Below are 72089 nucleotides of genomic sequence, written 5' to 3'. Positions count from 1 at the left end.
ATTCGTCAATGTGAGGGATCGACGGATGCAGTAAAGGAGGAATAGTGCATCGGATAGGTGAAACTCGTATCCCAAAAGAAAATCCTGTCGTTTCCATAGAAACGTTACTCGATTAGAATGAGAAGTCATATAATCCATAGTATTTTATAGCTACGCAATATCATTGTTAATTCGTCAATGTGATTGAGCGAGAGATGCAGTAAAGAAGGAATAGGGCATCGGAAAGGAGAATCTCGTATCCCGAAAGAAAATCCTGTCGTTTCCATCGAAACGTTACTCGATTAGAAGGAGAAGTCATTGAATCCATAGTATTTCATAGCGACGCAATATCATTGTTAATTCGTCAATGTGATTGAGGGAGGGATGCAGTAAGAAGGAATATCGCATCGGAAAGGAGAAACTCGTATCCCAAAAGAAATTCCTCACGTTTCCATAGAAACTTCACTCGATTAAAATGGAGTTGACATGGAACACATAGTATTTCATATCGACGGCATTTCTGTGTTAATTCGTCAATGTGAGGGAGCGAGGGATGCAGTAAAGAAGCAATAGTGCATCGGAAAGGAGATACCCTTATCCCAAAAGATAATCCTGTCGTTTCCATAGAAACGTTACTCGATTTAGTTGGAGAAGCCATAGAACCCATAGTATTTCATAGCGACGCAAGTTCTGTGCTTATTCGTCATTGTGAGGGAGCGAGGGATGCAGTTAAGATGGAACAGTGCATCGGAAAGTAGATACTCGTATCCCAAAAGAAGATCCTGTCGTTTCCATAGAAACATTACTCGATTAGAAGGATAAGTCATAGAACCCATAGTATTTCATAGCGACGAAATATCATTGTTAATTCGGAAATGTGTGGGTGCGAGGGATGCAGTAAAGAGGGAATAGCGCACCGGAAAGGAGAAACTCGTACCCAAAGGAAAATCCCGTCGTTTCCATAGAAACGTTACTCGATTTTGAAGGAGAAGTCATAGAACCCATAGTATTTCATAGCGACTCAATTTCTGTGTTAATTCGTCAATGTGAGGGAGCGAGGGAAGCAGTAAAGGAGGAATAGTGCATCGGAAAGGACATACTCGTATACCAAAAGAAAATCATGTCTTTTCCATAGAAACGTTACTCGATTTAGAAGGAGAAGTCATAGATCACATAGTATTTAATAGCCACGAAATTTCTGTCTTATTTCGTCAATGTGAGGGAGCGAGGAATGCAGTAAAGAAGGAATAGTGCATCGGAAAGGAGATACTCGTATTCCAAAAGTAAATCATGTGGTTTCAATAGAAACGTTACTCGATTTAGAAGGAGATGTCATAGAACCCATAGTATTTCATAGCGACAATATCTGTCTTATTTCGTCAATGTGAGTGGGCGAGGGATGCAGTAAACAAGGAAAAGTACATCGGAAAGGAGGTACTCGTATCCCAAAAGAAAATCCTGTCGTTTCCAAAGAAACGTTACTCGATTTAGAAGAAGTCATAGAACCCATAGTATTTCATAGCCACGCAATTTCTGTCGTAATTCGTCAATGTGAGGGAGCGAGAGATGCAGTAAAGAAGGAATAGTGCATCGGAAAGGAGATACTCGTATCCCTAAAGAAAATCCTGTCGTTTCCTTAGAGACGTTACTCGATTTTGGAGGAGATGTCATAGAACAAATAGTATTTCATAGCGACGCAAATTCTGTGTTAATTCGTCAATCTGAGGGAACGAGAGATGCAGTAAAGGAGGAATAGTGCATCGGAGCGGTGAAACGCGTATCCCAAAAGAAAATCCTGTCGTTTCCATAGAATCGTTACTCGATTAGAATGAGAAGTCATATAATCCATAGTATTTTATAGCGACTGAATATCATTGTTAATTCGTCAGTGTGATTGAGCGAGGGATGCAGTAAAGAAGGAATAGGGAATCGGAAAGAAGAAACTCGTATCCCGAAAGAAGATCCTGTCGTTTCCATAGAAACGTTACTCGATTAGAAGAAAAAGTCATAGAACCAATAGTATTTCATACCGACGATATATCATTATTAATTCGTAATTGTGAGGGAGCGAGGGATGCAGTAAAGAGGGAATTGCGCACCGGAAGGGAGAAAGTCGTATCCCAAAAGAAAATCCTGTCGTTTCCATAGAAACGTTACTCGATTTAGAAGGAGAAGTCATAGAACCATAGTATTTCATAGCGACGCAATTTCTGTGTTAATTCGTCAATGTGAGGGAGCGAGGGAAGCAGTAAAGGAGGAATAGTGCATCGGAAAGGACATACTCGTATACCAAAAGAAAATCCTGTCGTTTCCATAGAAACGTTACATGATTTACAAGGAGAAGTCATAGAACACATAGTATTTTATAGCCACAAAATTTCTTTCTTAATTCGTCAATGTAAGGGAGCGAGGAATGCAGTAAAGAAGGAATACTGCATCGGAAAGGAGATACTCGTATCCCAAAAGAAAATCCTGTCGTTTCCTTAGAGACGTTACTCGATTTTGGAGGAGATGTCATAGAACAAATAGTATTTCATAGCGACGCCATTTCTGTGTTAATTCGTCAATCTGAGGGAGCGAGGGAAGCAGTAAAGAAGCAATAGTGCATCGGAAAGGAGATACTCGTATCCCAAAAGAAAATCCTGTCGTTTCCATACAAACGTTACTCGATTTAGATGGAGAAGCCCTAGAACCCATAGTACTTCATACCGAAGCCATTTCTGTGCTTATTCGTCATTGTGAGGGAGTGAGGGATGCAGTAAAGATGGAATAGTGCATCGGAAAAGAGATACTCGTATCCCAAAAGAAAATCCTGTTGTTTCCATAGAAACGTAACTATATTTAGATGGAGAAGTAATAGAACCCATAGTATTTCATAGCAACGCTATTTCTGTGTTAATTCGTCAATGTGAAGGAGCGAGGGATGCAGTAAAGAAGGAATAGTGCATCGGAAGGAGATACTCGTATCCCGAAAGAAATTCCTGACGTTTCCATAGAAACGTTACTCGATTTAGAAGTAGAAGTTATAGAACGCATAGTATTTCACAACGACGCAATGTCTGTGTTAATTCGTCAATGTGAGGGAGCGTGGGATGCCGTTAAGAAGTAATAGTGCAACCGAAAGGACATACTCGTATCCCAAAAGAAAATCCTGTCGTTTCCATATCAACATTACTCGATTCAGAGGGAGAAGTTATAGAACCCGAAGTATTTCACAACGACACAATTTCTGTGTCAATTCATCAATGTGAGGGAGCGAGGGATGCAGTACAGAAGGAATAGTGCATCGGAAAGGAGATACTCGTATCCCAAAGGAAAATCCTGTCGTTTCCATAGAAACGTTACTCGATTTAGAGGGAGGAGTCATAGAATGCATAGTATTTCATGACGACGCAATTTCCGTGTTAATTCGTCAATGTGATGGAGCGAGGGATGCAAAAAGAAGGAATAGTTCATCAAAAAGAAGATACTCGTATCCCAAAAGAAAATCCTCTCGTTTCCAGAGAAACGTTACTCGATTTTGAAGGAGATGTCATAGAACCCATAGTATTTCATAGCGACGCAAATTCTGTTTTAATTCGTCAATGTGAGGGAGCGAGGGATGCATTATAGAACGAATAGTGCATCGGAAAGGAGATACTACTATCCCAAATGAAAATCCTCTGGCTTCCATAGAAACGGTACTCGATTTGGAAGGAGATGTCATAGAACCCATAGAATTTCATAGCGACGAAAATTCTGTTTTAATTCGTCAATGTGAGGGAGCGAGGGATGCAGTTAAGATAGAGCAGTGCATCGGAAAGGAGATAATCGTAACAAAAACGAAAATCCTGTCGCTTCCATAGAAACGTTACTCGATTTAGAAGGAGAAGTCATTGAATCCATAGTATTTCATAGTGACGTAATATCATTGTTAATTCGTCAATGTGATTGAGCGAGGGATGCCGTAAAGAAGGAATATCGCATCGGAAAGGAGAAACTTGTATCCCAAAAGAAAATCCTGTCGTTTCCATAGAAACGTTACTCGATTTAGAAGAAGACATAGAACCCATAGTATTTCATAGCGACGCAATTTCTGTGTTAATTCGTCAATGTGAGGGAGCGAGGGAAGCAGTAAAAAAGGAATAGTGCATCGGAAAGGACATACACGTATCCCATAAGAAAGTCCTGTCGTTTCCATAGAAACGTTACTTGATTTAGAAGTAGAAATCATAGAACCCATAGTATTTCATAGCCACGCAATTTCTCTCGTAATTCGTCAATGTGAGGGAGCGAGAGATGCAGTAAAGAAGGAATAGTGCATCGGAAAGGAGATACTCGTATCCCAAAAGAAAATCCGGTCGTTTCCTCAGAGACGTTACTCGATTTTGGAGGAGATGTCATAGAACAAATAGTATTTCATAGTGACGCAATTTCTGTGTTAATTCGTCAATGTGAGGGAGCGAGGGATGCAGTAAAGAAGGAATAGTTCATCGGAAGGAGATACTCGTATCCCAAAAGAAGTTCCTGACGTTTCCATAGAAACGTAACTCGATTTAAAAGGAGAAGACATAGAACACATAGTATTTAACCCTGCTGTTCTGTTCACTTTTACTTGACATATATACTGTTCGGGTCAATATGACCCGACATATCAAAATGCTTTAGAAACATAAATTTTGGTACAGTTTTAGCTATCGACATTGTTGTTCTATTCCAGTACCTTGTTAGTAATAATAATAATAATAATAATAATAATAATAATGGTAATAATAATAATAATAACAATGCATACAACTTTATTGAGGGATATTTTTCATTTAAATATGCACATAAATTTGAAACAACAGACAGTTTCCATTACAGGCATTCAACTTAGAAAGCACTACAGTTTTTCCATACTTCTATTCTTATTGTTGACAGTTTAGACGTAAGTATTGACATTTTCTAACAACAGACAGTTGTCATTACAGATATTCATCTTAGAGCACACTACAGTACAGAACACACTACAGTTTTTTTATTACATTCCAACATAGAAAGCACTACAACTTTAGAATCCTCTCTTCTTACTGATTGTAGTTTAGGCACAAGTATTCACATAAATTTGAAACAACAGAATTTTCAATACAATCATCTTATAAAATACTACAGTTCTTTTCTTACTGCTTGCACTGTGGACACAAGTAGGTTACATGTTTCTTGCAAATATGTTTACTACATTTTCCACACACCATGTTTGTTTTATTGTCATTACTTGATGGACAGAACTTACAGCGTGCACGTTTTGTAGATTTTCTTGTTGTTACCGATTCTGACACACCACCCACATCATTCGGGTTTTGGATGCTTGTGACCATTCTCAAAGAATCTTCTGTTCTTGGGAAATGCGTTCTTGATGCAATATGTTCTTTTATCAGTGACTTTCCAAGTTCCTCCAAGAATATTCTCCTTCTAGTCAATTTGCTTGCATTCCAATTAGGGTCAACCGAAATCCACAAAACGTATGCATTATAAGCAGAAACATCAAGAATATTGTAGAAAACTATCATTGGCCACCTATTACTTTTTCGTTTGCATGTATATGTACCTAATAACTGATCAAGCGTGTCTACAGCACCTTTGGTTGAATTATAGTCCAAAATCATTTTTGGCTTCTTATCAGCCCTGTCACTGATTTCCGCATCATGGTGGAGAGTGCTCATAAGTACAACATTCTTGTGTCTCTTAGGAATATAATTAACCACAGTAGTGTCATTTGTGAAGTAAAATGAAGAGCTGTGTACCTCCTTGTTGGTCATTTTGTGTGGAAGCTCCGGCTTATTTTTCCGTATAGTTCCCAACATAGTCAATTTCCTTTTCAGAAGCAGCTGCCCCAAATTGTACGACGTAAAAAAGTTGTCACACGTGATATTCTGACCACGTAACTCAGAAGTGAGATCAGATACCACCCTCATTCCCTGATTTCTTTCTGGTGCCGCTCCACTCACCTTTCCTGTATAAATTTGGGCTTTCAGTACGTATGAAGTTTTGCTGTCACACATGGTCCATATTTTGATCCCATATTTTGCCGGTTTACTTGGGATATACTGCTTGAATGGACAGCGACCTCTAAATGCTACTAACTGCTCGTCAACAGTAACATTTTCTCCTGGATTATACAGTTTAGGAAGGACCTCTACCCACTTCTCCCAAATACTACGAATTGCGGCAAGTTTGTCAGTACGTCGTCTTTCCTCTCTAGTAGATTTCTTGTCAAATCGCAGGACACGTGATATCTTACAGAATGTTTCATGAGACATGGTTGCTCGAAATATGTTTCGCCCAGTATCTTTATCCCACAAACTTTTTGTAGACTCCCCATGAGATCGATATACACCCGCTAGGAGTAAGAGTCCTAAGTATGCATGGAAAACAGAACCATCAATATCTGTCCACTGTTCACCATAAACTCGCTGCCCTTCAATATTTGTCATCTCTATTATTTCATTTTGAAGCGCTGTGTGAAATACTGCTTCAAATGAACATTTTACATCAGATATTCTGCTGACTGCATACCTGGTAACTCCTGGGGTACTCTTGATGATGTTCGAAGCTGGTAGGCGACCATGTTGTGCTGGTGGATGCAACTGCCATTCTATATTCCCATTTTTAGAAAGAAAAGTCTCTACACTATTTTGTATGGGCTGTGGACTGTCGTAACTGTCATCGGAACACTCGCTTTCAGATGCATTGCTGATGTGATCTTCAAACTCAGAAAGTGATCCTTCATCTGGTGAGGCATTTACTATTTCTTCCAACTCACGATCATTCAATGGTCTCATCGCCATGGTGTCACAAGTCAAACTGGGCAGAAACAAAGCATTCCAATTATTGAGAACTGCCAATTATTATTTCCTGGGGAAAGCAACAAACAAGCCCATTGTTGTGAACGCATGGAGCTTTAGGTGATTGTTGAGAGTAAGTTGGAATGATGCAGTCACTATTCCCACACAACACAACAAAAATAATTTTCGCCATTTCCAGATTTTAGAAATAAATACGAGTTACACTAAACATATTTGTGTCGGGTCATTATGACCCGAACATTACATATGCAACTATTACAGTTGAAGCCCAAACTTCTTAAACTTTTTTAAAACCTTTTAAAACACATGCTGCTCATCCATTTTCAGACAAAGTCACAAAGTTTCATAAATATATATTGGTATTTACATAATGTAAAATAACGTTCATATTCGTTTCGGGTCATATAGACCCGAACAGAACAGCAGGGTTAATAGCGACGCCATTTCTGTGTTAATTCGTCAATCTGAGGGGGCAAGGGAAGCAGTAAAGAAGCAATAGTGCATCGGAAAGGAGACACTCGTATCCCAAAAGAAAATCCTGTCGTTTCCATAGAAATGTAACTCGATTTAGATGGAGAAGCCCTAGAAATCATAGTATTTCATACCGACGCCATTTCTGTGCTTATTCGTCATTGTGAGGGAGCGAGGGATGCAGTAAAGATGGAATAATGCATCGGAAAAAAGATACTCGTATCCCAAAAGAAAATCCTGTCGTTTCCATAGAAACGTAACTATATTTAGATGGAGAAGTAATAGAAGCCATAGTATTTCATAGCAACGCAATTTCTGTGTTAATTCGTCAATGTGAATGAGCGAGGGATGCAGTAAAGAGGTAATAGTGCATCGGAAGGGAGATACTCGTATCCCAAAAGAAAATCCTGTCGTTTCCATAGAAACGTTATTCGATTTTGAAAAAGTCATACTACGCATAGTATTTCAAGGCGACGCAATATCTGTGTTAATTCGTCAATGTGAGTGAGCGACGGATGCAATACAGAAGGAATAATGCATCAAAAAGGAGATAGTCGTATCCCAAAGGAAACCCTGGCGTTTCCAAAGAAGCGTTACCCGATACAGAAGGAGAAGTTATAAAACACATAGTATGTTATAGCGACGCAATTTCTGTGTGAATACGTCAATGTGAGGGAGCAAGGGATGCAGTAAAGAAGGAATAGTGCATCGGAAAGGAGATACTCGAATCCCAAAAGAAAATCCGGTCGTTTCCATAGAAACGTTACTCGATTTTGAAGGGGATGTCATAGAACAAATAGTATTTCATAGCGACGCAATTTCTGTGTTAATTCGTCAATGTGAGGGAGCGAGGGATGCAGTAAAGAAGGAATAGTGCATCGGAAGGAGATACTCGTATCCCGAAAGAAATTCCTGACGATTCCATAGAAACGATACTCGATTTAAAAGGAGAAGACATAGAACACATAGTATATCATAGCGCCGACATTTCTGTGTTAATACGTCAATGTGAGGGAGCGAGGGATGCAGTAAAGTAGTGATAGTGCATCGGAAAGGAGATACTCGTACCCCAAAAGAAAATCCTGTCGTCTCCATAGAAACGTTACTCTATTTTGAAGGAGATGTCATAGAACAAATAGCATTTCATAGCGACGCAAATTCTGTGTTAATTCGTCAATGTGACGGAGCGAGGGATGCAATAAAGAAGGAATAGTGCATCGGAAGGAGATACTCGTATCCCGAAAGAAATTCCTGACGTTTCCATAGAAACGTTACTCGATTTAGAAGTAGAAGTTATAGAACGCATAGTATTTCACAACGACGCAATTTCTGTGTTAATTCGTCAATATGAGGGAGCGAGGGATGCAGTAAATAACGAATAGTGCATCGGAAAGAAGATACTCGTATTCCCAAGGAAAATCCTGTCGTCTCCATAGAAACGTCACTCGATTTAGAAGGAGATTTCGTAGAGCGCAAGGTATTTCTTAGCGATGCAATTTCTGTGTTAACTCGTCAATGTGAGGGTGCGAGGGTTGCAGTAAAGGAGGAATAGTGCATCGGAAAGGAGATACTCGTATCCCAAAAGAAAATCCTGTCGTTTCCATAGAAACGTTACTCGATTTAGAAGGAGAAGTCATAGAACACATAGTATTTCATAGCGACGCAATGTCTGTGTTAATTCGTCAATGTGAGGGAGCGTGGGATGCCGTTAAGAAGTAATAGTGCAACCGAAAGGACATACTCGTATCCCAAAAGAAAATCCTGTCGTTTCCATATCAACATTACTCGATTTAGAAGGAGAAGTTATAGAACCCGAAGTATTTCACAACGACACAATTTCTGTGTCAATTCATGAATGTGAGGGAGCGAGGGATGCAGTACAGAAGGAATAGTGCATCGGAAAGGAGATACTCGTATCCCAAAGGAAAATCCTGTCGTTTCCATAGAAACGTTACTCGATTTAGAGGGAGGAGTCATAGAATGCATAGTATTTCATGACGACGCAATTTCCGTGTTAATTCGTCAATGTGATGGAGCGAGGGATGCAGAAAAGAAGGAATAGTTCATCAAAAAGAAGATACTCGTATCCCAAAAGAAAATCCTGTCGTTTCCATAGAAACGTTACTCGATTTAGAAGAAGTCATAGAACCCATAGTATTTCATAGCGACGCAATTTCTGTGTTAATTCGTCAATGTGAGGGAGCGAGGGAAGCAGTAAAGAAGGAATAGTGCATCGGAAAGGACATACACGTATCCCAAAAGAAAATCCTGTCGTTTCCATAGAAACGTTACTTGATTTAGAAGTAGAAATCATAGAACCCATAGTATTTCATAGCCACGCAATTTCTGTCGTAATTCGTCAATGTGAGGGAGCGAGAGATGCAGTAAAGAAGGAATAGTGCATCGGAAAGGAGATACTCGTATCCCTAAAGAAAATCCTGTCGTTTCCTTTGAGACGTTACTCGATTTTGGAGGAGATGTCATAGAACAAATAGTAATTCATAGCGACGCAAATTCTGTGTTAATTCGTCAATGTGAGGGAGCGAGGGATGCAGTAATGAATGAATAGTTCATCGAAAGGAGATACTCGTATCCCAAAAGAAATTCCTGACGTTTCCATAGAAACTTAACTCGATTTAAAAGGAGAAGACATAGAACACATAGTATTTCATAGCGACACCATTTCTGTGTTAATTCGTCAATTTGAGGGAACGAGGGATGCAGTAAAGGAGGAATAGTGTATCCGAACGGTGAAACTCGTATCCCAAAATAAAATCCTGTCGTTTCCATAGAAACGTTACTCGATTAGAATGAGAAGTCATATAATCCATAGTATTTTATAGCGACGGAATATCATTGTTCATTCGTCAATGTGAATGAGCGAGGGATGCAGTAAAGAAGGAATAGGGCATCGGGAAGAAGAAACTCGTATCCCGAAAGAAAATCCTGTCGTTTCCATAGAAACGGTACTCGATTTAGTTGGAGAAGCCATAGAACCCATAGTATTTCATAGCGACGCAAGTTCTGTGCTTATTCGTCATTGTGAGGGAGCGAGGGATGGAGTACAGAAGGAACAGCGCATCGGAAAGGAGATACTCGTATCCCAAAAGGAGATCCTGTCATTTCCATAGAAACGTTACTCGATTAGACGGAAAAGTCATAGAACCAATAGTATTTCATACCGACGATATATCATTGTTAATTCGTAAATGTGAGGGAGCGAGGGATGCAGTAAAGAGGGAATAGCGCACCGGAAAGGAGAAACTCGTATCCCAAAAGAAAATCCTGTCGTTTCCATAGAAACGTTACTCGATTTAGAAGGAGAAGTCATAGAAACATAGTATTTCATAGCGTCGCAATTTCTGTGATAATTCGTCAATGTGAGGGAGCGATGGAAGCAGTAAAGGAGGAATAGTGCATCGGTAAGGACATACTCGTATACCAAAAGAAAATCCTGTCGTTTCCATAGAAACGTTACACGATTTACAAGCAGAAGTCATAGAACACATAGTATTTTATAGCCACGAAATTTCTGTCTTAATTCGTCAATGTAAGGGAGCGAGGAATGCAGTAAAGAAGGAACAGTGCATCGGAAAGGAGATACTCGAATCCCAAAAGAAAATCCGGTCGTTTCCTCAGAGACGTTACTCGATTTTGGAGGAGATGTCATAGAACAAATTGTATTTCATAGTGACGCAATTTCTGTGTTAATTCGTCAATGTGAGGGAGCGAGGGATGCAGTAAAGAAGGAATAGTTCATCGGAAGGAGATACTCGTATCCCAAAAGAAGTTCCAGACGTTTCCATAGAAACGTAACTCGATTTAAAAGGAGAAGACATAGAACACATAGTATTTAATAGCGACGCCATTTCTGTGTTAATTCGTCAATCTGAGGGAGCAAGGGAAGCAGTAAAGAAGCAATAGTGCATCGGAAAGGAGACACTCGTATCCCAAAAGAAAATCCTGTCGTTTCCATAGAAATGTAACTCGATTTAGATGGAGAAGCCCTAGAAATCATAGTATTTCATACCGACGCCATTTCTGTGCTCATTCGTCATTGTGAGGGAGCGAGGGATGCAGTAAAGATGGAATAGTGCATCGGAAAAGAGACACTCGTATCCCAAAAGAAATTCCTGTCGTTTCCATAGAAACGTAACTATATTTAGATGGAGAAGTAATAAAACCCATATTATTTCATAGCAACGCAATTTCTGTGTTAATTCGTCAATGTGAAGGAGCGAGGGATGCAGTAGAGAGGTAATAGTGCATCGGAAGGGAGATACTCGTATCCCAAAAGAAAATCCTGTCGTTTCCATAGAAACGTTATTCGATTTTGAAAAAGTCATACTACGCATAGTATTTCAAGGCGACGCAATATCTGTGTTAATTCGTCAATGTGAGGGAGCGACGGATGCAATACAGAAGGAATAATGCATCAAAAAGGAGATAGTCGTATCCCAAAGGAAACCCTGGCGTTTCCAAAGAAGCGTTACACGATACAGAAGGAGAAGTTATAGAACACATAGTATGTTATAGCGACGCAGTTTCTGTGTGAATTCGTCAATGTGAGGGAGCAAGGGATGCAGTAAAGAAGGAATAGTGCATCGGAAAGGAGATACTCGTATCCCAAAAGAAAATCCGGTCGTTTCCATAGAAACGTTACTCGATTTTGAAGGGGATGTCATAGAACAAATAGTATTTCATAGCGACGCAATTTCTGTGTTAATTCGTCAATGTGAGGGAGCGAGGGATGCAGTAAAGAAGGAATAGTGCCTCGGAAGGAGATACTCGTATCCCGAAAGAAATTCCTGACGTTTCCATAGAAACGATACTCGATTTAAAAGGAGAAGACATAGAACACATAGTATATCATAGCGCCGACATTTCTGTGTTAATACGTCAATGTGAGGCAGCGAGGGATGCAGTAAAGAAGGAATAGTGCATCGGAAATCAGATCCTCGTATCAAAAAAGAAGTTCGTGTCATTTTCATAGAAACGTAACTCTATTTAGAAGGAGAATTCATAGAACCCATAGCATTCCATAGCGATGCAATTTCTGTGTTAATTTATCAGTGTGAGGGAGCCAGGGATGCAGTAAAGTAGTGATAGTGCATCGTAAAGGAGATACTCGTATCCCAAAAGAAAATCCTGTCGTTTCCATAGAAACGCTACTCGATTTTGAAGGAGAAGTCATAGAACAAATAGTATTTCATAGCGACGCAAATTCTGTGTTAATTCGTCAATGTGACGGAGCGAGGAATGCAATAAAGAAGGAATAGTGCATCGGAAGGAGATACTCGTATCCCGAAAGAAATTCCTGACGTTTCCATAGAAACGTTACTCGATTTAGAAGTAGAAGTTATAGAACGCATAGTATTTCACAATGACACAATTTCTGTGTTAATTCGTCAATATGAGGGAGCGAGGGATGCTGTAAATAACGAATAGTGCATCGGAAAGAAGATACTCGTATTCCCAAGGAAAATCCTGTCGTCTCCATAGAAACGTCACTCGATTTAGACGGAGATTTCGTAGAGCCCAAAGTATTTCTTAGCGATGCAATTTCTGTGTTAACTCGTCAATGTGTGGGTGCGAGGGTTGCAGTAAAGGAGGAATAGTGCATCGGAAAGGAGATACTCGTATCCCAAAAGAAAATCCTGTCGTTTCCATAGAAACGTTACTCGATTTAGAAGGAGAAGTCATAGAACACATAGTATTTCATAGCGACGCAATGTCTGTGTTAATTCGTCAATGTGAGGGAGCGTGAGATGCCGTTAAGAAGTAATAGTGCAACCGAAAGGACATACTCGTATCCCAAAAGAAAATCCTGTCGTTTCCATATCAACATTACTCGATTTAGAGGGAGAAGTTATATAACCCGAAGTATTTCACAACGACACAATTTCTGTGTCAATTCATCAATGTGAGGGAGCGAGGGATGCAGTACAGAAGGAATAGTGCATCGGAAAGGAGATACTCGTATCCCAAAAGAAAATCCTGTCGTTTCCATAGAAACGTTACTCGATTTAGAGGGAGGAGTCATAGAATGCATAGTATTTCATGACGACGCAATTTCCGTGTTAATTCGTCAATGTGATGGAGAGAGGGATGCAGAAAAGAAGGAATAGTTCATCAAAAAGAAGATACTCGTATCCCAAAAGAAAATCCTCTCGTTTCCATAGAAACGTTACTCGATTTTGAAGGAGATGTCATAGAACCCATAGTATTTCATAGCGACGCAAATTCTGTTTTAATTCGTCAATGTGAGGGAGCGAGGAATGCAGTATAGAAGGAATAGTGCATCGGAAAGGAGATACTACTATCCCAAATGAAAAACCTCTGGCTTCCATAGAAACGGTACTCGATTTAGAAGGAGATGTCATAGAACCCATAGAATTTCATAGTGACGCAAATTCTGTTTTAATTCGTCAATGTGAGGGAGCGAGGGATGCAGTTAAGACAGAGCAGTGCATCGGAAAGGAGATAATCGTAACAAAAACGAAAATCCTGTCGCTTCCATAGAAACGTTACTCGATTTAGAAGGAGATGTCATAGAACCCATAGTATATCATAGCAACGCAATTCCTGTGTTAATTCGTCAATGTGAGGGAGCGAGGAATGCAGTAAACAAGGAAACGTGCATCGGAAAGGAGATACTCGTAACCCAAAAGAAAATCCTGTCGTTTCCATAGAAACGTTACTCGATTAGAAGGAGAAATCATTGAATCCATAGTATTTCATAGCGACGTAATATCATTGTTAATTCGTCAATGTGATTGAGCGAGGGATGCCGTAAAGAAGGTATATCGCATCGGAAAGGAGAAACTTGTATCCCAAAAGAAAATCCTGTCGTTTCCATAGAAACGTTACTAGATTTAGAAGAAGTCATAGAACCCATAGTATTTCATAGCGACGCAATTTCTGTGTTAATTCGTCAATGTGAGGGAGCGAGGGAAGCAGTAAAGAAGGAATAGTGCATCGGAAAGGACATACACGAATCCCAAAAGAAAATCCTGTCGTTTCCATAGAAACGTTACTTGATTTAGAAGTAGAAATCATAGAACCCATAGTATTTCATAGCCACGCAATTTCTGTGGTAATTCGTCAATGTGAGGGAGCGAGAGATGCTGTAAAGAAGGAATAGTGCATCGGAAAGGAGATACTCGTATCCCTAAAGAAAATCCTGTCGTTTCCTTAGAGACGTTACTCGATTTTGGAGGAGATGTCATAGAACAAATAGTAATTCATAGCGACGCGATTTCTGTGTTACTTCGTCAATGTGAGGGAGCGAGGGATGCAGTAATGAATGAATAGTTCATCGAAAGGAGATACTCGTATCCCAAAAGAAATTCCTGACGTTTCCATAGAAATGTAACTCGATTTAAAAGGAGAAGACATAGAACACATAGTATTTCATAGCGAAATCATTTCTGTATTAATTCGTCAATTTGAGGGAACGAGGGATGCAGTAAAGGAGGAATAGTGCATCCGAACGGTGAAACTCGTATCCCAAAATAAAATCCTGTCGTTTCCATAGAAACGTTACTCGATTAGAATGAGAAGTCATATAATCCATAGTATTTTATAGCGACGGATTATCATTGTTAATTCGTCAATGTGATTGAGCGAGGGATGCAGTAAAGAAGGAATAGGGCATCGGGAAGAAGAAACTCGTATCCCGAAAGAAAATCCTGTCGCTTCCATAGAAACGTTACTCGATTTAGTTGGAGAAGCCATAGAACCCATAGTATTTCATAGCGACGCAAGTCCTGTGCTTATTCGTCATTGTGAGGGAGCGAGGGATGCAGTACAGAAGGAACAGTGCATCGGAAAGGAGATACTTGTATCCCAAAAGAAGATCCTGTCGTTTCCATAGAAACGTTACTCGATTAGACGGAAAAGTCATAGAACAAATAGTATTTCATACCGACGATATATCATTGTTAATTCGTAAATGTGAGGGAGCGAGGGATGCAGTAAAGAGGGAATAGCGCACCGGAAAGGAAAAACTCGTATCCCAAAAGAAAATCCTGTCGTTTCCATAGAAACGTTACTCGATTTAGAAGGAGAAGTCATAGAACCATAGTATTTCATAGCGTCGCAATTTCTGTGATAATTCGTCAATGTGAGGGAGCGATGGAAGCAGTAAAGGAGGAATAGTGCATCGGAAAGGACATACTCGTATACCAAAAGAAAATCCTGTCGTTTCCATAGAAACGTTACACGATTTACAAGGAGAAGTCGTAGAACACATAGTATTTTATAGCCACGAAATTTATGTTTTAATTCGTCAATGTAAGTGAGCGAGGAATGCAGTAAAGAAAGAATAGTGCATCGGAAAGGAGATACTCGAATCCCAAAAGAAAATCCGGTCGTTTCCTCAGAGACGTTACTCGATTTTGGAGGAGATGTCATAGAACAAATAGTATTTCATAGTAACGCAATTTCTGTGTTAATTCGTCAATGTGAGGGAGCGAGGAATGCAGTAAAGAAGGAATAGTTCATCGGAAGGAGATACTCGTATCCCAAAAGAAGTTCCTGACGTTTCCATAGAAACGTAACTCGATTTAAAAGGAGAAGACATAGAACACATAGTATTTAATAGCGACGCCATTTCTGTGTTAATTCGTCAATCTGAGGGAGCAAGGGAAGCAGTAAAGAAGCAATAGTGCATCGGAAAGGAGACACTCGTGTCCCAAAAGAAAATCCTGTCGTTTCCATAGAAATGTAACTCGATTTAGATGGAGAAGCCCTAGAAATCATAGTATTTCATAGCGACGCCATTTCTGTGCTTATTCGTCATTGTGAGGGAGCGAGAGATGCAGTAAAGAAGGAGTAGTGCATCGGAAATGAGATACTCGTATCCCAAAAGAAAATACTGTCGTTTCCATAGAAACGTAACTAGATTTAGAAGGAGAGGTAATAGAACCCATAGTATTTCATAGCAACGCAATTCCTGTGTTAATTCGTCAATTTGAGGGAGCGAGGGATGCAGTAAAGATGTAATAGTGCATCGGAAGGGAGATACTCGTATCCCAAAAGAAAATCCTGTCGTTTCCATAGAAACGTTATTCGATTTTGAAGAAGTCATAGTACGCATAGTATTTCAAGGCGACGCAATAACTGTTTTACTTCCTCAATGTGAGGCAGCGACGGATGCAATACAGAAGGAATAATGAATCAAAAAGGAGATAGTCGTATCTCAAAAGAAACCCAGTCGTTTCCAAAGAAGCGTTACCCGATACAGAAGGAGAAGTTATAGAACACATAGTATGTTATAGCGACGCAATTTCTGTGTGAATTCGTCAATGTGAGGGAGCGAGGGATGCAGTAAAGAAGGAATAGTGCATCGGAAAGGAGATACTCGTTTCCCAAAGGAAAATCCTGTCGTTTCCATAGAAACGTTACTCGATTTTGAAGGAGATGTCATAGAGCAAATAGTATTTCATAGCGAAGCAATTTCTGTAATAATTCGTCAATGTGAGGGAGCGAGGGATGCAGTAAAGAAGGAATAGTGCATCGGAAGGAGATACTCGTATCCCGAAAGAAATTCCTGACGTTTCCACAGAAACGATACTCGATTTAAAAGGAGAAGACATAGAACACATAGTATATCATAGCGCCGACATTAATGTGTTAATTCGTCATTGTGAGGGAGGGAGGGATGCAGTAATGAAGGAATAGTGCATCGGAAAAGAGATACACGTATCCCAAAAGAAAATCCTTTCGTTTCCATAGAAACGTTACTCGATTTAGAAGGAGAAGTAATAGAACAAATTGTATTTCATAGCGACGCAATTTTATTGTTAATTCGTCAATGTGAGGGAGCGATGGATGCAGTAAAGATGGAATAGAGCATCGGAAAGCTGATAGTCGAATCCCAAAAGAAAATCCTGTCGTTTCCATTGAAGCGTTACTCGATTTAGAAGGAGAAGTCATAGAACCCTATAGTGTTTCATAGCGACGAAATTTCTTTGCTTATTCGTCACTTTTGAGAGAGCGAGGGATGCAGTAAAGAAGGTATAGTGAATCGGAAAACAGATACTCGTATACCAAAAGAAAATCTTATCGTTTCCATAGAAACGTTACTCGATTTAGAAGGAGAAGTTATAGAGCCCATAGTATTTCATAGCGACGCAATTTCTGTGTTAATTCGTCAATGTGAGGGAGCGAGGGATGCAGTAAAGAAGGAATAGTGCATCGGAAAGCAGATCCTCGTAACAAAAAAGAAATTCGTGTCATTTCCATAGAAACGTAACTCTATTTAGAAGGAGAATTCATAGAACCCATAGCATTTCATAGCGATGCAATTTCTGTGTTAATTTATCAGTGTGAGGGAGCGAGGGATGCAGTAAAGAAGGAATAGTGCATCGGAAAGCAGATCCTCGTATCAAAAAAGAAATTCGTGTTATTTCCATAGAAACGTAACTCTATTTAGAAGGAGAATTCATAGAACCCATAGCATTTCATAGCGATGCAATTTCTGTGTTAATTTATCAGTGTGAGGGAGCCAGGGATGCAGTAAAGTAGTGATAGTGCATCGGAAAGGAGATACTCGCATCCGAAAAGAAATTTCTTTCGTTCCCATAGAAACGTTACTCGATTTAGAAGGAGAAGTCATAGAACTCGTAGTATTCCATAGCAACGCAATTTCTGTGTTAATTCGTCAAGGTGAGGGATCGAGGGCTGCAGTAAAGAAGTTATAGTGAATCGAAAAGGAGATATTCGTATCCCAAAAGAAAATCCTGTAGTCTCCACTGAAACGTTACTCGATTTGGAAGAAGAAGTCATAGAACACATAGTATTTCATAGCGACGCAATTTCTGTGCTAATTCGTCAATGTGAGGGAGCGAGGGAAGCAATAAAGAAGGAATAGTGCATCGGAAAGGAGATACTCGTATCCCAAAAGAAATCCTGTCCTCTCCTTAGAAACGTTACTCGATTTAGAAGTAGAAGTTATAGAACGCATAGTATTTCACAACCACGCAATTTCTGTGTTAATTCGTCAATGTGAGGGAGCGAGGGATGCAGTAAATAACGAATAGTGCATCGGAAAGAAGATACTCGTATTCCCAAGGAAAATCCTGTTGTTTCCATAGAAACGTCACTCGATTTAGAAGGAGAAGTCGTAGAGCCCAAAGTATTTCTTAGCGATGAAATTTCTGTGTTAACTCGTCAATGTGAGGGTGCGAGGGATGCAGTAAAGGAGGAATAGTGCTTCGGAAAGGAGATACTCGTATCCCAAAAGAAAATCCTGTCGTTTCCATAGGATCGTTACTCGATTTAGAAGGAGAAGTTATAGAACCCGAAGTGTTTCACAACGACACAATTTCTGTGTCAATTCGTCAATGTGAAGGAGCGAGGGATGCAGTAAAGAAGGAATAGTGGTTCGGAAAGGAGATACTCGTATCCCAAAAGAAAATCCTGTCGTTTCCATACAAATGTTACTCGAATTAGTAGGAGATGTCAGAGAGCCCTTAGTATTTCATAGCGACGCAATATCTGTGTTAATTCGTCAATGCGAGGTAGCTAGGGATGCAGTATAGAGGTAATAGTGCATCGGGAAGGAGATATTTGCATCCCAAAAGGAGATTTTATCGTAACCATAGAAACGTTACTCGTTTTAGACGGAGGTGTCGTAGAACACATAGTATTTCATAGCGACGCAATTTCTGTGTTAATTCGTCAGTGTGAGGGAGAGGGGGATGTTACAAAGAAGGTATAGTGCATCGGATAGGAGGCACTCGTATCCCAAAAATAATCCTGTCGTTTCCATAGAAACGTTACTCGCTTTAGAAGGAGATGTCATAGAACCCGTAGTATTTAATAGGGACGCAATCTCTGTGGTAATTCGTCAATGTGAGGGAGCGAAGGATGCAGTACAGAAGGAATAGTGCATCGGAAAGGAGATACTCGTATCCCAAACGAAAGTCCTGTCGTTTCCATAGAAACGTTACTCGATTTAGAAGGAGAAGTCATAGAACGCATAGTATTTCATGACGACGCAATATCTGTGTTAATTCGTCAATGTGATGGAGCGAGGGATGCAGAAAAGAAGGAATAGTGCATCGAAAAGAAGATACTCGTATCCCAAAAGAAAATCCTCTCGTTTCCATAGAAACGTTACTCGATTTAGAAGTAGATGTCATAGAACCCACAGTATTTCATTGCGACACAAATTCTGTTTTAATTCGTCAATGTGAGGGAGCGAGGGATGCAGTATAGAAGGAATAGTGCATCGGAAAGGAGTTATTCGTAACCCAAAAGAAACTCCTGTCGATTCCATAGAAACGTTACTCGATTTAGAAGGAGAAGTCATAGAACCCATAGTATTTCATAACGACGCAATTTCTGTGTTAATTCGTCAAAGTGAGGGAGCGGGAGATGCAGTAAAGATGGAGTACTGCATCGGAAAGGAGATACTCCTATCCCAAATGAAAATCCTCTGGCTTCCATAGAAACGGTACTCGATTTAGAAGGAGATGTCATAGAACCCATAGTATTTCATAGCGACGCAATTTCTGTGTTAATTCGTCTATGGGAGGCAGCAAGGGATGCAATATACAAGGAGTAGTGCATCAGAAAGGACATACTCGTATCAGAAAAGAAAATCCTGCCGTTTCTATTGAAACGTAACTCGATTTAGAAGGAGAACACATAGAACTCATTGCATATCATAGCGGTGATATTTCTGTTATAATTTGTCAATGTGAGGGAGCGTGGGATGCAGTAAAGATGGAGTAGTGCATCGGAAAGGAGATACCCGTATCCCTAAAGAAAATCCTGTCGCTACCATAGTAACGTCACTCGATTTAGAAGGAGAGGTAATGAAACACATATTATTTCATAGCGACGCAATATATGAGTTAATTTGTCAATATGATTGAGCGAAGTATACAGTAAAGAAGGAATAGTGCATCGGAAAGAGATACTCATACCCCAAAAGAAAATCTTGTCGTTTGCATAGAAACGTTACTCGGTTTAGAAGGAGGAGTCATAGAACACATAGGATTTCATTGCGTTGGAATTTCTGTCTTAATTCGTCAATGTGAGGGAGTGAGGGATGCAGTAAAGAGGGAATAGTGCATCGGAAAAGAGATTCCCGTATCCCAAAACAAAAACCTGCCGTTTCCATAGAATCGTTACTCGATTTAGAGGAAAAGTCATAGAACCCATAGTATTTCATAGCGACGCAATTTCTGTGTTAATTCGTCAATGAGAGGGAGCGAGGGATGCAGTAAAGAAGGAACAGTGCATCGGAAAGGAGATACTCGTATCCCAAAAGAATATCCAGTCCTTTTTATAGAAACGTTACTCGATTTAGATGGAGAAGTCATTAAACTCATAGTATTTCATAGCGCCGCAATGCCTGTATTAATTCGTAAATGTGAGGGAGCGAGGGATGCAGTTAAGATAGAGCAGTGCATCGGAAAGGAGATAATCGTAACAAAATCGAAAATCCTGTCGCTTCCATAGAAACGTTTCTCGATTTAGTAATAGAAGTCATAGAACACATAGTATTTCATAGCGACGCAATTTCTGTATTAATTCGTCAATGTGAGGGAGCGAGGGATGCAGTAAAGATGCAGTAGTGCATCGAAAAAGAGATGCTCGTATCCCTAAAGCAAATCATGTCCTTTCGATAGAAACGTTACTCCATTTAGAAGGAGAAGTCTTAGATCTCAGAGTATTTCATAGCGATCAATTTCTGTGTAAATTCGTCAGTGTGAAGGAGCATGGGATTCAGTAAAGAAGGAATAGTGCATCGGAATGGAGATAGTCGTATCCCAAAAGAAAATCCTGTCGTTTCCATAGAAACGTTACTCGATTTAGAAGGAGAAGTCATAGAACCCACAGTATTTTATAGCGACCCTATTTCTGTGTTAATTCGTCAGTGTGATAGGGCGAGGTAAGCAGTAAAGAATGAATAGTGCATCGGAAAGGAGCTACTCGTATGCCAAAATAAAATTCTGTCCTTTACATAGAAACGTTACAGATTTAGAAGGAAAAGTCATAGATCCCATAATATTTCATAGCAACGCAATTTCTGTATTAATTCGTCAATAAGAGGGTGCGAGGGATGCAGTAAAGAAGGAATAGTGGATCTAAAAGAATATACCCGTATCCCAAAAGAAAATCCTGTCGTTTCCATAGAAACGTTACTCGATTTAGAAGGAGAAGTCATAGAACCCATAGTATTTCATAGCAACGCCATTTCTGCGTTTATTCGCCATTGTGAGGGAGCGAGAGATGCAGTTAAGAAGGAATAGTGCATCGGAAAGGAGATACTCGTAATCCAAACAAAATCCTGTCGTTTCAATAGAAACGTTAGTCGATTTAGATGGAGAAACCATAGAGCCCATAGTATTTCGTAGCGACGCAATTTCTGTGTTAATACGACAATGTGAGAGAGCGAGGGATACAGTAAAGAACGAATAGTGCATCTGAAAGGATATACCCGTATCCCAAAAGAAAATCCTGTCGTTTCCATAGAAACGTTACTCGATTTAGAAGGAGAAGTCATAGAACCCATAGTATTTCATAGCGACGCCATTTCTGTGTTTATTCGTCATTATGAGGGAGCGAGAGATGCAGTTAAGAAGGAATAGTGCATCGGAAAGGAGATACTCGTACTCCAAAAGAAAATCCTGTCGTTTCAATAGAAACGTTACTCGATTTAGATGGAGAACCCATAGAGCACATTGTATTTCGTGGCGACGGAATTTCTGTGTTAATACGACAATGTGAGGGAGCAAAGGAAACAGTAAAGAAGGAATAGTGCATCTGAAAGGATATACCCGTATCCCAAAAGAAAATCCTGTCGTTTCCATAGAAACGTTACTCGATTTAGAAGGAGAAGTAATAGAACTCATAGTATTTCATAGCGACGCCATTTCTGTTTTTATTCGTCATTATGAGGGAGCGAGAGATGCTGTTAAGAAGGAATAGTGCATCGGAAAGGAGATACTCGTACTCCAAAAGAAAATCCTGTCGTTTCAATAGAAACGTTACTCGATTTAGATGGAGAAGCCATAGAGCCCATAGTATTTCGTAGCGACGCAATTTCTGTGTTTATACGACAATGTGAGGGAGCGAGGGATGCAGTAAAGAAGGAATAGTGCATCTGAAAGGTTATACCCGTATCCCAAAAGAAAATCCAGTCGTTTCCATAGAAACGTTACTCGATTTAGAAGGAGAAGTCATAGAACCCATAGTGTTTCATAGCGACGCCATTTCTGTGTTTATTCGTCATTATGAGGGAGCGAGAGATGCAGTTAAGAAGGAATAGTGCATCGGAATGGAGATACTGGTACTCCAAAAGAAAATCCTGTCGTTTCAATAGAAACGTTACTCGATATTGATGGTGAAGCCATAGAGCCCATAGTATTTCGTAACGACGCAATTTCTGTGTTAATACGACAATGTGAGGGAGCGAGGGATGCAGTAAAGAAGGTATAGTGGATCTGAAAGAATATACCCGTATCCCATAAGAAAATCCTGTCGTTTCCATAAAAACGTTACTCGATTTAGAAGGAGAAGTAATAGAACCCATAGTATTTCATAGCGACGCCAATTCTGTGTTTATTCGTCATTATGAGGGAGCGAGAGATGCAGTTAAGAAGGAATAGTGCATCGGAAAGGAGATACTCGTACTTCAAAAGAAAACCCTGTCGTTTCAATAGAAACGTTACTCGATTTAGATGGGGAAGCCATAGAGCCCATAGTATTTCGTAGCAACGCAATTTCTGTGTTAATACGACAATGTGAGGGAGCGAGGGATGCAGTAAAGAAGGAATAGTGCATCGGAAAAGATATACTCGTATCCCAAAAGAAAATCCTGTCGTTTCCATAGAAACTTTACTCGATTTAGATGGAGAAGTCATAGAACACATAGTATTTCGTAGCGACGCCATTTCTGTGCTTATTCGCCATTATGAGGGAGCGAGAGATGCAGTTAAGAAGGAATGGTGCATCGGAAAGGAGATACTCGTACTCCAAAAGAAAATCCTGTCGTTTCAATAGAAACGTTACTCGATTTAGATGGAGGTTCCGTAGAGCCAATAGTATTTCGTAGCGACGCAATTTCTGTGTTAATACGACAATGTGAGGGAGCGAGGGATGCAGTAAAGAAGGAATAGTGCATCTGAAAGGATATACCCGTATCCCAAAAGAAAATCCTTTCGTTTCCATAGAAACGTTACTCGATTTAGGAGGAGAAGTCATAGAACCCATAGTATTTCATAGCAACGCCATTTCTGTGTTTATTCGTCATTATGAGGGAGCGAGAGATGCAGTTAAGAAGGAATAGTGCATCGGAAAGGAGATACTCGTACTCCAAAAGAAAATCCTGTCGTTTCAATAGAAACGTTACTCTATTTAGATGGAGGAGCAATAGAGCCCATAGTATTTCGTAGCGACGCAATTTCTGTGTTAATACGACAATGTGAGGGAGCGAGGGATGCAGTAAAGAAGGAATAGTGCATCTGAAAGGATATACCCGTATCCCAAAAGAAAATCCTGTCGTTTCCATAGAAACGTTACTCGAATTAGAAGGAGAAGTCATAGAACCCATAGTATTTCATAGCGACGCCATTTCTGTTTTTATTCGTCATTATGAGGGAGCGAGAGATGCAGTTAAGAAGGAATAGTGCATCGGAAAGGAGATACTCGTACTCCAAAAGAAAATCCTGTCGTTTCAATAGAAACGTTACTCGATTTAGATGGAGAACCCATAGAGCACATTGTATTTCGTGGCGACGGAATTTCTGTGTTAATACGACAATGTGAGGGAGCAAAGGAAACAGTAAAGAAGGAATAGTGCATCTGAAAGGATATACCCGTATCCCAAAAGAAAATCCTGTCGTTTCCATAGAAACGTTACTCGATTTAGAAGGAGAAGTAATAGAACTCATAGTATTTCATAGCGACGCCATTTCTGTTTTTATTCGTCATTATGAGGGAGCGAGAGATGCTGTTAAGAAGGAATAGTGCATCGGAAAGGAGATACTCTTACTCCAAAAGAAAATCCTGTCGTTTCAATAGAAACGTTACTCGATTTAGATGGAGAAGCCATAGAGCCCATAGTATTTCGTAGCGACGCAATTTCTGTGTTTATACGACAATGTGAGGGAGCGAAGGATGCAGTAAAGAAGGAATAGTGCATCTGAAAGGTTATACCCGTATCCCAAAAGAAAATCCTGTCGTTTCCATAGAAACGTCACTCGATTTAGAAGGAGAAGTCATAGAACCCATAGTGTTTCATAGCGACGCCATTTCTGTGTTTATTCGTCATTATGAGGGAGCGAGAGATGCAGTTAAGAAGGAATAGTGCATCGGAATGGAGATACTGGTACTCCAAAAGAAAATCCTGTCGTTTCAATAGAAACGTTACTCGATATTGATGGTGAAGCCATAGAGCCCATAGTATTTCGTAACGACGCAATTTCTGTGTTAATACGACAATGTGAGGGAGCGAGGGATGCAGTAAAGAAGGTATAGTGGATCTGAAAGACTATACCCGTATCCCATAAGAAAATCCTGTCGTTTCCATAGAAACGTTACTCGATTTAGAAGGAGAAGTAATAGAACCCATAGTATTTCATAGCGACGCCAATTCTGTGTTTATTCGTCATTATGAGGGAGCGAGAGATGCAGTTAAGAAGGAATAGTGCATCTGAAAGGAGATACTCGTACTTCAAAAGAAAACCCTGTCGTTTCAATAGAAACGTTACTCGATTTAGATGGGGAAGCCATAGAGCCCATAGTATTTCGTAGCAACGCAATTTCTGTGTTAATACGACAATGTGAGGGAGCGAGGGATGCAGTAAAGAAGGAATAGAGCATCGGAAAAGATATACTCGTATCCCAAAAGAAAATCCTGTCGTTTCCACAGAAACTTTACTCGATTTAGATGGAGAAGTCATAGAACACATAGTATTTCGTAGCGACGCCATTTCTGTGCTTATTCGCCATTATGAGGGAGCGAGAGATGCAGTTAAGAAGGAATGGTGCATCGGAAAGGAGATACTCGTACTCCAAAAGAAAATCCTGTCGTTTCAATAGAAACGTTACTCGATTTAGATGGAGGAGCCGTAGAGCCAATAGTATTTCGTAGCGACGCAATTTCTGTGTTAATACGACAATGTGAGGGAGCGAGGGATGCAGTAAAGAAGGAATAGTGCATCTGAAAGGATATACCCGTATCCCAAAAGAAAATCCTTTCGTTTCCATAGAAACGTTACTCGATTTAGGAGGAGAAGTCATAGAACCCATAGTATTTCATAGCAACGCCATTTCTGTGTTTGTTCGCCATTAAGAGGGAGCGAGAGATGCAGTTAAGAAGGACTAGTGCATCGGAAATTAGATACTCGTACCCCAAAAAAAATCCTGTCGTTTCAATAGAAACGTTACTCGATTTAGATAGAGAAGCCATAGAGCCCATAGTATTTCGTAGCGACGCAATTTCTGAGTTAATACGACAATGTGAGGGAGCGAGGGATGCAGTAAAGAAGGAATAGTGCATCTGAAAGGATATACCCGTATCCCAAAAGAAAATATTGTCGTTTCCATAGAAACGTTACTCGATTTAGAAGGAGAAGTCATAGAACCCATAGTATTTCATAGCAACGCCATTTCTGTGTTTATTCGTCATTATGAGGGAGCGAGAGATGCAGTTAAGAAAGAATAGTGCATCGGAAAGGAGATACTCGTACTCCAAAAGAAAATCCTGTCGTTTCAATAGAAACGTTACTCGATATAGATGGAGAAGACATAGAGCTCATAGTATTTCGTAGCGACGCAATTTCTGTGTTGATACGACAATGTGAGGGAGCGAGGGATGCAGTAAAGAAGGAATAGTGCATCTGAAAGGATATACCCGTATCCCAATAGAAAATCCTGTCGTTTCCATAGAAACGTTACTCGATTTAGAAGGAGAAGTCATAGAACCCATAGTATTTCATAGCAACGCCATTTCTGTGCTTTTTCGTCATTGTGAGGGAGCAAGGGATGCAGTAAAGATGGAATAGTGCATCGGAAAAGAGATACGCGTATCCCAAAAGAAAATCCTGTCGTTTCCATAGAAACGTAACTAGATTTAGAAGAAGTAATAGAACCCATAATATTTCATAGCAACGCAATTTCTGTGTTAATTCGTCAATGTGAGGGAGCGAGTGATGCAGTAAAGAGGTAATAGTGCATCGGAAGGGAGATACTCGTATCCCAAAAGAATATCCTGTCGTTTCCATAGAAACGTTATTCGATTTTGAAGAAGTCATAGTACGCATAGTATTTCAAGGCGACGCAATATCTAATTCGTCAATGTGAGGGAGCGACGGATGCAATACAGAAGGAATAATGCATCAAAAAGGAGATAGTCGTATCCCAAAAGAAACCCTGTCGTTTCCAAAGAAGCGTTACCCGATACAGAAGGAGAAGTTATAGAACACATAGTATGTTATAGCGACGCAATTTCTGTGTGAATTCGTCAATGTGAAGGAGCGAGGGATGCAGTAAAGAAGGAATAGTGCATCGGAAAGGAGATACTCGTATCCCAAAAGAAAATCCTGTCGTTTTCATAGAAACGTTACTCGATTTTGAAGGAGATGTCATAGAACAAATAGTATTTCATAGCGACGCAATTTCTGTGTTAATTCGTCAATGTGAGGGAGCGAGGGATGCAGTAAAGAAGGAATAGTGCATCGGAAGGAGATACTCGTATCTCGAAAGATATTCCTGACGCTTCCATTGAAAAGATACTCGATTTAAAAGGAGAAGACATAGAATACATAGTATATCATAGCGCCGACATTTCTATGTTAAATCGTCAATGTGAGGGAGCGAGGGATGCAGTAAAGAAGGTATAGTGCATCGGAAAGCAGATCCTCGTATCAAAAACGAAATTCGTGTCATTTACATAGAAACGTAACTCTATTTAGAAGGAGAATTCATAGAACCCATAGCATTCCATAGCGATGCAATTTCTGTGTTAATTTATCAGTGTGAGGGAGCCAGAGATTCAGTACAGTAGTGATAGTGCATCGGAAAGGAGATACTCGTATCCGAAAAGAAAATTCTTTCGTTCCCATAGAAACGTTACTCGATTTAGAAGGAGAAGTCATAGAACTCGTAGTATTCCATAGCGACGCAATTTCTGTGTTAATTCGTCAAGGTGAGGGAGCGAGGGCTGCAGTAAAGAAGGAATAGTGCATCGGAAAGGAGATACTCGTATCCCAAAAGAAAATCCTGTCGTTTCCATAGAAACGTTACTCGATTTTGAAGGAGATGTCATAGAACAAATAGTATTTCATAACGACGCAATTTCTGTGTTAATTCGTCAATGTGAGGGAGCGAGGGATGCAGTAAAGAAGGAATAGTGCATCGGAAGGAGATACTCGTATCCCGAAAGAAATTCCTGACGTTTCCATAGAAACGTTACTCGATTTTGAAGTCGAAGTTATAGAACGCATAGTATTTCACAACGACGCAATTTCTGTGTTAATTCGTCATTGCGAGGGAGCGAGGGATGCAGTAAAGAAGGATCAGTGCATCGGAAAGGAGATACTCGTATCCCAAAAGAAGATCCTGTCGTTTCCATAGAAACGTTACTCGATTTTGAAGGAGTAGTCATAGAACCCATAGTATTTCATAGCGACGCAATTTCTGTGTTAATTCGTCAATGTGAGGGAGCGAGGGAAGCAGTAAAGGAGGAATTGTGCATCGGAAAGGACATACTCGTATACCAAAAGAAAATCCTGTCGTTTTCATAGAAACGTTACTCGATTTAGAAGGAGAAGTCATAGAACACATAGTATTTTATAGCCACAAAATTTCTGCCTTAATTCGTCATTGTAAGGGAGCGAGGAATGCAGAAAAGATGGAATAGTGCATCGGAAAGGAGATACTCGTAACCCAAAAGTAAATCATGTGGTTTCAATAGAAACGTTACTCGATTTAGAAGGAGATGTCATAGAACCCATAGTATTTCATAGCGACAATTTCTGTCTTAATTCGTCCATGTGAGGGGGCGAGGGATGCAGTAAACAAGGAAACGTGCATCGGAAAGGAGATACTCGTAACCCAAAAGAAAATCCTGTCGTTTCCATAGAAACGTTTCTCGATTAGAAGGAGAAGTCATTGAATCCATAGTATTTCATAGCGACACAATATCATTGTTAATTCGTCAATGTGATTGAGCGAGGGATGCAGTAAGGAAGGAATATCGCATCGGAAAGGAAAAACTCGTATCCCTAAATAAAAACATGTCGTTTCCTTAGAGACGTTACTCGATTTTGGAGGAGATGTCATAGAACAAATAGTAATTCATAGCGACGCAATTTCTGTGTTAATTCGTCAATGTGAGGGAGCGAGGTATGCAGTAAAGACTGAATAGTTCATCGGAAGGAGATACTCGTATCCCAAAAGAAATTCCTGACGTTTCCACAGAAACGTAACTCGATTTAAAAGGAGAAGACATAGAACGCATAGTATTTCATAGCGACGCCATTTCTGTGTTAATTCGTCAATCTGAGGGATCGAGGGGTGAGTAAAGGAGGAATAGTGCATCCGAACGGTGAAACTCGTATCCCAAAAGAAAATCCTGTCGTTTCCATAGAAACGTCACTCGATTAGAATGAGAAGTCTTATAATCCATAGTTTTTTATAGCGACGGAATATCATTGTTAATTCGTCAATGTGATTGAGCGAGGGATGCAGTAAAGAAGGAATAGGGCATCGGGAAGAAGAAACTCGTATCCCGAAAGAAAATCCTGTCATTTCCATAGAAACGTTACTCGATTTAGTTGGAGAAGCCATAGAACCCATAGTATTTCATAGCGACGCAAGTTCTGTGCTTATTCGTCATTGTGAGGGAGCGAGGGATGCAGTAAAGAAGGAACAGTGCATCGGAAAGGAGATACTCGTATTCCAAAAGAAGATCCTGTCGTTTCCATAGAAACGTTACTCGATTAGAAGGAAAAGTCATAGAACCAATAGTATTTCATAGCGACGATATATCATGGTTAATTCGTAAATGTGAGGGAGCGAGGGATGCAGTAAAGAGGGAATAGCGCACCGGAAAGGAGAAACTCGTATCCCAAAGGAAAATCCTGTCGTTTCCATAGAAAAGTTACTCGATTTAGAAGGAGATCATAGAACCATAGTATTTCATAGCGACGCAATTTCTGTGTTAATTCGTCAATGTGAGGGAGCGAGGGATGCAGTAAAGAAGGAATAGTTCATCGGAAGGAGATACTCGTATCCCAAAAGAAATTCCTGACGTTTCCATAGAAACGTAACTCGATTTAAATGGAGAAGACATAGAACACATAGTATTTCATAGCGACGCCATTTCTGTGTTAATTCGTCAATCTGAGGGAGCGAGGGAAGCAGTAAAGAAGCAATAGTGCATCGGAAAGGAGACACTCGTATCCCAAAAGAAAATCCTGTCATTTCCATAGAAACGTTACTCGATTTAGATGGAGAAGCCCTAGAAATCATAGTATTTCATAGCGTCGCCATTTCTGTGCTTATTCGTCATTGTGAGGGAGAGAGGGATGCAGTAAAGAAGGAATAGTGCATCGGAAAAGAGATACTCGTATCCCAAAAGAAAATACTGTCGTTTACATAGAAACGTAACTAGATTTAGAAGGAGAAGTAATAGAACCCATAGTATTTCATAGCAACGCTATTTCTGTGTTAATTCGTCAATGTGAGGGAGCGAGGGATGCAGTAAAGATGTAATAGTGCATTGGAAGGGAGATACTCGTATCCCAAAAGAAAGTCCTGTCGTTTCCATAGAAACGTTATTCGATTTTGAAGAAGTCATAGTACGCATAGTATTTCAAGGCGACGCAATATCTAATTCGTCAATGTGAGGGAGCGACGGATGCAATACAGAAGGAATAATGCATCAAAAAGGAGATAGTCGTATCCCAAAAGAAACCCTGTCGTTTCCAAAGAAGCGTTACCCGATACAGAAGGAGAAGTTATAGAACACATAGTATGTTATAGCGACGCAATTTCTGTGTGAATTCGTCAATGTGAAGGAGCGAGGGATGCAGTAAAGAAGGAATAGTGCATCGGAAAGGAGATACTCGTATCCCAAAAGAAAATCCTGTCGTTTTCATAGAAACGTTACTCGATTTTGAAGGAGATGTCATAGAACAAATAGTATTTCATAGCATCGCAATTTCTGTGTTAATTCGTCAATGTGAGGGAGCGAGGGATGCAGTAAAGAAGGAATAGTGCATCGGAAGGAGATACTCGTATCTCGAAAGATATTCCTGACGCTTCCATTGAAAAGATACTCGATTTAAAAGGAGAAGACATAGATCACATAGTATATCATAGCGCCGACATTTCTATGTTAAATCGTCAATGTGAGGGAGCGAGGGATGCAGTAAAGAAGGTATAGTGCATCGGAAAGCAGATCCTCGTATCAAAAACGAAATTCGTGTCATTTACATAGAAACGTAACTCTATTTAGAAGGAGAATTCATAGAACCCATAGCATTCCATAGCGATGCAATTTCTGTGTTAATTTATCAGTGTGAGGGAGCCAGAGATTCAGTACAGTAGTGATAGTGCATCGGAAAGGAGATACTCGTATCCGAAAAGAAAATTCTTTCGTTCCCATAGAAACGTTACTCGATTTAGAAGGAGAAGTCATAGAACTCGTAGTATTCCATAGCGACGCAATTTCTGTGTTAATTCGTCAAGGTGAGGGAGCGAGGGCTGCAGTAAAGAAGGAATAGTGCATCGGAAAGGAGATACTCGTATCCCAAAAGAAAATCCTGTCGTTTCCATAGAAACGTTACTCGATTTTGAAGGAGATGTCATAGAACAAATAGTATTTCATAGCGACGCCATTTCTGTTTTTATTCGTCATTATGAGGGAGCGAGAGATGCAGTTAAGAAGGAATAGTGCATCGGAAAGGAGATACTCGTACTCCAAAAGAAAATCCTGCCGTTTCAATAGAAACGTTACTCGATTTAGATGGAGAACCCATAGAGCACATTGTATTTCGTGGCGACGGAATTTCTGTGTTAATACGACAATGTGAGGGAGCAAAGGAAACAGTAAAGAAGGAATAGTGCATCTGAAAGGATATACCCGTATCCCAAAAGAAAATCCTGTCGTTTCCATAGAAACGTTACTCGATTTAGAAGGAGAAGTAATAGAACTCATAGTCTTTCATAGCGACGCCATTTCTGTTTTTATTCGTCATTATGAGGGAGCGAGAGATGCTGTTAAGAAGGAATAGTGCATCGGAAAGGAGATACTCTTACTCCAAAAGAAAATCCTGTCGTTTCAATAGAAACGTTACTCGATTTAGATGGAGAAGCCATAGAGCCCATAGTATTTCGTAGCGACGCAATTTCTGTGTTTATACGACAATGTGAGGGAGCGAAGGATGCAGTAAAGAAGGAATAGTGCATCTGAAAGGTTATACCCGTATCCCAAAAGAAAATCCTGTCGTTTCCATAGAAACGTCACTCGATTTAGAAGGAGAAGTCATAGAACCCATAGTGTTTCATAGCGACGCCATTTCTGTGTTTATTCGTCATTATGAGGGAGCGAGAGATGCAGTTAAGAAGGAATAGTGCATCGGAATGGAGATACTGGTACTCCAAAAGAAAATCCTGTCGTTTCAATAGAAACGTTACTCGATATTGATGGTGAAGCCATAGAGCCCATAGTATTTCGTAACGACGCAATTTCTGTGTTAATACGACAATGTGAGGGAGCGAGGGATGCAGTAAAGAAGGTATAGTGGATCTGAAAGAATATACCCGTATCCCATAAGAAAATCCTGTCGTTTCCATAGAAACGTTACTCGATTTAGAAGGAGAAGTAATAGAACCCATAGTATTTCATAGCGACGCCAATTCTGTGTTTATTCGTCATTATGAGGGAGCGAGAGATGCAGTTAAGAAGGAATAGTGCATCTGAAAGGAGATACTCGTACTTCAAAAGAAAACCCTGTCGTTTCAATAGAAACGTTACTCGATTTAGATGGGGAAGCCATAGAGCCCATAGTATTTCGTAGCAACGCAATTTCTGTGTTAATACGACAATGTGAGGGAGCGAGGGATGCAGTAAAGAAGGAATAGAGCATCGGAAAAGATATACTCGTATCCCAAAAGAAAATCCTGTCGTTTCCACAGAAACTTTACTCGATTTAGATGGAGAAGTCATAGAACACATAGTATTTCGTAGCGACGCCATTTCTGTGCTTATTCGCCATTATGAGGGAGCGAGAGATGCAGTTAAGAAGGAATGGTGCATCGGAAAGGAGATACTCGTACTCCAAAAGAAAATCCTGTCGTTTCAATAGAAACGTTACTCGATTTAGATGGAGGAGCCGTAGAGCCAATAGTATTTCGTAGCGACGCAATTTCTGTGTTAATACGACAATGTGAGGGAGCGAGGGATGCAGTAAAGCAGGAATAGTGCATCTGAAAGGATATACCCGTATCCCAAAAGAAAATCCTTTCGTTTCCATAGAAACGTTACTCGATTTAGGAGGAGAAGTCATAGAACCCATAGTATTTCATAGCAACGCCATTTCTGTGTTTGTTCGCCATTAAGAGGGAGCGAGAGATGCAGTTAAGAAGGACTAGTGCATCGGAAATTAGATACTCGTACCCCAAAAAAAATCCTGTCGTTTCAATAGAAACGTTACTCGATTTAGATAGAGAAGCCATAGAGCCCATAGTATTTCGTAGCGACGCAATTTCTAAGTTAATACGACAATGTGAGGGAGCGAGGGATGCAGTAAAGAAGGAATAGTGCATCTGAAAGGATATACCCGTATCCCAAAAGAAAATATTGTCGTTTCCATAGAAACGTTACTCGATTTAGAAGGAGAAGTCATAGAACCCATAGTATTTCATAGCAACGCCATTTCTGTGTTTATTCGTCATTATGAGGGAGCGAGAGATGCAGTTAAGAAAGAATAGTGCATCGGAAAGGAGATACTCGTACTCCAAAAGAAAATCCTGTCGTTTCAATAGAAACGTTACTCGATATAGATGGAGAAGACATAGAGCTCATAGTATTTCGTAGCGACGCAATTTCTGTGTTGATACGACAATGTGAGGGAGCGAGGGATGCAGTAAAGAAGGAATAGTGCATCTGAAAGGATATACCCGTATCCCAATAGAAAATCCTGTCGTTTCCATAGAAACGTTACTCGATTTAGAAGGAGAAGTCATAGAACCAATAGTATTTCATAGCAACGCCATTTCTGTGTTTATTCGTCATTAGGAGGGAGCGAGAGATGCAGTTTGGAAGGAATAGTGCATCGGAAAGGAGATACTCGTATCCCAAAAGAAAAACCTGTCGTTTCCATAGCAACGTTACTCGATCTCGAGGGAGAAGTCATAGAACCCATAGTATTTCGTAGCGACGCAATTTCTGTGTTAATACGACAATGTGAGGGAGCGAGGGATGCAGTAAAGAAGGAATAGTGCATCGGAAAGGAGATACTCGTACTCCAAAAGAAAATGCTGTCGTTTCCATAGAAACGTTACTCGATTTAGATGGAGAAGCAATAGAACCCATAGTATTTCATAGCGTCGCCATTTCTGTGCTTTTTCGTCATTGTGAGGGAGCAAGGGATGCAGTAAAGATGGAATAGTGCATCGGAAAAGAGATACGCGTATCCCAAAAGAAAATCCTGTCGTTTCCATAGAAACGTAACTAGATTTAGAAGAAGTAATAGAACCCATAATATTTCATAGCAACGCAATTTCTGTGTTAATTCGTCAATGTGAGGGAGCGAGTGATGCAGTAAAGAGGTAATAGTGCATCGGAAGGGAGATACTCGTATCCCAAAAGAATATCCTGTCGTTTCCATAGAAACGTTATTCGATTTTGAAGAAGTCATAGTACGCATAGTATTTCAAGGCGACGCAATATCTAATTCGTCAATGTGAGGGAGCGACGGATGCAATACAGAAGGAATAATGCATCAAAAAGGAGATAGTCGTATCCCAAAAGAAACCCTGTCGTTTCCAAAGAAGCGTTACCCGATACAGAAGGAGAAGTTATAGAACACATAGTATGTTATAGCGACGCAATTTCTGTGTGAATTCGTCAATGTGAAGGAGCGAGGGATGCAGTAAAGAAGGAATAGTGCATCGGAAAGGAGATACTCGTATCCCAAAAGAAAATCCTGTCGTTTTCATAGAAACGTTACTCGATTTTGAAGGAGATGTCATAGAACAAATAGTATTTCATAGCGACGCAATTTCTGTGTTAATTCGTCAATGTGAGGGAGCGAGGGATGCAGTAAAGAAGGAATAGTGCATCGGAAGGAGATACTCGTATCTCGAAAGATATTCCTGACGCTTCCATTGAAAAGATACTCGATTTAAAAGGAGAAGACATAGAATACATAGTATATCATAGCGCCGACATTTCTATGTTAAATCGTCAATGTGAGGGAGCGAGGGATGCAGTAAAGAAGGTATAGTGCATCGGAAAGCAGATCCTCGTATCAAAAACGAAATTCGTGTCATTTACATAGAAACGTAACTCTATTTAGAAGGAGAATTCATAGAACCCATAGCATTCCATAGCGATGCAATTTCTGTGTTAATTTATCAGTGTGAGGGAGCCAGAGATTCAGTACAGTAGTGATAGTGCATCGGAAAGGAGATACTCGTATCCGAAAAGAAAATTCTTTCGTTCCCATAGAAACGTTACTCGATTTAGAAGGAGAAGTCATAGAACTCGTAGTATTCCATAGCGACGCAATTTCTGTGTTAATTCGTCAAGGTGAGGGAGCGAGGGCTGCAGTAAAGAAGGAATAGTGCATCGGAAAGGAGATACTCGTATCCCAAAAGAAGATCCTGTCGTTTCCATAGAAACGTTACTCGATTTTGAAGGAGTAGTCATAGAACCCATAGTATTTCATAGCGACGCAATTTCTGTGTTAATTCGTCATTGCGAGGGAGCGAGGGATGCAGTAAAGAAGGATCAGTGCATCGGAAAGGAGATACTCGTATCCCAAAAGAAGATCCTGTCGTTTCCATAGAAACGTTACTCGATTTTGAAGGAGTAGTCATAGAACCCATAGTATTTCATAGCGACGCAATTTCTGTGTTAATTCGTCAATGTGAGGGAGCGAGGGAAGCAGTAAAGGAGGAATTGTGCATCGGAAAGGACATACTCGTATACCAAAAGAAAATCCTGTCGTTTTCATAGAAACGTTACTCGATTTAGAAGGAGAAGTCATAGAACACATAGTATTTTATAGCCACAAAATTTCTGCCTTAATTCGTCATTGTAAGGGAGCGAGGAATGCAGAAAAGATGGAATAGTGCATCGGAAAGGAGATACTCGTAACCCAAAAGTAAATCATGTGGTTTCAATAGAAACGTTACTCGATTTAGAAGGAGATGTCATAGAACCCATAGTATTTCATAGCGACAATTTCTGTCTTAATTCGTCCATGTGAGGGGGCGAGGGATGCAGTAAACAAGGAAACGTGCATCGGAAAGGAGATACTCGTAACCCAAAAGAAAATCCTGTCGTTTCCATAGAAACGTTTCTCGATTAGAAGGAGAAGTCATTGAATCCATAGTATTTCATAGCGACACAATATCATTGTTAATTCGTCAATGTGATTGAGCGAGGGATGCAGTAAGGAAGGAATATCGCATCGGAAAGGAAAAACTCGTATCCCTAAATAAAAACATGTCGTTTCCTTAGAGACGTTACTCGATTTTGGAGGAGATGTCATAGAACAAATAGTAATTCATAGCGACGCAATTTCTGTGTTAATTCGTCAATGTGAGGGAGCGAGGTATGCAGTAAAGACTGAATAGTTCATCGGAAGGAGATACTCGTATCCCAAAAGAAATTCCTGACGTTTCCACAGAAACGTAACTCGATTTAAAAGGAGAAGACATAGAACGCATAGTATTTCATAGCGACGCCATTTCTGTGTTAATTCGTCAATCTGAGGGATCGAGGGGTGAGTAAAGGAGGAATAGTGCATCCGAACGGTGAAACTCGTATCCCAAAAGAAAATCCTGTCGTTTCCATAGAAACGTTACTCGATTAGAATGAGAAGTCTTATAATCCATAGTATTTTATAGCGACGGAATATCATTGTTAATTCGTCAATGTGATTGAGCGAGGGATGCAGTAAAGAAGGAATAGGGCATCGGGAAGAAGAAACTCGTATCCCGAAAGAAAATCCTGTCATTTCCATAGAAACGTTACTCGATTTAGTTGGAGAAGCCATAGAACCCATAGTATTTCATAGCGACGCAAGTTCTGTGCTTATTCGTCATTGTGAGGGAGCGAGGGATGCAGTAAAGAAGGAACAGTGCATCGGAAAGGAGATACTCGTATTCCAAAAGAAGATCCTGTCGTTTCCATAGAAACGTTACTCGATTAGAAGGAAAAGTCATAGAACCAATAGTATTTCATAGCGACGATATATCATGGTTAATTCGTAAATGTGAGGGAGCGAGGGATGCAGTAAAGAGGGAATAGCGCACCGGAAAGGAGAAACTCGTATCCCAAAGGAAAATCCTGTCGTTTCCATAGAAAAGTTACTCGATTTAGAAGGAGATCATAGAACCATAGTATTTCATATCGACGCAATTTCTGTGTTAATTCGTCAATGTGAGGGAGCGAGGGATGCAGTAAAGAAGGAATAGTTCATCGGAAGGAGATACTCGTATCCCAAAAGAAATTCCTGACGTTTCCATAGAAACGTAACTCGATTTAAATGGAGAAGACATAGAACACATAGTATTTCATAGCGACGCCATTTCTGTGTTAATTCGTCAATCTGAGGGAGCGAGGGAAGCAGTAAAGAAGCAATAGTGCATCGGAAAGGAGACACTCGTATCCCAAAAGAAAATCCGGTCATTTCCATAGAAACGTTACTCGATTTAGATGGAGAAGCCCTAGAAATCATAGTATTTCATAGCGTCGCCATTTCTGTGCTTATTCGTCATTGTGAGGGAGAGAGGGATGCAGTAAAGAAGGAATAGTGCATCGGAAAAGAGATACTCGTATCCCAAAAGAAAATACTGTCGTTTACATAGAAACGTAACTAGATTTAGAAGGAGAAGTAATAGAAGCCATAGTATTTCATAGCAACGCTATTTCTGTGTTAATTCGTCAATGTGAGGGAGCGAGGGATGCAGTAAAGATGTAATAGTGCATTGGAAGGGAGATACTCGTATCCCAAAAGAAAGTCCTGTCGTTTCCATAGAAACGTTATTCGATTTTGAAGAAGTCATAGTACGCATAGTATTTCAAGGCGACGCAATATCTAATTCGTCAATGTGAGGGAGCGACGGATGCAATACAGAAGGAATAATGCATCAAAAAGGAGATAGTCGTATCCCAAAAGAAACCCTGTCGTTTCCAAAGAAGCGTTACCCGATACAGAAGGAGAAGTTATAGAACACATAGTATGTTATAGCGACGCAATTTCTGTGTGAATTCGTCAATGTGAAGGAGCGAGGGATGCAGTAACGAAGGAATAGTGCATCGGAAAGGAGATACTCGTATCCCAAAAGAAAATCCTGTCGTTTTCATAGAAACGTTACTCGATTTTGAAGGAGATGTCATAGAACAAATAGTATTTCATAGCATCGCAATTTCTGTGTTAATTCGTCAATGTGAGGGAGCGAGGGATGCAGTAAAGAAGGAATAGTGCATCGGAAGGAGATACTCGTATCTCGAAAGATATTCCTGACGCTTCCATTGAAAAGATACTCGATTTAAAAGGAGAAGACATAGATCACATAGTATATCATAGCGCCGACATTTCTATGTTAAATCGTCAATGTGAGGGAGCGAGGGATGCAGTAAAGAAGGTATAGTGCATCGGAAAGCAGATCCTCGTATCAAAAACGAAATTCGTGTCATTTACATAGAAACGTAACTCTATTTAGAAGGAGAATTCATAGAACCCATAGCATTCCATAGCGATGCAATTTCTGTGTTAATTTATCAGTGTGAGGGAGCCAGAGATTCAGTACAGTAGTGATAGTGCATCGGAAAGGAGATACTCGTATCCGAAAAGAAAATTCTTTCGTTCCCATAGAAACGTTACTCGATTTAGAAGGAGAAGTCATAGAACTCGTAGTATTCCATAGCGACGCAATTTCTGTGTTAATTCGTCAAGGTGAGGGAGCGAGGGCTGCAGTAAAGAAGGAATAGTGCATCGGAAAGGAGATACTCGTATCCCAAAAGAAAATCCTGTCGTTTCCATAGAAACGTTACTCGATTTTGAAGGAGATGTCATAGAACAAATAGTATTTCATAACGACGCAATTTCTGTGTTAATTCGTCAATGTGAGGGAGCGAGGGATGCAGTAAAGAAGGAATAGTGCATCGGAAGGAGATACTCGTATCCCGAAAGAAATTCCTGACGTTTCCATAGAAACGTTACTCGATTTTGAAGTCGAAGTTATAGAACGCATAGTATTTCACAACGACGCAATTTCTGTGTTAATTCGTCATTGCGAGGGAGCGAGGGATGCAGTAAAGAAGGATCAGTGCATCGGAAAGGAGATACTCGTATCCCAAAAGAAGATCCTGTCGTTTCCATAGAAACGTTACTCGATTTTGAAGGAGTAGTCATAGAACCCATAGTATTTCATAGCGACGCAATTTCTGTGTTAATTCGTCAATGTGAGGGAGCGAGGGAAGCAGTAAAGGAGGAATTGTGCATCGGAAAGGACATACTCGTATACCAAAAGAAAATCCTGTCGTTTTCATAGAAACGTTACTCGATTTAGAAGGAGAAGTCATAGAACACATAGTATTTTATAGCCACAAAATTTCTGCCTTAATTCGTCATTGTAAGGGAGCGAGGAATGCAGAAAAGATGGAATAGTGCATCGGAAAGGAGATACTCGTAACCCAAAAGTAAATCATGTGGTTTCAATAGAAACGTTACTCGATTTAGAAGGAGATGTCATAGAACCCATAGTATTTCATAGCGACAATTTCTGTCTTAATTCGTCCATGTGAGGGGGCGAGGGATGCAGTAAACAAGGAAACGTGCATCGGAAAGGAGATACTCGTAACCCAAAAGAAAATCCTGTCGTTTCCATAGAAACGTTTCTCGATTAGAAGGAGAAGTCATTGAATCCATAGTATTTCATAGCGACACAATATCATTGTTAATTCGTCAATGTGATTGAGCGAGGGATGCAGTAAGGAAGGAATATCGCATCGGAAAGGAAAAACTCGTATCCCTAAATAAAAACATGTCGTTTCCTTAGAGACGTTACTCGATTTTGGAGGAGATGTCATAGAACAAATAGTAATTCATAGCGACGCAATTTCTGTGTTAATTCGTCAATGTGAGGGAGCGAGGTATGCAGTAAAGACTGAATAGTTCATCGGAAGGAGATACTCGTATCCCAAAAGAAATTCCTGACGTTTCCACAGAAACGTAACTCGATTTAAAAGGAGAAGACATAGAACGCATAGTATTTCATAGCGACGCCATTTCTGTGTTAATTCGTCAATCTGAGGGATCGAGGGGTGAGTAAAGGAGGAATAGTGCATCCGAACGGTGAAACTCGTATCCCAAAAGAAAATCCTGTCGTTTCCATAGAAACGTTACTCGATTAGAATGAGAAGTCTTATAATCCATAGTATTTTATAGCGACGGAATATCTTTGTTAATTCGTCAATGTGATTGAGCGAGGGATGCAGTAAAGAAGGAATAGGGCATCGGGAAGAAGAAACTCGTATCCCGAAAGAAAATCCTGTCATTTCCATAGAAACGTTACTCGATTTAGTTGGAGAAGCCATAGAACCCATAGTATTTCATAGCGACGCAAGTTCTGTGCTTATTCGTCATTGTGAGGGAGCGAGGGATGCAGTAAAGAAGGAAAAGTGCATCGGAAAGGAGATACTCGTATTCCAAAAGAAGATCCTGTCGTTTCCATAGAAACGTTACTCGATTAGAAGGAAAAGTCATAGAACCAATAGTATTTCATAGCGACGATATATCATGGTTAATTCGTAAATGTGAGGGAGCGAGGGATGCAGTAAAGAGGGAATAGCGCACCGGAAAGGAGAAACTCGTATCCCAAAGGAAAATCCTGTCGTTTCCATAGAAAAGTTACTCGATTTAGAAGGAGATCATAGAACCATAGTATTTCATAGCGACGCAATTTCTGTGTTAATTCGTCAATGTGAGGGAGCGAGGGATGCAGTAAAGAAGGAATAGTTCATCGGAAGGAGATACTCGTATCCCAAAAGAAATTCCTGACGTTTCCATAGAAACGTAACTCGATTTAAATGGAGAAGACATAGAACACATAGTATTTCATAGCGACGCCATTTCTGTGTTAATTCGTCAATCTGAGGGAGCGAGGGAAGCAGTAAAGAAGCAATAGTGCATCGGAAAGGAGACACTCGTATCCCAAAAGAAAATCCTGTCATTTCCATAGAAACGTTACTCGATTTAGATGGAGAAGCCCTAGAAATCATAGTATTTCATAGCGTCGCCATTTCTGTGCTTATTCGTCATTGTGAGGGAGAGAGGGATGCAGTAAAGAAGGAATAGTGCATCGGAAAAGAGATACTCGTATCCCAAAAGAAAATACTGTCGTTTACATAGAAACGTAACTAGATTTAGAAGGAGAAGTAATAGAACCCATAGTATTTCATAGCAACGCTATTTCTGTGTTAATTCGTCAATGTGAGGGAGCGAGGGATGCAGTAAAGATGTAATAGTGCATTGGAAGGGAGATACTCGTATCCCAAAAGAAAGTCCTGTCGTTTCCATAGAAACGTTATTCGATTTTGAAGAAGTCATAGTACGCATAGTATTTCAAGGCAACGCAATAACTGTGTTAATTCGTCAATGTGAGGGAGCGACGGATGCAATACAGAAGGAATAATGCATCAAAAAGGAGATAGTCGTATCCCAAAAGAAAACCTGTCGTTTCCAAAGAAGCGTTACCCGATACAGAAGGAGAAGTTATAGAACACATAGTATGTTATAGCGACGCAATTTCTGTGTGAATTCGTCATTGTGAGGGAGCGAGGGATGCAGTAAAGAAGGAATAGTGCATCGGAAAGGAGATACTCGTATCCCATAAGAAAACCCTGTCGTTTCCATAGAAACGTTACTCGATTTTGTAGGAGATCTCGTAGAACAAATAGTATTTCATAGCATCGCAATTTCTGTGTTAATTCCTCAATGTGAGGGAGCGAGGGATGGAGTAAAGAAGGAATAGTGCATCGGAAGGAGATACTCGTATCCCGAAATAAATTCCTGACGTTTCCATAGAAACGATACTCGATTTAAAAGGAGAAGACATAGAACACATAGTATATCATAGCGCCGACATTTCTGTGTTAGTTCGTCATTGTGAGGGAGGGAGGGATGCAGTAATGAAGGAATAGTGCATCGGAAAAGAGATACACGTATCCCAAAAGAAAATCCTTTCGATTCCATAGAAACGTTACTCGATTTAGAAGGAGAAGTAATAGAACCCATTGTATTTCATAGCGACGCAATTTTATTGTTAATTCGTCAGTGTGAGGGAGCGATGGATACAGTAAAGATGGAATAGAGCATCGGAAAGCTGATAGTCGAATCCCAAAAGAAAATCCTGTCGTTTCCATTGAAACGTTACTCGATTTAGAAAGAGAAGTCATAGAACCCTATGGTATTTCATAGCGACGAAATTTCTTTGCTGATTCGTCATTGTGAGAGAGCGAGGGATGCAGTAAAGAAGGTATAGTGAATCGGAAAGGAGATCCTCGTATCAAAAAAGAAATTCGTGTCATTTCCATAGAAACGTAACTCTATTTAGAAGGAGAATTCATAGAACCCATAGCATTCCATTGCGATGCAATTTCCGTGTTAATTTATCAGTGTGAGGGAGCCAGGGATGCAGTAAAGTAGTGATAGTGCATCGGAAAGGAGATACTCGTATCCGAAAAGAAAATTCTTTCGTTCCCATTGAAACGTTACTCGATTTAGAAGGAGAAGTCATAAAACTCGTAGTATTCCATAGCAACGCAATTTCTGTGTTAATTCGTCAAGGTGAGAGAGCGAGGGCTGCAGTAAAGAAGGAATAGTGCATCAGAAAAGGAGATATTCGTATCCCAAAAGAAAATCCTGTCGTCTCCATTGAAACGTTACTCGATTTGGAAGAAGAAGTCATAGAACACATAGTATTTCATAGCGAAGCAATTTCTGTGTTAATTCGTCAATGTGAGGGAGCGAGGGAAGCAATAAAGAAGGAATAGTGCATCGGAAAGGAGATACTCGTATCCCAAAAGAAATCCTGTCGTTTCCTTAGAAACGTTACTCGATTTAGAAGTAGAAGTTATAGAACGCATAGTATTTCACAACGACGCAATTTCTGTGTTAATTCGTCAATGTGAGGGAGCGAGGGATGCAGTAAATAACGAATAGTGCATCGGAAAGAAGATACTCGTATTCCCAAGGAAAATCCTGTCGTTTCCATAGAAACGTCACTCGATTTAGAAGGAGAAGTCGTAGAGCCCAAAGTATTTCTTAGCGATGCAATATCTGTGTTAACTCGTCAATGTGAGGGTGCGAGGGTTGCAGTAAAGGAGGGATAGTGCATCGGAAAGGAGATACTCGTATCCCAAAAGAAAATCCTGTCGTTTCCATAGAATCGTTACTCGATTTAGAAGGAGAAGTCATAGAACACATAGTATTTCATAGCGACGCAATGTCTGTGTTGATTCGTCAATGTGAGGGAGTGTCGGATGCCGTTAAGAAGTAATAGTGCATCGGAATGGACATACTTGTATCCCAAAAGAAAATCCTGTCGTTTCCATAGCAACATTACTCGATTTAGAAGGAGAAGTTATAGAACCCGAAGTGTTTCACAACGACACAATTTCTGTGTCAATTCGTCAATGTGAAGGAGCGAGGGATGCAGTAAAGAAGGAATAGTGCTTCGGAAAGGAGATACTCGTATCCCAAAAGAAAATATTGTCGTTTCCATACAAATGTTGCTCGAATTAGTAGGAGATGTCATAGAGCCCTTAGTATTTCATAGCGACGCAATATCTGTGTTAATTCGTCAATGCGAGGTAGCTAGGGATGCAGTATAGAGGTAATAGTGCATCGGGAAGGAGATATTTGCATCCCAAAAGAAGATTTTATCGTAACCATAGAAACGTTACTCGATTTAGACGGAGGTGTCGTAGAACACATAATATTTCATATCGACGCAATTTCTGTGTTAATTCGTCAATGTGAGGGAGAGGGGGATGCTACAAAGAAGGTATAGTGCATCGGATAGGAGGCACTCGTATCCCAAAAATAATCTTGTCGTTTCCATAGAAACGTTACTCGCTTTAGAAGGAGATGTCATAGATCCCGTAGTATATAATAGCGACGCAATCTCTGTGGTAATTCGTCAATGTGATGGAGCGAAGGATGCAGTACAGAAGGAATTGTGCATCGGAAAGGAGATACTCGTATCCCAAAAGAAAATCCTGTCGTTTCCATACAAACGTTACTCGGTATAGAAGGTGAAGTCATAGAACGCATAGTATTTCATAGCGACGCAATTTCTGTGTTAATTCGTCAAAGTGAGGGAGCGAGAGATGCAGTGAAGATGGAGTACTGCATCGGAAAGGAGATACTCCTATCCCAAATGAAAATCCTCTGGCTTCCATAGAAACGGTACTCGATTTAGAAGGAGATGTCATAGAACCCATAGTATTTCATAGGGACGCAATTTCTGTGTTAATTCGTCTATGGGAGGCAGCAAGGGATGCAATATACAAGAAGTAGTGCATCAGAAAGGAGATACTCGTATCAGAAAAGAAAATCCTGTCGTTTGTATTGAAACGTTACTCGATTTAGAAGGAGAACACATGGAACTCATAGCATATCATAGCGGTGAAATTTCTGTTATTATTTGTCAATGTGAGGGAGCGTGGGATGCAGTAAAGATGGAGTAGTCCATCGGAAAGGAGATACTCGTATCCCTAAAGAAAATCCTGTCGCTACCATAGTAACAACACTCGATTTAGAAGGAGAAGTCATGAAACACATATTATTTCATAGCGACGCAATATATGAGTTAATTCGTCAATATGATTGAGCGAAGTATGCAGTAAAGAAGGAATAGTGCATCGGAAAGGAGATACTCATATCCCAAAAGAAAATCTTGTCGTTTGCATAGAAACGTTACTCGATTTAGAAGAAAACATAGAAAACATAGTATTTCATAGCGACGCAATTTCTGTGATAATTCGTCAATGTGAAGGAGCGAGGGATGCAGTAAAGAAGGAATAGTGCTTCGGAAAGAAGATACTCGTATCCCAAAAGAAAATATTGTCGTTTCCATACAAATGTTGCTCGAATTAGTAGGAGATGTCATAGAGCCCTTAGTATTTCATAGCGACGCAATATCTGTGTTAATTCGTCAATGAGAGGGAGCGAGGGATGCAGTAAGGAAGGAATAGTGCATCGGAAAGGAGGTACTCGTATCCCAAAAGAATATCCAGTCCTTTCCATAGAAACGTTACTCGATTTAGATGGAGAAGTCATTAAACTCATAGTATTTCATAGCGACGCAATATCTAAATTAATTCGTAAATGTGAGGGAGCGAGGGATGCAGTTAAGATAGAGCAGTGCATCGGAAAGGAGATAATCGTAACACAATCGAAAATCCTGTCGCTTCCATAGAAACGTTACTCGATTTAGAAGGAGAAGTCATAGAACCCATAGAATTTCATAGCGACGCAATTTCTGTGTTAATTCGTCAATGTGTGGGAGCGAGGTATGCAGTAAAGAAGGAATAGTGTATCGGAAAGGAGATACTCGTATCCCAAAAGAAAATCCTGTCGTTTTCATAGAAACAATACTCGATTTAGAAGGAGAAGTCATATAACACATAGTATTTCACAGCGACGCAATTTCTGTGTTTATTTGTCAATGTGAGGGAGCGAGGGATGCAGTAAAGACGGAATAGTGCATCTAAAAGGAGATACTCGTATCCCAAAAGAAAACCCTGTCGTTTCCATAGAAACGTTTCTCTATTTAGAAATAGAAGTCATAGAACACATAGTAATTCATAGCGACGCAATTTCTGTATTAATTCGTCAATGTGAGGGAGCGAGGGATGCAGTAAAGATGCAGTAGTGCATCGAAAAAGAGATGCTCGTATCCCCAAAGCAAATCATGTCCTTTCGATAGAAACGTTACTCCATTTAGAAGGAGAAGTCTTAGACCTCAGAGTATTTCATAGCGATCAATTTCTGTGTAAATTCGTCAATGTGAAGGAGCAAGGGATGCAGTAAAGAAGGAATAGTGCATCGGAATGGAGATAGTCGTATCCCAAAAGAAAATCCTGTCGTGTCCATAGAAACGTTACTCGATTTAGAAGGATAAGTCATAGAACAAACAGTAATTTATAGCGACCCTATTTCTGTGTTAATTCGTCAATGTGAGGGAGCGAAGGATGCAGTAAAGAAGCAATAGTGCATAGGAAAGGAGATTCTCGTATCCCAAAAGAAAATCCTGTCGTCTCCATAGTAACGTTACTCGATGTAGAAGGAGATGTCATAGAACACATAGTATTCCACAGCGACTCAATTTCTGTGTTAATTCGTCAGTGTGATAGAGCGAGGTACGCAGTAAAGAAGGAATAGTGCATCGGAAACGAGATCGATGTATCCCAAAAGAAAATCCAGTCCTTTCCATAGACACGTTTCTCGATTTAGAAGGAGAAGATATAGAACCCATTGTATAACATAGCGACGCACGTTCTGTGTTAATTCGTCAATGGGAGGGAGCGGGGGATGCAATATACAAGGAGTAGTGCATCAGAAAGGAGATACTCGTCTCCCAAAAGAATATCCTGTCGTTTCCATTGAAATGTTACTCGATTTAGAAGGAGAAGTCATAGAACCCATAGTATTTCATAGGGACGCTATTTCTGTGGTTATTCGTCAATGTTAGGTAGCGTGGGATGCAGTAAAGAAGGAGTAGTGCATCGGAAATTAGATATTCGTATCCAAAAAGAAAATCCTGCCGTTTCAATAGAAACGGTACTCCATTTAGAAAGAATAGTCATAGAACCCATAGTATTTCATAGCGACGCAATTTCTGTGTTAATTCGTCAAAATGAGGGAGCGAGGAATGCAGTAAAGAAGGAATAGAGCATCGGGAAAGGAGATACTCGTATCCCAAAAGAAATTCCCGTCGTCTCCATAGAAACGTTACTCGATTTAGAAGGAGAAGTCATAAAACACATAGTATTTCATAACGACGCAATTTCTGTGTTCAATCGTCAATGTGAGGGAGCGAGGGATGCAGTAAAGAAGGAATAGTTCATCGGAAAGGAGATAATCGTATCCAAAAAGAAAATTTTGTCGTTTTCATAGAAACGTTCCTCGATATAGAAGGAGATGTCATAGAATCCATAGTATTTCATAGGGACGCTATTTCTGTGTTAATTCGTCAATGTTAGGTAGCGTGGGATGCAGTAAAGAAGGAGTAGTGCATCGGAAATTAGCTATTCGTATCCCAAAAGAAAATCCTGCCGTTTCCATAGAAATGTTACTCCATTTAGAACGAATAGTCATAGAACCCATAGTATTTCATAGCGACGCAATTTCTGTGTTAATTCGTCAAAATGAGAGATCGAGGGATGCAGTAAAGAAGGAATAGAGCATCGGGATAGGAGATACTCGTATCCCAAAAGAAATTCCTGTCGTCTCCATAGAAACGTTACTCGATTTAAAAGGAAAAGTCATGGAACACATAGTATTTCATAGCGACGCAATTTCTGTGTTAATTCGCCAATGTGAAGGAGCGAGGGAAGCAGTGAACAAGGAGTAGTGCATCGGAAAGGAGATAGTCGTATCCCAAAGAAAATCCAGTCCTTTCAATAGAAACGTTACTCGATTGAGAAGGAGAAGTCATAGAACACATAGTATTTCATAGCGACGCAATATCTGTGTTAATTCGTCAATGTGAAGGAGCGAGGGAAGCAGTAAAGAGGGAATAGTGCATCGGAAAGGAGATACTCGTATCCCAAAAGAAAATCTAGTCGTTTCCATAGAAACGTTACTCGATTTAGAAGAAGACATAGGAAACATAGTATTTCATAGCGACGCAATTTCTGTGTTAATTCGTCAATGTGAGGGAGCGAGGTATGCAGTAAAGAAGGAATAGTGCATCGGAAAGAAGATACTCGTATCCCAAAAGAAAATCATGTCCTTTCGATCTACACGTTACTCGATTTAAGAGAAGTCGTAGAAGCCATAGTACTTCGTAGCGACACCATTTCTGTGTTAATTCGTCAATAAGAGGCAGCGAGGAATGCAGTAAAGATGGAATAGTACATCGGAAAGGAGATACTCGTATCAATAAAGAAAATCATGTCCTTTCCATAGAAACGTTACTCGATTTAGAAGGAGGAGTCATAGAACACATAGGATTTCATCGCGACGCAATTTCTGTCTTAATTCGTCAATGTGAGGGAGTGAGTGATGCAGTAAAGAGGGAATAGTGCATCGGAAGGGAGGTACTCGTATCCCAAAAGAAAATCCTGTCGTTCCCATAGAAACGTTACTCGATTTAGAAGAAGAAGTCATAGAACCCATTGTATTTCATAGCGACGACATTTCTGTGTTAATTCGTCAGTGTGAAGGAGCGAGGCATGCAGTAAAGAAGGAATAGTGCATCGGAAATGAGACAGTCGTATCCCAAAGAAAATCCAGTCCTTTCCATAGAAACGTTACTCGATTTATAATGAGAAGTCAAAGATCCCATAGTATTTCATAGCGACGCAATATCTAAATTAATTCGTAAATGTGAGGGAGCGAGGGATGCAGTTAAGATAGAGCAGTGCATCGGAAAGGAGATAATCGTAACACAATCGAAAATCCTGTCGCTTCCATAGAAACGTTACTCGATTTAGAAGGAGAAGTCATAGAACCCATAGAATTTCATAGCGACGCAATTTCTGTGTTAATTCGTCAATGTGTGGGAGCGAGGTATGCAGTAAAGAAGGAATAGTGTATCGGAAAGGAGATACTCGTATCCCAAAAGAAAATCCTGTCGATTTCATAGAAACAATACTCGATTTAGAAGGAGAAGTCATATAACACATAGTATTTCACAGCGACGCAATTTCTGTGTTTATTTGTCAATGTGAGGGAGCGAGGGATGCAGTAAAGACGGAATAGTGCATCTAAAAGGAGATACTCGTATCCCAAAAGAAAACCCTGTCGTTTCCATAGAAACGTTTCTCTATTTAGAAATAGAAGTCATAGAACACATAGTAATTCATAGCGACGCAATTTCTGTATTAATTCGTCAATGTGAGGGAGCGAGGGATGCAGTAAAGATGCAGTAGTGCATCGAAAAAGAGATGCTCGTATCCCCAAAGCAAATCATGTCCTTTCGATAGAAACGTTACTCCATTTAGAAGGAGAAGTCTTAGACCTCAGAGTATTTCATAGCGATCAATTTCTGTGTAAATTCGTCAATGTGAAGGAGCAAGGGATGCAGTAAAGAAGGAATAGTGCATCGGAATGGAGATAGTCGTATCCCAAAAGAAAATCCTGTCGTTTCCATAGAAACTTTACTCGATTTAGAAGGACAAGTCATAGAACAAACAGTAATTTATAGCGACCCTATTTCTGTGTTAATTCGTCAATGTGAGGGAGCGAAGGATGCAGTAAAGAAGCAATAGTGCATAGGAAAGGAGATTCTCGTATCCCAAAAGAAAATCCTGTCGTCTCCATAGTAACGTTACTCGATGTAGAAGGAGATGTCATAGAACACATAGTATTCCACAGCGACTCAATTTCTGTGTTAATTCGTCAGTGTGATAGGGCGAGGTACGCAGTAAAGAAGGAATAGTGCATCGGAAACGAGATCGATGTATCCCAAAAGAAAATCCAGTCCTTTCCATAGACACGTTTCTCGATTTAGAAGGAGAAGATATAGAACCCATTGTATAACATAGCGACGCACGTTCTGTGTTAATTCGTCAATGGGAGGGAGCGGGGGATGCAATATACAAGGAGTAGTGCATCAGAAAGGAGATACTCGTCTCCCAAAAGAATATCCTGTCGTTTCCATTGAAATGTTACTCGATTTAGAAGGAGAAGTCATAGAACCCATAGTATTTCATAGGGACGCTATTTCTGTGGTTATTCGTCAATGTTAGGTAGCGTGGGATGCAGTAAAGAAGGAGTAGTGCATCGGAAATTAGATATTCGTATCCAAAAAGAAAATCCTGCCGTTTCAATAGAAACGGTACTCCATTTAGAAAGAATAGTCATAGAACCCATAGTATTTCATAGCGACGCAATTTCTGTGTTAATTCGTCAAAATGAGGGAGCGAGGAATGCAGTAAAGAAGGAATAGAGCATCGGGAAAGGAGATACTCGTATCCCAAAAGAAATTCCCGTCGTCTCCATAGAAACGTTACTCGATTTAGAAGGAGAAGTCATAAAACACATAGTATTTCATAACGACGCAATTTCTGTGTTCAATCGTCAATGTGAGGGAGCGAGGGATGCAGTAAAGAAGGAATAGTTCATCGGAAAGGAGATAATCGTATCCAAAAAGAAAATTTTGTCGTTTTCATAGAAACGTTCCTCGATATAGAAGGAGATGTCATAGAATCCATAGTATTTCATAGGGACGCTATTTCTGTGTTAATTCGTCAATGTTAGGTAGCGTGGGATGCAGTAAAGAAGGAGTAGTGCATCGGAAATTAGCTATTCGTATCCCAAAAGAAAATCCTGCCGTTTCCATAGAAATGTTACTCCATTTAGAACGAATAGTCATAGAACCCATAGTATTTCATAGCGACGCAATTTCTGTGTTAATTCGTCAAAATGAGAGATCGAGGGATGCAGTAAAGAAGGAATAGAGCATCGGGATAGGAGATACTCGTATCCCAAAAGAAAATCCTGTCGTTCCCATAGAAACGTTACTCGATTTAGAAGAAGAAGTCATAGAACCCATAGTATTTCATAGCGACGACATTTCTGTGTTAATTCGTCAGTGTGAAGGAGCGAGGCATGCAGTAAAGAAGGAATAGTGCATCGGAAATGAGACAGTCGTATCCCAAAGAAAATCCAGTCCTTTCCATAGAAACGTTACTCGATTTATAATGAGAAGTCAAAGATCCCATAGTATTTCATAGCGACGCAATTTCTGTGTAAATTCGTCAGTGTGAGGAAGCGGGGGATGCAGTAAAGACGGAATAGTGTATCGGAAAGGAGATACTCGTATCCCAAACAAAAATCCTGTCGTTTCCATAGAATCGTTACTCAATTTAGAAGCAGAAGTCATAGAGCTGATAGTATTGCATAGCGACGCAATTCCTGTGTTAATTCTTCAATGTCAAGGAGCGAGGGATGCAGTGAAGATGAAATTCTGCATCCCAAATGAGATAGTTGTATCCCTAAGAAAATCCAGTCCTTTCCATAGTCACGTTACTCGATTTAGGAGAAGTCATAGAAGCCATAGTATTTCATAGCGACGCAATTTCTGTGTTAATTCGTCAATGTGAGGGAGCGAGGGATGCAGTAAAGATGCAGTAGTGCATCGAAAAAGAGCTACTCGTATCGCTAAAGAAAATCATGTCCTTTCGATAGAAACGTTACTCCATTTAGAAGGAGAATTCTTAGAACTCATAGTATTTCATAGCGATCAATTTCTGTGTAAATTAGTCAATGTGAGGGAGTGAGGGATGCAGTAAAGACGGAATAGTGCATCGGAAAGGTGATAGTCGAACCCCAGAAGAAAATCCAGTCGTTTCCACAGAAACGTTACTCGATTTAGAAGGAGTAGACATAGAACTCATAGTATTTCATAGCGACGCAATTTCTGTGTTAATTCGTCAATGTGAAGGAGCAAGGGATGCAGTAAAGAAGGAATAGTGCATCGGAATGGAGATAGTCGTATCCCAAAAGGAAATCCTGTAGCTTCTATAGAAACGTTACTAGATTTAGAAGGAGATGTCATAGAACATATAGAATAACATAGCGACGCCATATCTGTGTTAATTCGTCAATGTGAGGAAGCGACGGATGCAGTAAAGAAGCAATAGTGTGTAGGAAAGGAGATTCTCGTATCCCAAAGGAATATCATTTCGTTTCCATAGAAATGTTACTCTATTTAGAAGCAGAAGTCATAGAACCCATCGTATTTCATAGCGACGCAATTTCTGTGTTAATTCGTCAATGTGAGGGATCGAGGAATGCAGTAAAGAAGGAATAGTGCATCGGAAAGATGATACTCGTATCCCAAAAGAAAATCATTTCGTCTCCATAGACACGTTAGTCGATTTCGAAGGAGAAGTCATAGATCCCATAGTATTTCATAGCGACGCAATTACTGTGTTAATTCGTCAATGTGAGGGAGCGAGGGATGCAGTGAAGAAGGAATAGTGCATCGGAAAGGAGATACTCGCAGCCCTAAAGAAAATTTTGTCGTTACCATAGAAACATTACTCGGTTTAGAAGGAGATGTCATAGAAGACATAGTATTCCACAGCGACGCAATATCTGTGTTAATTCGTCAGTGTGATAGAGCAAGGTATGCAGTAAAGAAGGAAAAGTGCATCGGAAAGGAGATACTCGTATCCCAAAAGAAAATCCAGTCGTTTACATAGTAACGTTACTCGATTTAGAAGAAGAAGTCATTGAACCCACAGAAGTTCGTTGCGACGCAATTTCTGTGTTAATTCGTCAATGTGATGGAGCGAAGGATGCAGTGAAGGAGGAATAGTGCATCGGAAAGGAGATACTCGTATCCCTAAACAAAATCATGTCCTTTCCATAGAAACGCCACTCGATTTAGTAGGAGGAGTCATAGAACCCATAGTATTTCATAGCGACGCAATTTCTGTGTTAATTCGTCAATGTGAGGGAGCAAGGGATCCAGTAAAGAGGGAATTGTGCATCGGAAAGGAGATAGCCGTATCCCAAAACAAAAACGTTACTCGATTTAGAAGAAGAAGTCATAGAACCCATAGTATTTCATAGCGACGCAATTTCTGTGTTAATTCGCCAATGTGAAGGAGCGAGGGATGCAGTAAAGAAGGAGTAGTGCATCGGAAAGGAGATAGTCGTAACCCAAAGAAAATCCAGTCCTTTCCATAGAAACGTTACTGGAATTAGAAGGAGAAGTCATAGAACCCATAGTAATTCATAGCGACGCAATATCTGTGTTAATTCGTCAATGTGAAGGAGCGAGGGATGCAGCAAAGACGGAATAGTGCATGGGAAAGGAGATACTCGTATCCCAAACAAAAATCCTGTCGTTTCCATAGAATCGTTACTCAATTTAGAAGGAGAAGTCATAGAGCTGATAGTATTGCATAGCAACGCAATTCCTATGTTAATTCTTCAATGTCAAGGAGCGAGGGATGCAGTGAAGATGAAATAGTGCATCCCAAATGAGATAGCTGTATCCCTAAGAAAATCCAGTCCTTTCCATACACACGTTACTCGATTTAGGAGAAGTCATAGAAGCCATAGTATTTCATAGCGATGCAAATTCTGTGTTAATTCGTCAATGTGAGGGAGTGAGGGATGCAGTATAGATGCAGTAGTGCATCGAAATAGAGATACTTGTATCCCTAAAGAGAACCATGTCCTTTCGATAGAAACGTTACTCCATTTAGAAGGAGAAGACTTAGAAGTCATAGTATTTCGTAGCGACGCAATTTCTGTGTAAATTCGTCAATTTGAAGAAGCAAGGGATGCAGTAAAGAAGGAATAGTGCATCGGAATGGAGATAGTCGTATCCCAAAAGAAAATCCTGTAGCTTCCATTGAAACGTTACTAGATTTAGAAGGAGATGTCATAGAACCCATAGAATAACATTGCGACGCCATATCTGTGTTAATTCGTCAATGTGAGGGAGCGAAGGATGCAGTAGAGAAGCAATAGTGTATAGGAAAGGAGATTCTCGTATCCCAAAGGAATATCCTTTTGTTTCCATAGAAACGTTACTCTATTTAGAAGCAGAAGTCATAGAAGCCATCGTATTTCATAGCGACGCAATTTCTGTGTTAATTCGTCAATGTGAGGGATCGAGGGATGCAGTAAAGAAGGTATAGTGCATCGGAAAGATGATACTCGTATCCCAAAAGAAAATCCTGTCGTCTCCATAGATTCGTTAGTCGATTTCGAAGGAGAAGTCATAGATCCCATAGTATTTCATAGCGACGCAATTTCTGTGTTAATTCGTCAATGTGATGGAGCGAGGGATGCAGTAAAAAAGGAATAGTGCATCGGAAAGGAGATACTCGTATCCCTAAACAAAATCATGTCCTTTCCATAGAAACGCTACTCGATCTAGAAGGAGAAGTCATAGAACCCATAGTATTTCATAGCGACGCCATTTCTGTGTTAATTCGTCAATGTGAGGGAGCAAGGGATGCAGTAAAGATGGAATATGTTGTGGCGTAGCAAGACAGCCACGCCACGGAATTAGCCGAAAGGCACGCGTTTAGCAGGCCAGTTATAGGTCTGTAACAGGATACGTAATGAATGTTATAATGAAAAGTACGCAGCTTCTGTAATACTTAACTTTATTACATTCTTGGTACATCGCTATTGACGATAAAAGTGAGATTCCATATATACATGCCACTTTACTAATGGCGCCTTGCTAGGTCGTAGCCATGGACGTAGCTGAAGGCTATTCTAACTATCTGCTCGGCAAATGAGCAATGCTTAGTCCGTGTAGTCACTAGCAAAGTCGTCCGTAGAACTGGGGCGAGGGCTAGTCCGTATCTCGAGACCTGCCTTGTGTGGGCGCTCGGTCTGTGATCACACAGTGGCGACAAGCGGGTCCGACATGTACTAATGGACCGCGGCCGATTTAAAGCTACCACCTAGCAAGTGTGGTGTCTGGCGGTGACACCACATTCCTCCCCCGCAAATCGGCGAACGGTCGTGTTATAAGGCTTCCGCCCGCCGTGGGGAGGACCCCATGTTGACGTATGCGACGAGGTGGGGATCCTAACAACAGGCGCGGCTGTGCCACCCGCACCCGGCCATTCGGTCCGAGGGGAGCTACGAAACGCCTGAAAACCTAGACGAGGGTGCACGTCAACATGCGGTGTATGAGAGACAGGAGGGGCCGAAGGGTCGACCTCCATTGCGTCGGGGTACCTGATGCGCGAAGACGCCATGAGGTCCGGAGCGGGCAAGAGTTCCATGGCAGAGGACAGCTGGTCACGGGAAGCGATCTGCGGCGCGTGACCCAGGGAGGCGCCCGGCGGCAGCAGCGAAGCGTCCACTGCGGGCGGCGCCGGTGGGAGAACAGGTGGCGGCGGCGGCGTCGGCTGCGGCGGCGCGTCGCCATGGGTCAAAATGGAAGGCATCCTCGGTAACACGTGGGGATGAGGCGAGCCAGTAGATGGGTCCCCAGGGCGCTGACCGGACGGCACCGTCGCTGAAAGACGGGGAGCGGCAGAACCCGTGCGACGACAGAGGCGAAGCTGATTGAGAGGCCGACGCACCTCACCAGAGGCCCCCAAAACCAGATACATAGCGCGGCCGATGCAGCGAAGAATGCGCCCCGTGAGCCAACGCCGTGAACCTCGATAGTTGCGATAGTATACAACGTTGCCTGGAGCAAAAGCAGGTGTCTGCCGCTGCACAGGAACCTGATGCGGCGGATGCAGCAAAGACATCAAGGTTCGATGAGGACGACCGTGGAGCAACTCAGCCGGCGAGCGACCATCTTGGGGCTGAGAGCGATACGATGACAAAAAGAGCAACAGTGCGTCCTCCCTAGAATGCGACTCTTTCAACTTCAACATCTGTGACTTCAAAGTCCGGACCAATCGTTCAGCGGCACCGTTTGACTGAGGCGAAAACGGCGCGGATGTCAGATGTTGAATACCATTAGCCAGGCAGAATGACTGAAACTCTGCGGACATGATCTGTGGGCCATTGTCGGAAACAATAGTCTGCGGAAGACCTTCAATGCATAAGATAGCAGACAACGCTTGGATGGTGGCAGATGACGTCGTGGAAGACATCCGAACAACAAAAGGAAAATTATTGAAGGCATTTACCAGAACCAACCATCGAGCATTCCAGAATGGACCAGCAAAATCGATATGCAAGCGTTGCCAAGGGGAAGTGGCTTTTGGCCATGCAAAGACTTTCCGCGGCGGTGCGGATTATTGTTCGGCACACGCCATGCAAGAAGAACACATATTCGTAATCGCAGCATCGATTCCGAACCAAGTACAGTGCTGACGAGCAAGTTGTTTCGTTCGCACTATACCCCAATGTCCTGGGTGAAGAAGCCGTAAAACAGAGGACTGTAACGAACGTGGGACCACGACTCTGGACTGATCATTATCAGAACGCAACAACAAAACACCATGTCGAACAAAAAGTCTCTCCTTGTGAGCAAAAAATCGGCGAACCAACGGATCCTCGATCCGAGACTCTGACAAAGGCCATTGCGTAGCAACAAAACGCAAAACGGCAGCAAGGACCGGGTCAGCAGCTGTGGCTGTAGCTACACGACGAAAATCAATCGGAAACGATTCGACCACTTCATCGGTTTCCGAATCAATGATCATGCAAGCAAGTTCGGAAGAATCGAATGATCTATCCTCAGCAACAGGCAAATGGGACAACGCATCGGCGTTTCCGTGCTTAGCAGTGGACCGATACAAGATATCGTAGCGGTACTGTGAGAGGAAAATAGACCAGCGTATGAATTTCTGCGCTGTACGTGGAGGTACAGGCTTGTTTGGATGAAAAAGCGACGTCAAAGGTTTGTGGTCTGTGATGATGGTAAAGTGACGACCATACAAGAAATCATGAAACTTTGCAACACCAAAGACGAGAGCCAAAGCTTCTTTCTCTATCTGCGAGTAATTTCTTTGCGCAGACGAGAGCAATTTGGACGCAAAGGCAATAGGGCGATCATGCGACCTATCTCAGTGCGCAAGCACAGCACCGATCCCGAAATCCGATGCATCTACCATCAACAAAAGGGGTTTCTGGGGATCGAATGGCGTAAGGCAAGTATTTGAAAGCAACGCCAATTTCAACTGGCGAAAGGCGCGTTCGCAGTCCGTCGTCCAGACGAACGGAACACCTTTACGGCGTAAGCGATGAAGCGGAGCTGAAATGGAAGAGGCATTGCACAGAAAGCGATGATAATAGTTAATTTTACCCAACACAATCTGTAGCTGCTGCAAAGTCTGCGGCGAAGGCAAGTCGTGTGTGGCACGGAGGTGTTCTGGACTGGGATGGATGCCTTGGCCATTGATTACATGTCCCAGATATGGCAAGTCACGAGCAAAAAGCACACATTTGTCCTTCCGCAAGCGAAGACCATTTTGTCGCAATACCTGAAATAATGTTCTTAGATTTACTAAATGTTCGTCGGCTGTCCTTCCGGAGATCACAATATCGTCCAGATAGTTCGCAGCAGTAGGGACCGATGCACAAACAGTTTGCAGATATTGCTGAAACAATGCAGGGGCGGAGGCACACCCGAATGGCAGTCTTTTGAATCGGTACAAACCAAGATCCGTGTTAACCACCAAGACGCGCTGGGAATCCTCGTCCACTGGTATTTGCAAGTACGCATCTGCTAGGTCCAACTTCGAAAAATATTTACCCGGGCACAGTTTATCAAAAAGATCTTCCGGGCGGGGTAAAGTATAGGTTGCAATCACTAATTGTGGATTCACTGTTCCCTTGAAGTCCACACAAAGTCTCAATTTTCCGGAAGTTTTCGGCAAAATTACTAAGTGTGAGGCCTAGAGAGAAGCTTGCACACGTTCAGTGACAACTTGTGATTCTAAATCGTGTAATGTTCTTGCGACCTCATCACGCAATGCGTGAGGAACATTGCGCGCTCTGAAAAATTTCGGTTGCGTGTTGACTTTCAGTTCCAAATGTGCTTCATAGTTCTTAGCGCAACCAAGGCCCGGTGCAAAAATGTCTGCAAATTCTTCACACAGACGAGAAACACTGTCTGAAGGCACAGTCTGATTCACTGATAGGATCTGATTTACAGTAGACAAGTTAAACAATTGAAATAAATCGAAACCAAATAAGTTCACTGCGAAAGAAGAACGAAGAACGTAAAATGACACAAGTTTTGTTTGTCCCTTGTATGTAGCAAGAAGGCTGCACTGTCCTAACACAGGGATATACTGACCTGAATAACTATGTAACTTAACATTTGCGGCACGCAACGGAGGTTTGTCCAGTTGTTTGTATGTGTCGTGATTGATCAATGAAACAGCAGCTCCGGTATCGAGCTGGAATGGTATGACCTTGCCATTAAAGTCCAAATCTACAAAAAGTTAATTGTCCTGCTGACGACAAGAGCCACTGTCTCGTGAAATTTGAACTGATACAGGTACAGCATCACTTGCTAATTGACGTGATTTCCGGCGACGTCGACGCACACGTTTTGTGGGACAAACACAGTCACTGTTAGAGAAAGTGGCACTGGACGAAGCGGAATTAACTACATGAATGTCCACGGGCGAAGGTCCACGAGCCTGAGTGTCCTTGGTTCGATTCCGGCGCGAAGCAAAGGGCCGGGAACGATTGTGATTGTCTGATTTGAGCTTTTTCTGACAAACACTTTGAACATGTCCTTTTTTATTACAGTAAAAACAAATAGCTTGGCGTGACGGGCAAGTGTCACACGAGTGTCTAGTTGCACACCGTGGGCATGATTTCACTGCATTTCTATGCTTGCGCGGCACACCTGATTTAGAGCGTGGCGGCAGCTGCGTGGACGTGCGCGAGGGCAATTTATCGGTCCGCGCAGCGCGCCCGGCGGGCTGGTTGATGGTACACACGGCTGGCGAAGTTGCAAATGATTCCTGAGCAAAGTCAAGTGTGTCTTGTCTATCTAATATGTCTATCACTTGCTGAAGGGAGGGATTAACTAGTTTCAAAATCTGTTCCCGTATACGAACATCAGAAACGTTATGTGCAATTGCATCACGTACCATTGTATCTGAATAAGGGAGTCCACATTCACACTCAAAAGCACAATCCCTTCTAAGGCCTTGCAATGTTGCAACCCACTCCCTATTAGTCTGACGGGCCGTACGTTTTGTACGAAAGAAAGTATACCTTCTTGCAACGACATTGACTGTTTCCTTGAAATAGGCATCCAATGCAGACAAAATTTATTCGTAGGACAGAGTCGCTACGTCGCGTCGGGGAAACAATTTCACTATCACACCGTAGGTGGACACACCTACCCACGAAAGCAAAAACGGCTGCCGCTCATTACCTTGAATTCTGTAGGCGGCGAGATGGAATCCAAATTGGCGTGACCACTCCGTCCATGATTCCTGGGCTGAATCAAAAGGCCGCAACTGGGGTGCAACTGCGTGTTGTGGCTGCGGTAGCGGTGAAGCGGAGGTGGCCGCATCGTTTTGCAGTGCACATTGACCCTGAACGAGCTGTGCAAGGGCATCCAATAACGCCTGCGTCTGCTGATTCTGCAAGCGATAAAATTCGGACAGTACATCAGGCGAAGCCATGACAAGTAAATGTAAGCAGTTAGAAAGAACAAGACCCATTTCCGTTGACTCGTCGCCAACTGTTGTGGCGTAGCAAGACAGCCATGCCACGGAAGTAGCCGAAAGGCACGCGTTTAGCAGGCCAGTTATAGGTCTGTAACTGGATACGTAATGAATGCATTAAAGTAAAGTACGTAGCTTCTGTAATACTTAACTTTATTACATTCTTGGTACATCGCTATTGACGATATAAGAGAGATTCCATAGATACATGCCACTTTACTAATGGCGCCTTGCTAGGTCGTAGCCATGGACGTAGCTGAAGGCTATTCTAACTATCTGCTCGGCAAATGAGCAATGCTTCGTCCGTGTAGTCGCTAGCAATTTCGTCCGTACAACTGGGGCGAGTGCTAGTCCGTATCTCGAGACCTGCCTTGTGGTAGCGCTCGGTCAGCGATCACACAGTAGCGACAAGCGGGTCCGACATGTACTAATGGACCACGGCCGATTTAAAGCTACCACCAAGCAAGTGTGGTGTCTGGCGGTGCCACCACCGAATAATGATTGGAAAGAAGATTCAGTAAAGAAGGAATAGTGCATCGGAAAGGAGGCAGTCGTATCCCAAAAGAAAATCCTGTCCTTTCCATAGGCACGTCACTCGATATAGAACGAGAAGTCAAAGAACCCACAGTATTTCATAGCGACACAAATTCTGTGTTAATTCGTCAATGTGAGGGAGCGAGGTATGCAGTAAAGAAGGAATAGTGCATCGGAAAGGAGACACTCGTATCCCAAAAGAAAAACATGTCCTTTCCATAGAAACGTTACTCGATTTAGAAGGAGAAGTCATAGAACCCATAGTATTTCATAGCTACAAAATTTCTGTGTTAATTCGTGAGTGTGAGGGACCGAGGGATGCAGTAAAGAGGGAATAGTTCATCGGTAAGGAGATAGTCGTATACAAAAAGAAAATACTGTCGTTTCCATGGAAACGTTACTCGATTTAGAACAAGAAGTTATAAAACCCATAGTATTTCATAGCGAATCAATTTCCGTGATAATTCAACAATGTGAGGGAGTGAGGGACGCAGTAAAGAAGGAATAGTGCATCGGAAAGGGATTGCCCGTATCCCAAATAAAAATCCTGTCGCTTCCATAGAGACGTTACTAGATTTAGAAGGAGATGTCATAGAATCCATAGTTTTTCGTAGCGAAGCAATTTCTACGTTGATTCGTCAATGTGAGGGAGCGGGGGATGCAATAAAGAAGGAATAGTGCATCTGAATGGAGATACTCGTATCCCAAAAGAAAATCCTGTCGTTTCCATAGAAACGTTACTCGATTTAGAAGAAGGAGTCATAGAACCCATAGTATTTCATAGCGACCCAATTTCTGTGTTAAATCGTCAATGAGAAGGTGCAGTAAAGCTGGAATAGTGCATCGGAATGGAGATAGTCGTATCCCAAAAGAAAATTCTGTCCTTTCCATAGACAAGTTACTCGACTTAGAAGGAGAAGTCATAGGACCCATAGTATTTCATAGCGACGCAATCTCTGTGTTAATTCCTCAATGTGAGGGAGCGAGGGATGTAGTAAAGAAGGAATAGTGCATCAGGAAAGGTGATACTCGTGTCCCAAAGGAAAATCCTGTCGTTTCCATAGAAACGTTACTCGATTCAGAAGAAGAAGTCATAGAACCCATAGTATATCATAGCGACGCAATTTCTGTGTTAATTCGTCAATGTGACGGAGCGAGGGATGCAATAAAGAAGAAATAGTGCAACGGACAAGAGATAGTCGTATCCCAAAAGGAAATCCTGTCCATTCCACAGAAACGTTACTCGATTTAGAAGGAGAAGTCATAGAACCGATAGTATTTGATAACGACGCAATTTCTGTGTTAATTCGTTAATGGGAAGGAGTGGGGGATGCAATATACAAGGAATAGTGCATCGGAAAGGAGACACTCGTATCCAAAAAGAAAATCCTGTCCTTTACATAGAAACGTTACTCGATTTACAAGGAGAAGTCATAGAACCCATAGTATTTCATAGCGACGCAATTTCTGGGTTAATTCGTCAATGTCAGAGAACGAGGGATGCAGTAAAGAAGGCATAGTGCATCGTGAAAGGAGATATTCGTATCCCAAAAGAAAATAATGTCGTTTACATAGAAACGTTACGTGATTTAGACGGAAAAGTCATAGAACCCATAGTATTTCATAGCGACGCAATTTCTGTGTTAATTCCTCAATGTGAGGGAGCGAGGGATGTAGTAAAGAAGGAATAGTGCATTGAGAAAGGAGATACTCGTGTCCCAAAAGAAAATCCTGCCGTTTCCATTGAAATGTTACTCGATTTAGAAGGAGAAGTCATAGAACTCATAGTATTTCATAGCGACGCAATTTCTGGGTTAATTAGTGAATGAGAGGGAGCGATGGATGCAGTAAAGAGGGAATAGTGCATCGGAAAGGAGATACTCGTATGCCAAACGTAAATCCTGTCCTTTCCATAGAAACGTTACTCGATTTAGAAGGAGATGTCATTGAACCCATAGTATTTCATAGCGACGCAATTTCTGTGTTAATTCGTCAATGGGAGGAAGCGGGGGATGCAATATACAAGGAACAGTGCAACGGAAAGGAGATACTCGTATCCCAAAAGAAATTCCTGTCGTCTCCATAGAAACGTTACTCCATTTAGAAGAAGAACACATAGAACCCATAGTATACCATAGCGACGCAATTTCTGTGTTAATTCGTTAATGTGAGGGAGCGAGGGATGCAGTAAATAAAGGAACAGTGCATCGGAAAAGAGTTAGTCGTATCCCAAATGAAAATCCTCTCTTTTACATGAAAACGCTACTCGATTTAGAAGGAGAAGTCGTAGAACCCATAGTATTTCATAGCGGCGCAATTTCTGTGTTAATTCGTTAATGTGAGGGAGCGAGGGATGCAGTAAAGAAGGAATAGTGCATCGGAAAGGAGATAGTCGTATCCCAAAAGAAAATCCTGTCCTTTCCATAGACACGTTACTCGATTTAGGAGGAGAGGTCATAGAACCCATAGTATCTCATAGCGACACAATTTCTGGGTTAATTCGTCAATGTGAGAGAGCGAGGGATGCAGTTAAGAAGGCATAGTGCATCGTGAAAGGAGATACTCGTATCCCAAAGGAAAATCCTGTCGTTTACATAGAAACGTTACGTGATTTAGACGGAAAAGCCATAGAACACATAGTATTTCATAGCGACGCAATGTCAGTGTTAATTCGTCAATGTGAGGGAGCGAGGATGCAGTAAAGAAGGAATAGTGCATCGGAAAGGAGATACTCGTATCCCAAAAGAAAATCCTGTCGTTTACATAGAAACGTTACGTGATTTAGACGGAAAAGCCATAGAACACATAGTATTTCATAGCGACGCAAAGTCAGTGTTAATTCGTCAATGTGAGGGAGCGAGGATGCAGTAAAGAAGGAATAGTGCATCGGAAAGGAGATAGTCGTATCCCAAAAGAAATTCCTGTCCTTTCCATAGACACATCACTCGATTTAGAAGGAGAAGTCATAGAACGAATAGTATTTCATAGCGACGCAATTTCTGTGTTAATTCCTCAATGTAAGGGAGCGAGGGATGTAGTAATGAAGGAATAGTGCATTGGGAAAGGAGATACTCGTGTCCCAAAAGAATATCCTGCCGTTTCCATTGAAATGTTACTCGATTTAGAAGGAGAAATCATAGAACTCATAGTATTTCATAGCGACGCTATTTCTGTGCTAAATCGTGAATGTGAGGGAGCGAGGGATGCAGTAAAGAAGGAATAGTGCATCGGAAAGGAGATACTCGTATCCCAATAGTAAATCCTGTCCTTTCCATAGGAACGTAACTCGATTTAGAAGGAGATGTCATAGAAACCATAGTATTACATAGCGATGCCATTTCTGTGTTAATTCGTCAATGTGAGGGAGCGAAGGATGCAGTAAAGATGGAATAGAGCATCGGAAAGGAGATACACGTATCCCATAAGAAAATCCTTTCGTTCCCATAGAAACGTTACTTGATTTAGAAGGAGAAGTCAAAAAGCCCATAGTATTCCATAGCGACGCAATTTTGTGTTTATTCGTCAATGTGTGGGAGTGAAGGATGCAGTAAAGAAGGAATAGTGGTTCGGAAAGGAGATACTCGTATCTAAAAGGAAAATCCTGTCGTTTCCATAGAAACGTTACTCGATTTAGAAGGAGAAGTCATAGAACCCATAGTATTTCATAGCGACGCAATTTCTGTGATAATTCGTCAATGGGAGGGAGCGGGGGATGCAATATACAAGAAACAGTGCAACGGAAAGGAGATACTCGTATGCCAATAGAAAATTTTGTCGTTTCCAAATAAACGTTACCCGATTTAGAAGAGGAAGTCATAGAACCCATAGTATTTCATAGCGACGCAATTTCTGTGTTAATTCGTTGATGTGAGGGAGTGATGGATGCAGTAAAGAAGGAATAGAGCATCGGAAAGGAGATACACGTATCCCAAAAGAAAATCCTTTCGTTTCCATAGAAACGTTACTCGATTTAGAAGGAGAAGTCATAAAACCCATAGTATTCCATAGCGACGCTATTTTGTGTTTCTTCGTCAATGTGTGGGAGCGAAGGATGCAGTAAAGAAGGAATAGTGGATCGGAAAGGAGATACTCGTATCAAAAAGGAAAATCCTCTCCTTTACATAGAAACGTTACTCGATTTAGAAGGAGAAATCAGAGAACCCATAGTATTTGATAACGACGCAATTTCTGTGATAATTCGTCAATGGGAGGGAGCGGGGTATGCAATATACAAGGAATAGTGCGTCGGAAAGGAGATACTCGTATCCCAAAAGAAAATCCTGTCGTATCCATAGAAACGTTACTCGGTTTAGAAGAAGAAGACATAGAACCCATAGTATTTCATAGCGACGCAATTTCTGTTATAATTCGTTAATGTGAGGGAGCGAGGGATGCAGTAAAGAAGGAACAGTGCATCGGTAAAGAGTTAGTCGTATCCCAAATGAAAAACCTCTCCTTTACATAGAAACGTTACTCGATTTAGAAGGAGAAGTCATAGAACCCATAGTATATCATAGCAGCGCAATTTCTGTGTTAATTCGTCAATGTGAGGGAGCGAGGGATGCAGTAAAGAAGGAATAGTGCATCGGAAAGGAGATAGTCGTATCCAAAAAGAAATTCCTGTCCTTTCCATAGACACGTTACTCGATTTAGAAGGAGAAGTCATAGAACCCATAGTATTTCTTAGCGACGCAATTTCTGGGTTAATTCGTTAATGTGAGAGAGCGAGGGATGCAGTAAAGAAGGCATAGTGCATCGTGAAAGGAGATACTCGTAACCCAAAAGAAAATCCTGTCGTTTACATTGAAACGTTACGTGATATAGACGGAAAAGTCATAGATCACATAGTATTTCATAGCGACGCAATGTCAGTGTTAATTCGTCGATGTGAGGGAGCGAGGATGCAGTAAAGTAGGAATAGTGCATCGGAAAGGAGATAGTCGTATCCCAAAAGAAAGTCCTGTACTTTCCATAGACACATCACTCGATTTAGAAGGAGAAGTCATAGAACCCATAGTATTTCATAGCGACGCAATTTCTATTAATTCCTCAATGTGAGGGAGCGAGGGATGTAGTAAAGAAGGAATAGTTCATTGAGAAAGGAGATACTCGTGTCCCAAATGAAATTCCTATCGTTTCCATTGAAATGTTACTCGATTTAGAAGTAAAAGTCATAGAACTCATAGTATTTCATAGCGATGCAATTTCTGTGTTAATTAGTGAATGAGAGGGAGCGAGGGATGCAGTAAAGAAGGAATAGTGCATCGGAAAGGAGATACTCGTATCCCAAAAGTAAATCCTGTCCTTTCCATAGAAACGTAACTCGATTTAGAAGGAGATGTCATAGCAACCATGGCATTTCATAGCGATGCCATTTCTGTGTTAATTCGTCAATTTGACGGAGCGAATGTTGCAGTAAAGAAGGAATAGTGCATCGGAAAGGAGATAGTCGTATCCCAAAAGAAAATCCTTTCGTTTCCATAGAAACGTTACTCGATTTAGAAGGAGAAGTCATAAAACCCATAGTATTCCATAGCGACGCAATGTCTGTGTTGATTCGTTAATGGGAGGGAGCGGGGGATGCAATATACAAGGAACAGTGCAACGGAAAGGAGATACTCGTATCCCCAAAGAAAATCCTGTCGTTTCCATAGAAACGTTACTCGATTTAGAAGAAGAACACATAGAACCCAAGGTATTTCATAGCGACGCAATTTCTGTGTTAATTCGTTATTGTGAGGGAGAGTGGGATGCAGTAGAGAAGAAATAGTGCATCGGAAAAGAGATAGTCGTATCCCAAAAGAAAATCCTTTCGTTTCCATAGAAACGTTACTCGATTTAGAAGGAGATGTCATAGAACCCATAGTATTTCATAGCGATGCAATTTCTGTGTTAATTCGTTAATGGGAGGGAGCGGGGGATGCAATATACAAGGAATAGTGAATCGTAAAGGAGATACTCGTATCCCAAAAGAAAATTCTGTTCTTTACATAGAAACGTTATTCGATTTAGAAGGAGAAATAGAACCCCTTAGTATTTCATAGCGACGCAATTTCAGTGTTATTTCGTCAATGGGAGGGAGCGGGGGATGCAATATACAAGGAATAGTGAATCGGAAAGGAGATACTCGTATTCCAAAAGAAAATTCTGTCGATTCCATGGAAACGTTAGTCGATTTAAAAGAAGAAGTCATAGAACCCATAGTATTACATAGCGACGCTATTTCGGAGTTAATTCGTTAATGTGAGGGAGCGAGGGATGCATTAAAGAAGCAATAGTGCATCGGAAAAGAGATTGTCGTATCCCAAAGGAAATCCTGTCCTTTACATAGAAACGTAACTCGATTTAGAAGGAGAAGTCAGAGAACCCATAGTATTTGAGAACGACGCAATATCTGTGTTAATTCGTCAATGGGGGGGAGCGGGGGATGCAATATACAAGGAATAGTGCATCGTGAAAGGAGATACTCCTATCCCAATAGAAAATCCTGTGGTTTACATAGAAACGTTACGTGATTTAGACGGAAAAGCCATAGAACACATAGTATTTCATAGCGACGCAATGTCAGTATTAATTCCTCAATGTGAGGGAGCGAGGATGCAGTAAAGAAGGAATAAAGCATCGGAAAGGAGATAGTCGTATCCCAAAAGAAACTCCTGTCCTTTCCATAGACACATCTCTCGATTTAGAAGGAGAAGTCATAGAACCCATAGTATTTAATAGCAACGCAATTTCTGTGTTAATTCCTCAATGTGAGGGGGCGAGGGATGTAGTAAGGAAGGAATAGTGCATTGGGAAAGGAGATACTCGTGTCCCAATAGAAAATCCTGACGTTTCCATTGAAACGTTACTCGATTTTAAAGGAGAAGTCATAGAGCTCATAGTATTTCATAGCGACGCTATGAATGTGTTAAATCGTTAATATGAGGGAGCGAGGGATACAGTAAAGAAGGAATAGTGCATCGGAAAGGAGATACACGTATCCCATAAGAAAATTCTTTCGTTTCCATAGAAACGTTACTCGATTTAGAAGGAGAAGTCATAAAACCCATAGTATTCCATAGCGACGCAATTTTGTGTTTATTCGTCAATGTGTGGGAGCGAAGGATGCAGTAAAGAAGGAATAGTGGATCGGAAAGGAGATACTCGTATCAAAAAGGAAAATCCTGTCGTTTCCATAGAAACGTTACTCGATTTAGAAGTAGAAGTCATAGAACCCATAGTATTTCATTGCGACGCAATTTCTCTGTTAATTCGTCAATGGGAGGGAGCGGGGGATGCAATATACAAGGAACAGTGCAACGGAAGGGAGATACTCGTATCCCAAAAGAAAATTTTGTCGTTTCCAAATAAACGTTACCCGATTTAGAAGAGGAAGTCATAGAACCCATAGTATTTCATAGCGACGCAATTTCTGTGATAATTCGTTGATGTGAGATAGCGATGGATGCAGTAAAGAAGGAATAGTGCATCGGAAAAGAGATAGTCGTATCCCAAAAGAAAATTCTGTCCTTAACATAGAAACGTTACTCGATTTAGAAGGAGAAGTCATAGAACCCATAGTATTTCATAGCGACGCAATTTTTGTGTTAATTCGTCAATGGGAGGGTGCAGGGGATGCAATATACAAGAAATAGTGCATCAGAAAGGAGATACTCGTATCCCAAATGAAAATCCCGTCGTTTCCATAGAAACGTTACTCGATCTAGAAGAAGATGTCATAGAACCCATAGTATTTCATAGCGACGCAATTTCTGTGTTAATGTGTTAATGTGAGGGAGCTAGGGTGCAGTAGAGAAGGAATAGTGCATCGGAAAGGAGATAGTCGTATCCCAAAAGAAAATCCTGTCTTTTCCATGGACACGTTACTCGATTTAGAAAGAGAAGTCATAGAACCCATAGTATTTCATAGCGACCCAATTTCTGGGTTAATTCGTCAATGTGAGAGAGCGAGGGATGCAGTAAAGAAGGCATAGTGCATCGTGAAAGGAGATACTCGTATGCCAAAAGAAAATCCTGTCGTTTACATAGAAACGTTACGTGATTTAGACGGAAAAGTCATGAAAAACATAGTATATCATAGGGACGTAATGTCAGAGTTAATTCGTCAATGTGAGGGAGCGAGGATGGAGTAAAGAAGGAATTGTGCATCGGAAAGGAGATAGTCGTATCCCTAAAGAAAATCCTGTCCTTTCCACAGACACATCACTCGATTTAGAAGAAGAAGTCATAGAACCCATAGTATTTCATAGCGACGCAATTTCTGTGTTAATTTCTCAATGTGATGGAGCGAGGGATGTAGTAAAGAAGGAATAGTGCATTGAGAAAGGAGATACTCGTGACCCAAAAGAAAAACCAGCCGTTTCCATGGAAATGTTATTCGATTTAGAAGGAGAAGTCATAGAACACATAGTATTTCATAGCGACGCAATTTCTGTGTTATTTCGTCAATGTGAGGGGGGGGAAGGATGCAGTAAAGAAGGAATAGAGCATCGGAAAGGAGATACACGTATCCCAAAAGAAAATCCTTTCGTTTCCATAGAAACGTTACTCGATTTAGAAGGAGAAGTCAAAAAACACATAGTATTCCATAGCGACGCTATTTTGTATTTATTCGTCAATGTGTGGGAGTGAAGAATGCAGTAAAGAAGGAATAGTGGATCGAAAAGGAGATACTCGTATCAAAAAGGAAAATCCTGTACTTTACATAGAAACGTTACTCGATTTAGAAGGAGGAATGAGAGAACCCATAGTATTTGATAACGACGCAATTTCTGTGTTAATTCGTCAATGAGAGTTAGCGGGGGATGTAATATACAAGGAACAGTGCAACGGAAAGGAGATACTCGTATTCCAAAAGAAAATCCTGTCGTTTCCATAGAATACGTTACTCGATTTAGAAGAAGAACACATAGAACCCAAAGTATTTCATAGCGACGCAATTTCTGTGTTAATTCGTTATTTTGAGGGAGAGTGGGATGCAGAAGATTAGAAATAGTGCATCGGAAAAGAAATAGTCGTATCCCAAAAGAAAATCCTGTCCTTTACATAGAAACGTTACTCGATTTAGAAGGAGATGTCATAGAACCCATAGTATTTCATAGCGACGCAATTTCTGTGTTAATTCGTTAATGGGAGGGAGCGGGGGATGCAATATACAAGGAATAGTGAATCGGAAAGGAGATACCAGTATTCCAAAAGTAAATCCTGTCGAATCCATAGAAGCGTTAGTCGATTTAGAAAAAGAAATCATAGAACCAATAGTATTTCATAGCGACGCAATTTCTGTGTTAATTCGTCAATGTGAGGGAGCGAGGTATGCAGTAAAGAAGGAATTGTGCATCGGAAAGGAGATACTCGTATCCCAAAAGAAAAGTTTGTCGTTTCTAAATAAACGTTACCCGATTTAGAAGAGGAAGTCATAGAACCCATAGTATTTCATAGCGACGCAATTTCTGTGTTAATTCGTTGATGTGAGGGAGCGAGGGATGCAGTAAAGAAGGAATAGTGCATCGGAAAAGAGATAGTCGTATCCCAAAAGAAAATTCTGTCCTTTACATAGAAACGTTACTCGATTTAGAAGGAGAAATCATAGAACCCATGGTATTTCATAGCGACGCATTTTCTGTGTTAATTCGCCAATAGGGGGGAGCGAGGGATGCAGGAAACAAGGAATAATGCATCGGAACGGAGATAGTCGCGTCCCAAAACAAAATCCTGAAGTTTCCATAGAAACGTTACTCGATTTAGAAGGAGAAGTCATAGAACCCATAGTAATCCATAGCGACGTAATTTCTGTGTTAAGTCGTCAATGTGAGGGAGTGAGGGATGCAGTAAAGAAGCAATAGTGCATCGGAAATGAGATAGTCGTATCCCAAAAGAAAATCCTGTCGTTTCCATAGAAACGTTAGTCGACTTAGAAGAAAAACCCTTGGAAACCATAGTATTTCATAGCGACGCAATTTCTTTGTTATTTCGTCAATGTGAGGGAGCGAAGGATGCAGTAAAGAAGGATTAGTGCATCGGAAAGGAGACACAAGTATCCAAATAGAAAATCCTGTCGTTTCCCTAGAAACGTTACTCGATTTAGAAGAAGAAGTCATAGAGCCCATAGAATTCCATAGCGACGCAATTTCTGTGTTAATTCGTCAATAAGAGGGAGCGAGGGATGCAGTAAAGAAGGAATAGTGCATGGGAAAGGAGATAGTCGTGTCCCAAAAGAAAATCCTGTCCTTTCCTTTGACACGTTACTCGATTTAGGAGGAGAAGTCATAAAACCCATAAAATTTCATAGCGACGCAATCTTGTGTTTATTCGTCAATGTGAGGGAGGGAAGGATACAGTAAAGAGGGAATAGGGCATCGGAAAGGAGATACTCGTATCCAAAAAGAAAATCCTGTCGTTTCCATAGAAACGTTACTCGATTTAGAAGGAGAAGTCATAAAACCCATAAAATTTCATAGAGACGCAATCTTGTGTTTATTCGTCAATGTGAGGGACGGTGGAATGCAGTAAAGAAGGAATAGTGCATCGGAAAGGAGATACTCGTATCCAAAAGGAAAATCCTATCGTTTCCGTAGAAACGTTACTCGATTTAGAAGAAAAAGTCATAGAACCCATAGTATTTCATAGCGACGCAATTTCTGTGTTAATTCGTCAAAGTGAGGGAGCGAGGGATGCATTAAAAAAGGAATAGTGCACCGAAAAAGATAGTCGTATCCCAAAAGATAATCCTGTCGTTTCAATAGAAACGTAACTCGATTTAGAAGGAGAAGTCATAGAACCCATAGTATTTCATAGCGACGCAATTTCTTTGTTAACTCGTCAATGGCATGGAGCGGAAGATGCAATATACAAGGAATAGTGCATCGGAAGGGAGATACTCGTATCCCAAAAGAAAATCCAGTCGTTTCCATAGAAACATTACTCGATTTAGAAGAAGAAGTCATAGAACGCATAGTATTTCATAGCGACGCAACTTCTGTGTTAATTCGTCAATGTGTGGGTGCGAGGGATGCAGTCAGGAAGGAATAGTGCATCCGATAGGAGATAGTCGTATACCAGAAGAAAATCCTTTCGTTTCCATAGGCACGTTACTCGATTTAGAAGCAGAAGTCATAGAATTGATAGTATTTCATAGCGACGCAATCTCTGTGTTGATTCGTCAATGTGAGGGAGCGAGGGATGCAGTAAAGATGGAGTAGTGCATCGGAAAGGAGATACCCGCATCCCAAAAGAAAATCCTTTCGTTTCCAAAGAAACGTTACTCGATTTTGAAAGAGAAGTCATAAAACCCATAAAGTTTCATAGCGACGCAATCTTGTGTTTATTCGTCAATGTGAGGGAGGGAAGAATGCAGTAAAGAAGGAAAAGTGCATTTGAAAGGAGTTACTCATATCCCAAAAGAAAATCCTGTCCTTTCCATAGAAACGATACTCTATTTAGAAGGAGAGATCATAGAAACCGTAGTATTTAATTGCGATCAATTTCTGTGTTAATTCGTCAATATGAGGGAGCGAGCGATGCAGTAAAGAAGGAATAGTGCATCGGAAAGGAGATAGTCGTATCGCAAATGAAAATCTTGTCGTTCCATTGAAATGTTACTCGATTTAGAAGGAGAAGTCATAGAACCCATAGTATTTCATAGCGACGCAATGTCTGTGTCAACTCGTCAGTGTGAAGGTGCGAGGGACGGAGTAAGGAAGGAATAATGCATCAGAAAGGAGAAAGTCGTATCCCAAAAGAAAATCCTGTAGTTTCCATAGATAAGTTATTTGATTTAGATGGAGAAATTATAGAAAACATAGTATTTCATATCGACGCAATTTCTGTGTTAATTCGTCAATGTGGGGGAGCGTGGGATGCGAATAAATGTGGAATAGAGCATCGGAAAGGAGATAGTCGTATCCTAAAAGTAAATCCTTTCCTTTCCATAGACACGTTACTCGAATTAGAAGGAGAAGTCATAGAACCCATAGTTTTTCATAGCGACCCAATTTCTGTGTTAATTCGTCAACAAGAGGCAGCGATGGATGCGGTAAAGAAGGAATAGTGCATCGGGAAAGGAGATACTCGTAACCCAAAAGAAAATCCTGTCGTCTCCATAGAAACGTTACTCGATTTAGAAGGAAAAGTCATAAAACACATAGTATTTCATAGCGACGCAATTTCTGTGTTAATTCGTCAATGTGAGGGAGCGAGGTATGCAGTAAAGAAGGAATAGTGTATCGGAAGGAGATACTCGTCTCCCAAAAGAAAATAATGTCCTTTCTATAGAAACGCTACTCGATTTTGAAGGAGAAGTCATAGAACCTATAGTATTTCATAGCGATCAATATCTGTGTTAATTCGTCAATAAGAGGGAGGGAGGGATGCACTAAAGTAGGAATACTGCATCGGAAAGGAGATAGTCGTATCCCAAAAGAAAATACTGCCGTTTTCCTAGAAACGTTCTCGATTTAGAAGAAGAAGTCATAGAACCTATAGTATTTCATAGCGATCAATATCTATGTTAATTCGTCAATGTGAGGGAGCGAGGGAAGTTGTAAAGACGGAGTAGCGCATCGGAAAGGAGATAGTCGTATACCAAAAGTAGATGCTGTCGTTTCCATAGAAACGTTACCCGACTTAGAAGGAGAAGTCAGAGAACCCATAGTATTTAATAGCGACGCAATTTCTGTGTTAATTCGTCAATG

The sequence above is a fragment of the Schistocerca serialis genome, unplaced genomic scaffold (genome assembly GCF_023864345.2).
Source record: "Schistocerca serialis cubense isolate TAMUIC-IGC-003099 unplaced genomic scaffold, iqSchSeri2.2 HiC_scaffold_849, whole genome shotgun sequence".
Classification (NCBI taxonomy): Eukaryota; Metazoa; Arthropoda; class Insecta; order Orthoptera; family Acrididae; genus Schistocerca; species Schistocerca serialis.
This window is presented reverse-complemented; position numbering follows the sequence as displayed.